We start from the raw sequence: 72,089 nt of genomic DNA, 5'->3' as shown, positions 1-72,089 counted from the left end.
CAACCACCAGCAACAATGCAGCTGAATCTCGCGAATGCAATAATGAGCTAGAGAACCAGGCACAAAAGCCGAGATCCGAATTTATGATTCCACTTATATAAGTTACAGAACAGGTGAAACTCGAGGGTGCTGTTAGAATTTGGAATAAGGGTTACCCTTGAGAAGGAGTATTGACGGGAAGGGTTCTTTGGAGAGCCGGCAGCAGTCGGGGCGCTCTTACACAGGTGTGGGAGGGTGTAAAATACAAAAAAGCTGTTCAGTTATATGTGCACTGCTCTGAATATTTGACATATTTCAACTTTTAAAAAGCTTTCAGGCCACAAAACCCCTCTGCAGTTGTGCTCTGTGAATAACTGGGCTCCAGGTAGAAAGTGACTCCTGTATTGATTCAAAGCTGACTCACTGCCCCTGCAACCCCCTGTCCTGGTTCTGCCCTTGGCAGGCCACAGATGTGTGCCCTGGTACCTCCATGTCCTCCTAGGTATTTGTTTCTGGGCTAAGCATACCCCTTTCCTCGGCCCCCTTGATGAGGGACAGCGTTTCTGTCCTAGAGCTGCCAGAGGCAGAGAGGACTCTCCTCTCCGGGAAAGGCCTCACATTGATCTGGTCGGCTAGGCAGAGGGTTCTGTTTGTTTTGTGTTTCCTCATTGCTCATTGGGGCAGCATTCCAGCTCCCAGCCCTCCACACAGGTGGGAATACTTTCATCAGCCAAGAAGTCCTGGACTCCAGAGCAATCTCAACTCCTTGAGTAAAGTGGGGACCCAGCAGGGCTGGCCCCCCATCCACAACCAAGCTCCAAGGCTGGCCCTGGAAAAGATTTCACCAGGGAGGAGCTCTGACCTATTTTAGTCCTTCTCCTGGGGCTCTGGCTCTCATCTCATTGAAACCAGCAAGGGGCTGAGTCCCCTGCCCCCCAGGTTCTTATTCATGGGAGTAAACATAATTCCTGCACCAGGGGTGACTTTTCATGGAAATATTATGAACATGGCACAGGGAAGGGCACACAAGGCTTAGTATGATGGTCCTGAGGGGCAACAGTCACCCTTGGTTAAACCCATTTGCTTCCAAGAAAGAGGAAACATGATTAACTTCCTAGTGAATGCCAGTGAGGCCTTCCCACTTGAGAAGGGAATCTGATCAATAGTTTTCTGTGATGGTTTTCATGTTCATCATCTTGGTTGACTTGATTTCTGAAGTAATAAGAAAAACTGATTTCTCATGGCCTCACTCTGATTTAGGCGTAGCCACAAAGTCACTTAAAAAGAGACAAAACCTATTCATACAGAATCTACCCAGCAAGAAAAATGAAAATACAACTCTGGCATGTCAACAGAAGAACACTGCTAGCCAGGGAAGACAAGGCCCCTAAGTAGAAATTTCAGCTGTGGTAAGGTTTTCTTACATAACCATCACTGGCTGTCCCCCAGACCGTGCCAGTTACATAATTAGCAGTGCCCAGTGCAAAGTAAAAACACAGAAACCCTTGTTAAAAAATTATTATGATCTCAAGACAGCAACAGCAAAGCCCTGGGACCCTGTGTGACTGCAGAGGTAGTGGACAGCCCGTGAAGCTGGCCTTGGGTGCAGCAACACTGCATGGATATTCCCTTAAGGTTGGGAAAAAGTCAAGAATGTTGATAGTTTACACAATAATGAAGGGCCTGGTCAATGTGTAAGAAATGAAGGGGGGGCGGGGCAGGAAGCAAGAGGATTGAATGTGGAGACATAACATTATCATTATTTGCAAATATTATGAAATTCCTAGGACAACCAATACATCAACAGGGGGATAAAACTATTAGGGTTAATAATAGTAGCAAGTTGACCAGATACAAGATCAAAACAAGAACATAAACAAGCTGAAGGGCAGAGGTGGAGCATGGACTTGCAGGAGGATATCTTAGGAGAGCCGCTGCCATCTTGTTTGTAGGAGTTGGAGTGAAGGGAGAGCCTGGCTCCTTTGCATCCCCCGCCCAGCGAGGGCTTCAGTGTGATCCTTGGAAAATGTGCTTTGTATCCTCTAAACTTCGGGACACGTTTACACTGGGTCTGCACAGGTCTGATGGCTCCCCAGACAAGAGGCTGATTGATGGATGGTCCAAGGCACAGAATGGTGGGGCAAAGAGGTACAAATCAGGATGGGGATCTTTTGTTTCCACTCATTCGAAAAGAGAGTCAACCCAAGAGAACCACCGGGAAGCAGAGGAGTTATTTACATAGAAAGCTCTAAATGGGGTGGATCCTGGGATCCTAATACTGAATAGGGTGGCAGGAACCCTGCCACAAATACAAATCTAAAGTTTTATTTCTTCCAAAACATATTTTTCTTGATTTCAGAGAGGAAAGGAGATGGAGAGAGAGATAGAAACATCAATGATGAGAGAAAATCATTGATTGACTGCCTCTTGCATGCCCCCTACTGGGGATTGAGCCCACAACCCGGGCTTGTGCCCTCGGGTGCCAGAATCGAACCTGAGACCCTTCAGTCTGCAGGCCAACACTCTATCCACTGAGCCAAACCAGCTAGGGCAAGTCTGAAGGTTTAAATGTTCTGTTTACAAGTCAGGTTTGTAAAGACAGAAATCGGGACTTAATCCCTGGATCTGCCACCTCTCTAATCTGTGAATTTGTCCAACCCCCTTAACTTCTATAAGCAAGTGTTTCCCCTCTGTGAGTGTAATATTATTCCCACAACATCTACCTACCAAGCTTATGGTGACAAATAATAACATAACAATTACCTCCAATTATCACTGCATGTGGGTTGTAATCATAAGTGTCCTTTTTTATTGGCAGGAGGTGGGGGGGGGGGGGTGTTCCCTTTACTTCTTTAAATTTAGTCTGTTAAGTTTGTCCACTTCTACTCTGGATCAAATTTAGGACAAGTCTCACGAGTTTTGTGGTCCCTTTCAAGTAATAAAAGCAGTCTCAGCTCAATAATTCATACTATGTTCAGTTCAGTGAAAAATTAAACTTTACACTTCACCCACAGGCTTAGCTTCTGCACATTTGCAGTTTGGGCCTGGAGCAGGCGCGGCTGCAGGGGACCATGGTATTGAGTTTGCGTTCTTGAGCTCTGATCCTGTCCTCCCAACTTCATTAATCACAGATTCTGACCCCGCTAGGATCAAAGTGTGGGAGAGAGGGGAGCAAGGTGGCAGGAAAGTTCTTACTTGTCTGACACCATAGGAACCTAGAAGGGGACTCTCTGGTCTCCGAGGTTCTCGTGGGGACAACTTTGTGAGTTGCTCAGAGACGGCCCCTCTCCCCTCTGCCCCCAAACTAGGAAGAGCATTTAAAGTTTCTCCATTCAGTAGAACATGTGCTATCGGTTTTTGCACATGACATTTATTAAATTAAGGCGGCTCTCCTACTCTCGGTTCTAAGTGAATTTTTAAAAATCACAAATAGGTCAAGGCTTTTTCTGGTAGCGTGAGATGTCATGCGTTTTCTGTGACTAAGTCTGTCAATGAGGGAAATTACATTGGTAAAGCTTCAGATGTTACGGCATCCTCACAGGTTTTGGATAAACTGTTCAATCAAGATGCAGTTTTTTAAAAATTCAGCATCTGATTAGTAAGCTAAAAACTTGTTTTGATTCTCACATTGATGTTCATAAGTGAAATGGGCCTATCGGTTCCTTCTCTTGCTTTTATCTGATTCTCTAGTCAACACAATCCTGTTGTTATAGAATGAGGGGGGCAGATTTTTCTTTGTTTCCGTTTTCTGGTACAGTCTATTTAGGATCAGAAGTCTCTCTTTCTTGAGAGTTTGGTAGAACTCACCTAGAAGGTCATCTGGGCCTGGATTTGGGGGGAAGAAGAGATGTTCAATTTCTATTTTAATCTCTTTAATACTTACTAGTCACCTCAAATTCTCTATTTTTTTTTTTCTTGTGCAGATTTTGGTATTTTGTTCTTTCTTGGGTTCTTATATATTTTCTTAAATTTTAAAGCATATAAAACACATGGCTTTTTATAATAGCCTTTACAATAACAGTTTTATTGAGATAGAATCCATGCCATAATATGCACTCTTCTTAAAGTGTATGATTCAGTGGCTAGAGTCGTTCCTGCTATCTAATTGCAGGGAATTTTCATCATCCCAGAAAGAAATCCCATGCCCGTTAGCAGTTATCCCCCCATTTTCTCCTGCCCACTCAGTCCCCAGACCCTGGCAACCATTAATCTGTTTTCTGTCTCTATGGGTTTTTCTGTTGTAGACATTTCACATAAACAGGATTGCACAATTATGTGGCCTTTTGTGTCTGGCTTCCTTTACTTACCATAATGTTTTCAAGGTTCCCATGTTGTAGCATTTATCACTATTTCATTCCCCTCTATGGCTACATAATATTCCATCATATGTATAAACCACATTTTCTTTATCCATTCATTATTTGATGGGTACTTGGTTTGTTTCCGTTTGGGGCTGTTGTGACTATGACTGCTATGAACACAATTGTTGGTAGACATTTGCACCCCTGACTGCCCTGAGTGCATCCTGCTTCCTGAGCCATGTGGCCTACTCCCTGCGATCCACCCCCCAACTCCCTGTGAGCACAGACCTAAATAATTACTGTGAGGAGGGGCAGGGAACTCCTAGGTCTCTGCCATAGGGCTATGGTCAATGTGGGCTCTGAGTGGAGGGGTCCAAGCACTCCTAGTTGGAAAATATTTCAAACATCAGCCTTGAGTCTTTCCATATAAGATTTCATTTGAACAAAGGGTTCCACAGTGTCAAAAACTGAGAAAACCACCAATAGTGCAATTCCTTCATATTATATTTGAGGGAACTGAGATCCAGAAGAGTTCAATCATTTATATAAAAATCACACATATAATTTGTTCAAAATTGCACGTCCAATGAGTGACAAACCCAAGATTGAAAATGGTTTCTTCTTCCTCAGTCTAACACTCTGCCCATTCTACTATGATAAACCAATCAAAACAAAAGAGTGTCAGCTCTGATTTATGCCAAAATTTGGACAAATTAGCATCTGAGGTGATTTATTTCCTAGAAAGATAAAATATAAAAAGGGATAAAACTCAATAGTGCATGTCTAGATTTTTTTTTAAAAAAAGAAATTGCCAAACTCTTTTCCAGTGTGGCTATGCCATTCTACCTTCCCACCAGCACTGAATGAGTGATCCAGGTTCTCCACATTCTTCTCAGCATTTTGATGTTGTCAATATTTTTTATTTTTTCCATTCTGATAGGTGCATAGTGATATCTCTTAATTTGCATTTCCCAAATGGTTAATGACGTTGACCATCTTTTCATGGACTTATTTGCCATCTATATATCCTCTGTGAAATGTCTTGTCTTTTGCCCATTTTCTAATTGTATTATTTGTTTTCTACTGTTGAGTTTTGAGAGTTCTTTAAATATTCTAGAAATTATTCTTTAATCAAGATGTGTGGTTTCAAATGTTTTCTCCTAATTGATAACTTGTCTTTTCATCCTCTTAACAGGGTCCTTCACAGAGCAAAAGTTTTTACTTTTGATGAAGTCTAACTTACCAACTTTTCCTTGCACAGATGGTGCTTTTGCATCAAGCCTAAGAAGTCCTTGCCTCGTCCTAGATGCCTAAGATTCTCTCCTATGTTCTTTTCTAAAAGTTTATATAGTTTTATATTTAAGTCCAAGTTCATGACCAATTTTGAGTTAATATTTGTATAGGTTATGAAGTTTTGGTTAAGGGTTTTATGCCCCCTATGAATGTCCAATTGTTCTAATACCTTTTGTTGAAAAGATTAACCTTCTTCCATTGAAGTGCTCTTGCACTTTAGTTGGCATATTTGTTTGTGTTTGTCTCTGGGTACTCTATTCTGTTTCATTGATCCAAATATCCAATCCTCCACCAATGCATCTTATTATAATTAATATAAATCCTAAATTTGGGTGGACTGCTTTTCCCACTTTATCTCTATGTTTTTGAATTGCTATAGCAATTCTATACTCCTTGGCATTTTATATAAATTTTAGAATAATATCATCTATGTTTACAAAAAGTCTTGCTGAGATTTTGAGGAGAATTGTATTAAGCCTGCATATCAATTTGGCATCTTTACTATATTTAGTCTTCCAATCCAGTGTTGTCTCTCCATTTATTTAAATCTTCTTTGATATCTTCATTTTTTTCATGTTTCTGAGTTTTTTATTATTCATAATTAAGTCATGATTCGGGATCCCAGAGGTCACATGTACCCAGGTCTCATTTCACTACTCTGCAAGAAAGACCGAAGACAGAGGAGATGGGGGTGGGGACAGTTCTGATCTTCCCAGGAAATGTACCTTCTGCCCTGTGTTCATTCCAGGCTGATACCCAGAATATGGGCCAAAGGGACTTGTATATATGCCAGTACCATTTGCATGTTGGCGACATCACCCCTTTTAGTGGGCATCGCCTTCTCGCAGTGATGCGAGGGCAGGTAGTTCTGTCAATGGTTTCTGCTCTGGTTCTAGTGGTTTGACAATGAGAAATATGGCTCTTCTTTTCCTCAGTTTATTGATTTTTGTGCCCAATGTAACCAGTCTCCCAACCACACCTGTGCACCGCCTCCAACACTGCTGCCTCTTTAGCCACTAGTAATGGCACCTCCTAATGCCACACATGCTCCCCTTCCCTTGCTTCTCAGATGCTAGTCTTGATTATGGCTCTATGAAGGGAAGATCAGAGGGCAAGGAAAGGAAGGAAGGAAAGGATGAATATGTCCTACTATGCTTTTAGACATCAGAGATCTATTAACAAAACAAAACAAAAAAGGAAACAACAGAATTACAAAATCAGCTTATTGACTTTCTTAGCAGATTTCTCTGTAAATGTGGAGAATGACTTGTCCAGAAGATGTAACTTTCCTCCTAATTCACAGCCCTCTGTTAAATAATGGAAGGTGCTGTCTCTGTAAGGATTAAGGAGTGAGGTTTTGCTCTAATTTTTGAGGGAGGAGCCCTTTCCAGGTGGAGGTGGCAGAGTGTCCTGTCAGACACAAGTGGAGAGGCACTGGGGATGCAGAGCTTAGCTCCAGAACTAACCCTAGGAATCATCCAGCTCAGCAGTCCCACCTCCTGCCATTAGCAGCAAACAACACGGGCGGATGACATTTGCATGCTTGATGTATGGGATGTGTCCAGATGGTTTACAGGCTGCTACATAGACCAGGCAGGCTGTGAGTTATATTCAAATCTCAGCAGGCAATTCCAGCTTTTCCTTCCAAAGTTAGACACTGGCCAGAGTATCATGTGATAAAGCTAAGGACCAATCCTTCATTGTACACATGAGAAACTGAGTTTTACAAAGCATAGGCAACTTGATTAAGAACTCACAGACAGAACATCAAGATTATTCTTCTTGCCCTAGCTGGTTTGGCTCAGTGGATAGAGCATTGGCCTTCGAAGTGAAAGGTCTCAGGTTCGATTCCATTCAAGGGCATATGCCTGGGTCACAGGCTCTATCCCCAGTGGTGGGGGGAGGGTGGGTTTGCAGGAGTCAGTTGATCAATGATTCTCTCTCACCATTGCTGTTTCTATCTCTCTCTCCCTCTTCCTTCCTCTCTGAAATCAATAAAAATATATATTTTTAAAAAAGATTAGTCTTTCATTCCTCTTTACAACATAGGTCCAGAAAACTCTAAATCAGAAATTCTGAAGATCTCAGCTGGATCTTAAGTTACTAGTGCAACTAGGCTTCCATATTTCTACGGAACTTCTGAATTGTCAGAGAGCGTAGCAAATGTGTCTATCTGTTCTTCAGAGCTTTATGTGGTCACTTTTATTCTCAGATTCCAAATTTTTTTGTTTTATATGCACTTAATCAGAAACATCTTATGAAAACTTTGAATTCTAAATTAGGTCTTAATAAGGAAAACATTTGTTTTTTTAAATGCTTGTGAAGCATTCTCTGAAAATACTCTTTTGTTCAGCATTCTTGGATTCCTCTTGGATCCTCATTGGGACACCCAACAAATCTTGAGTTCATACATGCAAAGCATGTCAAAGAGGATCTCATCCACAGTATACATGTCCATAGCAATTACTCAAACATGGTAATTGCCCATGAAGTTAGCAGTTATTAGGGAGGTAAGATTGTATGCTGGTTATGAACTTGAGTTTTTGAGCTAGACAGCCTGGGTTTGAGTTCTGACTCTCACGTATTAGTCCCACTTAAACTCTGGTCTCACTGCGTAGCTGTGGGAACTTAGATAAGTTAATCAACCTCTCTGTGCCTTGGTTTCCTCTTCTACAAAATGTCACATAGTAGGGCCCCCCACTAAGTGTTTACTCTAACAATTAGAGTAGGTATTCCTGTTTCCCTCCCTAACCAGACTGAAGGCTCTCAGGGCAGATACCACAGATTACTGTGGAGGGTTCTTAGAGCCTGCAGTAGTAAGTTTCATTCAGTACATAATCGTCATTTGTGGAATGATAGAGTGTGCCATAGAAGCCAAACTGAACTAAGGGACAGGCCTGCCTCCAAAGGACTGACCCTTAAACCCAATCTTCTTCGCTGAGAATCATGGCTCTCAAAGCCACATCTAACATCCACTAGAGGTCTGTGAGCATTTCTTAGTGGACACAAACTCATTTCAAAAAGAAGTAACCAGTGTCTAGGTGAGGCTCTCAATCCAACCAGGGAAAAAAGGAAGACAAATCCTCCTAGAATGGCTTGCAATGGGAATTCACCTGCAAAACTTGGTCTCCTAGAGTCTGAGGAAGCAGCTGTCATCTGTTTCTCAGTCCCACCACTCCTTACCTGCGTGCTGAGGCATCGAGGAGCAGGAAAGGGGAGAACCCTGCAACATTTTCCAGACAGATCCCTCCTAGCACTTGGTACTCTCACTCTGGGGCTCCTATTTGCTCCCACTCAAGGGTACCCACACAGGAGAGAGGAATGAAGAAGGAAACTTCCCTTATTCTCTTTATACACCACCCCCCACACCACCATCTATTCTTTTCATGTTTCCCTCACTCCCTCTGGAGGTGAATATAACAAGAGTATAGGAAGTATTTATAGAGAGAGTTAGAGGATGTACCTCTAGGGGAGCTTCTTCCTTTGTTGGCTTCCAAGCAAGTGAGCTGTGGACTTATGGTCAGGGCCCTCAGCTGCAAACCCAGCATTTTGGGAAAGGGTTTACTCACATAGTAGTCCACAAACTGGGCTAGGACTTTGGCTACTTATTACCAGTGCCTGAGAAGGTAAGTTCAGAATTTGGGAGTATTTAGAAACAATAAAAAATTTGACAAAGTAGTTTTATTCTTGTTGAATCTAATAATAAAAAAATAAGACTTATAGTTGACACATTGTAGAAATTGGCCAGGAAGAGGCATAATAGAATCTTCTGAGATGATGGAAATATTCTATACCTTTATATAGTTTGGGGTTACCCAAATATATGCATTTTTTAAGACTTGCACATTTCACTATATATAGATTTTACCTAAAAAAAGCCAAACAACCATAAACAAATACCTAGTTAATGATTTGCATGCTGAACTATCTAGGGGTAAAGTATACTAATATCTGCAATTTACTTGGAATGCATCAAAAATAATTTGGATCAATGAGTGAATAGAGGGATGAATAGATAAGTGATAAGACAAATATAATAAAATCTCAATGGTAGGACCTAAGTGGTGGATACATGAGGATTCACTGTGTAATTCTTTCAGTTTTTCTGTATGTTTTAAAATCTGAATTTAATTTTGGGGGGAAATCAAGGTTTGTATGTTTGTATTGTTTTTTTCCTTGTATAATAAAATTTTATTGCATCTTACAAAAGTATTGATCTATAAAAGTTTGGGGAAAAACTGGGTCTTTGATGCAGATAGTTTGAAGGACAGTTCTAGAACCCACCAGGAAAGCCTAAAACCCAAAGACTCCACGTGCCCTGTGTTTCTCAGGGGCCTTGGTACAACCTTTTGATCGAATGGCTGACATAAAAATACTTTGTGGAAAATCACTGTGGGGAAAATCTGGAAGATGGCGGCGGTATAGGCAGACGCGTCCCAGGTCGTGTCCCTGAGCAAATGGAGTGAGCAGCTGAAACTAGTAACATCCACCCCGAATTGGCGAAATTCCTCAGCTGGCGAGACGGTTTGCAGCCGGGAAGAGCAGAACTCCCCTGGAAAGCAGATCCAAGCAACAGCAACCTCCTGAGCACCACACCCTCTGCTGAGGAACAGCAGCTGTACGTGAAACCTCGCCCCACCAGCCAGAAGAGCCACCACAGCTGTGAACAGCACCCACCAGAGGAGTTGCTGCCAACTGAAGAGCAGCTGCTACCGCAACCGCCCGAAGAGCAACCGCAGACCAAGGAGTCACTGCCACCAAGGGAGCAGCCACTGAACGACTCAACGTCTAGCTATGTCAGTGAGATCAAACATGGGTAGACAAAGAAACCCCCAAAGGAAAGAGAAGGAGGACTCTCCAGAAAAGCAGCTAAGTAATACAGAGGCATGCAACATGACAGAAAAAGAATTCAGAATAAGGGTCCTAGAGTGCATAAACCGGATGGAGGAAAAAATCGACAACCTCAGCAAGAAGCAAGAAGAAACAGATGAAAAAATCAACAACTTAAGTAAGACCCAAGAAGAAATGAAGAGTGATATAGCTGCAATGAAAAACTCCATTGAAAGTATCAACAGTAGACTAGGAGAAGCGGAGGACCGAATTAGTGATTTAGAAGACAAGGAAGCAAAACACACCCAAAACGTACTGCAATTGGAGAAAAAAATGAAAAGACAGGAGGAGAGCCTAAGGGAGCTTTGGGACAACATGAAACGAAACAACATACGAATAATAGGGGTACCAGAACAACAGAAGGATGAACAAGGATTAGAAAACCTATTCGAAGAAATAATATCAGAAAACTTCCCTGAGGTGGGTAAGAAAAAAGTCACACAAGCCCAGAGAGTCCCAAACAAGGTGAACCCAAAAAGACCCACACCAAGACACATCATAATTACCATGGCAAATGTTCAGGACAAAGAGAGAATCTTACAGGCTGCAAGAGAGAGACGGAAAGTTACATACCAGGGATCTCCCATTAGATTGTCAAATGATTTCTCAACAGAAACACATCAGGCCAGAAAAGAATGGATGGAAATTTACAAAGTGATGCAAAGCAAAGGACTGAATCCAAGAATACTCTATCCAGCAAGGCTATCATTCAAACTTGAAGGGGAAATAAGAAGCTTCACAGACAAAAAAAGGCTAAGGGAGTTTATCACCACCAAGCCAGCAATGCAAGGAATGCTAAAGGGACTGGTATAAATATAAGAAATAAAAAGCTCAGAAAGAAAACAGCCACACAAAAACAGAAATGCCTACAAACAAGTACCTTTCAATAATAACTTTAAACGTAAACGGACTAAATGCTCCAAACAAAAGACATCGAGTGGCTGAATGGATAAAAAAACATGACCCATACATCTGCTGTCTACAAGAAACCCACCTCATTAGAAGGGACTCACACAGACTGAAAGTGAAAGGATGGAAAAATATCTTTCAGGCAAATGGAAAGGAAAAGAAAGCTGGGGTAGCAATACTTATATCGGACAAAATAGACCTCAAAGTGAAGGCCATAACAAGAGATAAGGAAGGCCACTTCATAATACTAAAGGGATCAATACAACAAGAAGATATAATCCTGGTAAACATATATGCACCCAATGCAGGAGCACCCAAATTCATAAAAAAACTCCTGGAAGATATCAAAGGAGACATCGACAACAATACAATCATAGTAGGGGACTTTAATACACCACTGACAGCACTGGATAAGTCCTCTAGACAAATAATTAGCAAAGATACAGCAATCCTAAATGACTCACTAGATCAGATGGACTTAATAGACATCTTCAGAACACTTCACCCGAAAGCCAGGGAATATACATTCTACTCAAATACTCATAGGACATATTCAAAAATAGACCATATATTGGGTCACAAGCAAAGTATCCCCAAATTCAAGAAAATTGAAATCATAAAAAGCGTCTTCGCAGACCACGATGACATAATATTAGAAATAAACTACAATAAAAACAACCCAAAATACTCAAACACCTGGAAGCTGAATAGCATGCTATTAAATATTGATTGGGTTACCAATGAAATCAAAGAAGAAATTCGAAACATCCTGGAAACTAATGACAATGAAAACACAACAATCCAAAACCTATGGGACACAATGAAAGCAGTCCTGAGAGGGAAGTTTATAGCTCTACAGGCCTATCTCATACAAACAAGAAAAAATGGTAGTAAATCATTTAACTCTACAACTCAAAGAATTAGAAAGAGAGCAACAAGAAAACCCCAGAGTGAGCAGAAGGAAAGAGATAATAAAGATTAGAGCAGAAATAAATGACATAGAGACCAAAAAAACAATACAGAAAATCAATGAAACCAAGAGCTGGTTCTTTGAAAGGATAAACAAGATTGACAAACCTCTAGCCAGACTCACCAAGAAGCAAAGAGAGAGGACCCAAATAAACAAAATCAGAAATGATAGAGGCGAAATAACAACAGACCCCACAGAAATACAAATGATTGTTAAAAAAATACTATGGACAGCTCTACTCCAACAAACTAGACAACCTGGAGGAAATGGACAAATTCCTAGAAAAATACAACATTCCAAAACTCAATCAGGAAGAATCTAAAAATCTCAACAGGCCAATAACTATGGAAGAAATTGAAGCAGTCATCAAAAAGCTTCCAGCAAACAAAAGCCCAGGACCAGACAGCTTCACAGGGGAGTTTTACCAAACATTCAAGGAAGAACTAAAACCTATCCTCCTCAGACTACTACAAAAAATTCAAGAGGAAGGAACACTTCCAAGCTCATTCTATGAAGCCAGCATCACCCTAATACCAAAACCAGGTAAAGACAACACAATGAAAGAGAATTACAGGCCAATATCCCTCATGAACATAGATGCCAAAATCCTCAACAAAATCTTAGCAAATCAGATCCAGCAGTACATCAGAAAGATCATACACCATGACCAAGTAGGATTTATCCCAGGGATGCAAGGATGGTACAATATCCGCAAATCAATAAATGTGATACATCACATAAACAAATTGAAAGAAAAAAACCACATGGTCATATCAATTGATGCAGAAAAAGCATTTGACAAAATTCAACACCCATTTTTGATAAAAGCTCTCAGCAAGGTGGGAGTAGAAGGATCATACCTCAACATAATAAAAGCCATATATGACAGGCCCACAGCCAACATCATACTCAATGGACAAAAACTAACACCATTTCCCCTAAGAACAGGAACAAGACAGGGATGCCCCCTCTCACCACTCCTGTTCAACATAGTACTGGAAGTGTTAGCCATTGCAATTCGGCAAGAAGAAGAAATAAAAGGCATCCAAATTGGAAAAGAGGAAGTAAAACTGTCCTTATTTGCAGACGACATGATATTATACATACAAAACCCTAGAGACTCCATCAAAAAGCTACTAGACTTAATACATGAATTTGGCAATGTAGCAGGATACAAAATTAACCCCAAGAAATCCGAGGCATTTCTATACACCAATAGTGAACTTTCAGAAAGAGAGATTATAAAAACAATCCCGTTTACCATCGCACCAAAAAAATTAAGCTACCTAGGAATAAACTTAACTAAAGAGGTAAAAGACCTCTACTCAGAAAACTACAGGACGTTGAAAAAAGATATAGAGGAAGACATAAACAGATGGAAGAACATACCGTGTTCATGGATTGGTAGAATCAACATCATTAAAATGTCCATACTACCCAAAGCAATCTATAAATTCAACGCACTTCCCATTAAAATACCAACGGCATACTTCAGAGATCTAGAACGAACTCTCCAAAAATTCATCTGGAATAAAAAAAGACCTCGAATAGCTGCAGCAATCCTGAAAAAGACCAAAGTAGGTGGGATCTCAATACCAGATATCAAGATGTATTACAAAGCCACTGTTCTCAAAACTGCCTGGTACTGGCACAAGAATAGGCATATAGATCAATGGAATAGAATAGAGAGCCCAGAAATCGGCCCGAACCAATATGCTCAATTAATATTTGACAAAGGAGGCAAGAACATACAATGGAGCCAAGATAGTCTCTTCAATAAGTGGTGCTGGGAAAATTGGACAGATATATGCAAGAAAATGAAACTAGACCACCAACTTACACCATACACAAAAATAAACTCAAAATGGATAAAGGACTTAAATGTATGACAGGAAACCATAAAAATTCTAGAAGAATCCAAAGGCAACAAAATCTCAGACATATGCCGAAGCAATTTCTTCACTGATACAGCTCCTAGGGCACTTGAAACTAAAGAGAAAATGAACAAATGGGACTACATCAAAATAAAAAGCTTCTGCACAGTAAAAGAAACCATGAACAAAACAACGAGAAAACCCACTGTGTGGGAAAACATATTTGCCAATGTCATATCTGATAAGGGCCTAATCTCCAAAATTTATAGGGAACTCATACAACTTAACAAAAGGAAGATAAACAATCCAATCAAAAAATGGGCAAAGGACCTAAATAGACACCTTTCAAAAGAGGACATTCAGAAAGCCAAGAGACATATGAAAACATGCTCAAAGTCACTAATCATCCGAGAGATGCAAATCAAAACAACAATGAGGTACCATCTCACACCTGTCAGACTGGCTATCATCAACAAATCAACAAACGACAAGTGCTGGAGAGGATGTGGAGAAAAAGGAACACTTGTGCACTGCTGGTGGGAATGCAGACTGGTGCAGCCACTATGGAAGACAGTATGGAGTTTCCTTAAAAAACTGAAAATGGAACTCCCATTTGACCCTGTGATCCCACTTCTAGGAATATATCCCAAGAAACCAGAAACACCAATCAGAAAGGATATATGCACCCCTATGTTCATAGCAGCACAATTCACCATAGCTAAGATCTGGAAACAGCCTAAGTGCCCATCAGTAGATGAATGGATTAGAAAACTGTGGTACATCTACATGATGGAATACTATGCTGCTCTAAAAAGGAAGGAACTCTTACCATTTGCAACGTCATGGATGGAACTGGAGAGCATTATGCTAAGTGAAATAAGCCAGTCAATGAAGGAAAAATACCACATGATCTCACTCATTCATGGATAATAGAGACCATTATAAACTTTTGAACAATAATAGATACAGAGGCAGAGCTGCCTCAAACAGATTGTCAAACTGCAGCAGGAAGGCCGGGGAGGGTTGCGGGGCAGGAGGTAGGGGGGTAAGAGATCAACTAAAGGACTTGTATGCATGCATAGAAGCATAGCCAGTGGACATAAGACATTGGGGGATAGGGGAGGCTAGGGGACTGTCTAGGGCGGGGGGATAAAATGGACACATATGTAATACCCTTTGTAATACTTTAAACAATAAAAAAAAAAAAAGAAAAGAAAATCACTGTGGGCTGGGGCCTTTTTTCCCATTAGCCTCAGGAAGAAAGAAGATGTACTTGAGAGGGGGGCATAGGTTACTGAAGTGGACAAGGCCCTGCCGTGATCACAGATAAGATTCCAGAGACCCTCCTACCAGGCCTACCAGTGGTTCCCAAGTTTGGCTGTACATCAAAATCACCTCGGAGTCAAGGAATATGAAAATTATAGAAACATAACACCACCAAAGGAATACCGTATCTTTCTAGTAATAGACCCCAAATAAATGGAAATCTGTGATTTGCCTGATAAAAAAAATTTGAAATAACTATTTAAGAAAGCTCAGTGATCTGCAAGAAAACACAAAAAGATTAATACCCTGGTACCAGAAAAATAAATATATGAACAAAATACAGAGAGACGGAAATCATAAAAAAGAGCCAAACAGAAATTCTGGAGCCAAAGAATACAAAGAATGAAATAAAAAATACTATGGAGCCCTTGCTGGTGTGGCTCAGTGGTTGAGCGTTGTCCCATGCACTGAAAGGTCACTGGTTGGATTCCCAGTCAGGGCAGATGCCCAGATCGTAGTCTTGATCTCCCATTGGGGTGCATGAGGGAGGCAGCCAATCGATGTTTCCCTGTCATGCTGATATCTTCTCCATCTCTCTTTCCATTTCTTTCTATCTCCAAATCAATAAAAACACCAGCCAGGGCAATTGTATTTTTAAAAATATGTTTGTTTCCCAGTCAAAGGCATGTGCCTGGGTTGAAGGTTCAACCACTGGCCCCAGTTGGGATGCATGAGGAGGCAATCAACTGATGTGTGTCTTTCACATTGATGTGTCTTTTGCATATCACTGTTTCTCTCTCCCTCTCTCCCCTTCCACTCTCTCTAAAAATCAATGGAAAAATATATCCTTCAGTGAGGATTTTTAAAAAATACAATAGAGAACCTCAATATCAGATTAGTTAAAGCAGAAAAAAAGAGTCTGTGAAGTAAATTATTCATCAGAACAAAAAAAAAATTAAAAAGAGTGAGAAAAGCCTAAAATAAACTGTGAAATACCATTAGAGAACCAATCTACCTCTTATTGGAGTTTCATAAGGAGAAGAAGGGGAGAACTGGCAGAAAGCTTATTTAAAGAAATAAATATGCGAGAACTTCCCAAATCTGAGATTTGTACATCCAAGTTCATAAAGCTAAATTTAGGCCACACCAAAATTTTAACCCAAAACAATCTTTTTCTAAAATATATTATAATAAAACTCCCTAAAATCAAAGACAAAGAGATCATTTTAAAGCAGCAAGAAAAAAATTCTCACATACAAGGAAACCCCTATAAGCTATTTGTAAATTTCTCAGCAGAAACTTTGCAGGCCAGAAGAGAGTGGGATGACATAATCAAAGTGCTATCAGAATGAAAAACCTGCCAGCCAAGAATATTTTACCCAGTACAGCTGTCATTCAGAAAGGAATCTAAGACACTTTCCCAAATAAACAAAAACTGAGGGATTTCATCACCACTAGACCTACCTTACAAGAAAAGCTGGAAGGCATTCTTAAAACTGAAAAAAGGACACTAATTAGTAACATGAAAACTTAGGAAAATGTATAACACACTGGTGAAGGTAAATACATAATAAAATTCAGCATAATGAACTAGAATATGATGGTTTGTTAACCACTTAACTCTAGTATAAAGGTAAAGGGACAAAAGCATTAAAAATAACTATCCTATCTAATAAAGAGGGAATATGCAAATTGACCATCATGCTGTCACAAAGATGGCGGCACCCAGCCCCCTCAGCCCCACTGAAGTCACACAGTCCTTTCAGCCCAGCTGGGGGAGCAGCAGGCGCATGGTGCGGCCGGACCTGCCCTCAGCCCCACAGACTCCCAGAACCGGCCCGAGGCACAGGCAAGCCTCGGATGTTGGCTGCCCAGCCACCTGAGGCTCAGGTAACCAGGGCTGGCCGAGACTTGCACTGCTAGCAGTGGCAGCAGCAGAGGTGTGATGGAGGCATCGCCTTCCCCTAATCACCGGGGTCTTCTCCTGCCCCTGAGGGCTCCTGGACTGTGAGAGGGGGCAGGCTGGGCTGAGGGATGCCCCCCCCCTCCAGTGCATTAATTTTCATAAACCAAGCCTCTAGTAGGTACAATAATTTGTTAATGGATACACAATATAAAAATATATAAACTGTGGCATCAAAAACATAAAACATGGGGGAGAGTAAAAGGGTAGATTCTTTGTATACAAATGAAGTTATTATTAGCTTATAATATACTGCTATAATCATAAGATGTTTCATTTAAGCCTAATGGTAACCACAAAGCAAAAAGCTACAGCAGATAGACAAAAGATAAAGAGAAGGGAATCAAAGCATATCACTCTAGAAAATCATCAATTCACAAAGGAAGGCACCAACAAAAGAAGAAAGGAACAAGGGAACTACAGTACGCAAGAAAACAGTAAGATAGTATTATTAAGTCTTTACCTAGCAACAATTACTTTAAATGTAAATGGATTAAATTCTCCAATCATAAGGACTAGAGAGTAAAAGGAATGGGGGGGTTATTGGTCAAATGGTATAAACTTGTAGTTATGAGATTTATAATTTCTGGGGATCTAATGCACAAAATGGTGATTACAGTTAATAATGTTGTATTGTATACTTGAAAGTTGCAAATTGAGTATATCTTAAGAATTCTTTTCCCAAAAAGGGAGTAACTAAAGTAACTGTGAGGTGCTGAGTGTATTAATTAACTTGATTGTGATAATCATTTCAAAATGTATGTGTATATCAACACATCATGTTGCACACTTTAAACATATACAATCTTATTTTTTAATTATACCTCAGTAAAAAAAAATAGGCAATTACCAACCAATTAGAATGGTTCCAGTTCCAAAGAGAGGGTCTAGGTGCTCCCCCAAAAATGATAATAGCAGTTAGTGTTGACTGAGCACTCATCATGTGCCCATGACTTTGCTAAGTCCTTGACATGAGCTACCTAATTCCTCTCTACAGGACTGTGACCTATCACTGTTACAGTCTCTGTTTTACATATGTGCTCACTAAAGCTCCAGGATGTGAAATGGCTTGCCCAGCCTCGCATAGCTATTCAAAGTGGTGCCTGCATGTGCATGGAGGCGGCCTCATTCCTCAGCCCCTGCTCTTCAACATGATAGTACCTGGGAAGTCACTAGAAATCTTCAAGGTGTCATTTCGAGAACCTTTTCTACAACAAGACCGTCATTTAGGTCTCACAGGGAGACATAGAAAAAAGCAGAAAGGTCTACATTCTTACTATCAGTCCTGCAAAAACTTTGAAGTGTTATGACAAAAGTTTTCCTAATTTCCTCCTAAACGTTCACTCTTTTATGCAGCAGCAGTCTCTTGATTAACTCTAGCTGTAGGGATCTGTAGGAGATTGGATGTGAAAACTCTGATAATGCTTATACCTCTCAGCTTTCTTCTGCCTTAACTAGATTGGGGTGGTGGTTGTTCAAAATTAATTCAGTAAAAGCTACTTTTCAGGATTGGCAGCGTTTAAGTAATTTTAGAAAAGTAATTTCACCTCCAAAAAAAACTCTGTGTGTGGGTTTCACATTACAAAACTACATGCAAGGGCAGCACTGGTTATAGTAATAGAAATGCAGAGAGGAAGCAGGCATCAAAGGAAGGTAAATACATTAAATCTCTTTCTCTCAGACACACAAAACAATTATCTTTTCAAATGCCAAAAGGAGTAATGTAATGATCTAGACAATACAGGTACCAAATTCCTGCTCTTGAAGAAAGAATGGAAGGAACATTTGAGAAATGACTACAAAGATCAAATTCCCTATATAATCCCTCCTCTTCATTTTCCTTTGCCCAAATGCTTTGCCTTTTGAAATGGAAAGCATGAGTTGAGAGAAAGTCCAATCAGCCCAGTCACCATTTGTGATGAAAAAACATCCATAGAGGCCTCTGGCTACCCCGTAGAGGCTTCATAATAGCCAGAATCTTGGTTCAGCTTCCCAGCACATCAATTCTGAATTCTCGGTGTGTGGGAGGTGGTCAGGCTTCAGCAGATGGACCCATACTAACTAAACACATGAGAGATTTCAAGATGAACCCAAAGGCCAATTTATTACTTTCTATGAAAGAATGGTCTAGTGAGTTACCAATAACTGGTCCATGGTTTAAGGTACTCCTCCTGATAGGCTAGTCCACTCAGGATTAGAGGGTTGTTTAATGAAGATGGGAAAGAGTGGCAAAGTGCAGTGTTGCCATACTCTTTACTCAGCTGTGGGACTGTTTGTTCTGATGACAACTACCCCTGGAATGGCAGGCATTTGATCCACATGCCTCCACTTTCCTTCTCATGCTTGTGTAGACTTCATCAACTGACCTCAGCACTCCTCACTAGACCCAGAGTCATCACACTGTAAATAGCCAACAAACTGGCAGTTGTATGGGGCTCATATATTATGGGGACTTCTGCACTGTACGACTTCAAGAGCACTGCCCACACAGATCCCTGTGCTGTACATCATGGTATTCCTGTGAACCCCCACTTTTTCCCACCCAAATTCAGAAACATTTAAGAAATAAGACACAGGAGACAGGCAAACAGTGATCAAAATGCTATCTTCTAAAAAAATGAAAGATAAGTGTGTAAGTGAGGCTTTCAAACTATGGACAAAAGCCCTGTTCACACTTCGTCTCTGGCTTTGACAGTGTCCCATCTAGTCGCAGGCAGCACTGGAAAACCACAGGCCTTCCCCACAGATCCTGGCTCACCGGGCTTACAGCCTACCAACAAAGCAGACCAGAACACACCCTCATTGCAGACAGCAGATCTGACACCAGGAGCTTAGAAGGGGCTGAGACACACATGAAGTTCCTTCTGACTCATCCCTCAGATAAGCCTCTATCCTCTGAATGAGGAAGGGGGACCCCCAAGAACCAGCAGTGTTTCCCCAGTGCAGTGGTCCTCATACTTTATAGTGTGGAGAGTGTGTTAAAACACAGACTGCTGCAACCCTGTCCCCAATCTCTGCATCAGTATGTCTGGGGTGGGGCCTAAACTTTGCATGTTTAGCAAGATCCCAGATGTGCTGCTGCTGGTCTGGAGACCACACTTTGAGAACCACTGCTGTAATGGAAGCCCCTCTGTTAGAAATTTTCCTCCAATCGACCATCAACAGATCAGGGTTAGCTCATAAAACAGTACATAATTGCCAGACCTGGCTTATAAAGAATTAGTTTGTTCAACACCAGATGAAACCAACTTTTAAGAGCTTCCATAACTGTAGGTCTTCCCAGGGCCGTTATAAAGCTCAAGTACACATAATTATTTAGGAGGAACCTACAGTGTGCAGCATTTCCCAAACTTAGTTGATCAGAGGAGGAAGAGCAGAGCACAGCCAAGGGCCTTGGGACTAGAACTTCCTTCAGTCGCATTTCAGTCTTGAATATGACCTGATCAACATAGCTGTTTCTCATGCTCCCTCATTAATTCTTTCGTGCAATCAGCACAGATTGATTTAATTCTCACTGCATCCCAAACACTGAGATTGGCACTGGGATACCAAGATGAATGCTCTGGACTGCAGGGGCTTCCATTGTGAGGGGTGGGGTGGGATCATGTCAATGTAATGAGCACTAAACCACCATAGCAGTAGCACCAGTCACACAGGGAAAGAGAAGGAAGGGCTCACTCGCTGGATGAGGAGGTGGTGAAGAAGTGCATGGGGAGTTCAGAGTCTTCCTGAAGGAAGGCACCTGAGCAGAGTCACAGTGTAATAGCAGCTTTACCCAGGAATTCCAGGCTGAGGGAACAGAATGCCCAGGACTCAATGGGAAGAGAGAACCGGTGAGGCTGGGCCTCCAGTGCTGTGTGGAGTAGTGAGTGAGGTGGCTGGAAGGATGAGCAAGGTCTGATTGCTACGTAGCACCTCCACACGTTTACAAGGCATCTCATGGGGTCAGTCATTTCTGTAAAGGGCTCCCTTCATCCCATTAAGTCCCAGAAGACAACTTCTCCGTGACTGGTCATCAGGCTCCAGATGGCTGTGCACTGAAGACATCCTCCGCCTCCTGCTTTCCCTGGGCGTCTTTGTGTTCCTGCTGCGTAGAACTGGATGCAAATGAGGATTCTTGAATTTCATGGGTCACTCTGGGGATGGTGCCATGGGTTTGATGGACCAGAGCACAAGGCATACCCACTCCCTTCCCAGCATGCCCTTCTTTGGTCTGTGCCATGTGGCAGCCAGACATCACACAGCAGCACCTGTGTGTGGGAGGAAAGCATTATGGCTAGACACTAGCCAGATGTTGACATGAGCCTACTCTTTGTCTCTTCAGTGGCTAGCTGAGGTCGGGGTGTGTGTGTGGAGGGGGTGTGGGGGGGGAGACAATGAGAAGAATTTTACAGAACCTGTGGGTTCCCTTTATAGCCTTGACTTCAAAGAGTATCTGATGCATATGTTTTCACAGGTTTTTTTTTTCTTGTTTATTTTTCCAACTAGACTTGGAAATTCTATTTCACAGCACATTTTGCCCATTTTGATTTGCCAAACCAGATTTAGCAATTACATTTCACAGTACATTGGAGATATAAACAACTCTATTGAACTTCACACAAACAGCCAACTCTCTCAGGTCCAAATAATGCAGCTCTACTTGAAATTCCCTTAGTCCCAGTGGACAGGGAGGGGAGTCTTTTTGTGTCATTCCTGCGTTATTTCTTGGATAAAAATGGTACATCCCAAGGCTTGAATCTGGCATCAATTTGAAAGTTAACCTAACACCAACTTTTATTTGTGAAATATTTGATAGATTTTACCTTCTAAGAATCAATTGGCCAAATGGGACATACTGATGGTTTGAAATCAGCACCTTTCTTTCTCTTTCATATTGTCCAGTCAGTACTTTTGGCAGAGAGAAAAGAGAGGAAGTACCAGAGAGACAAGGTGAAAGCCGCCACTTTAAATAAATGACACAGCTTTATCACTTCCCATGGTGGGTTCCGTGGTAACCCTTCAGAGGCCAGAGCTTTTAGGGCTTCACACTGTGGGTGTCGTACACCATCCCCAAGGCCATTTTGGCCACTTAGATGACTGCAGAACAATGAGCGTATTGATCAATCTCTTCCCTGTTTTCAAATCTGTGTAGCTGAAAATGAGAAAATGCATCCTTGTAGTTAGCAATGGATTTATGATGATATCTCTCTTCAGCCAAAGCACGGGTAACACTCAAAGATCAGTGGTCACGTGGAGCAAGATGGTTATATGACTCCTCGATGGCTCTCAGAGGGTTTATAGTGGCCAGCTTCCCAGACTGGCGCATATCTCAGTTCACATCTGGTGGTAGGAAGTTTATTGAGAGTCTGGATTTCGTATTTATAAAGCTTCCATTACCTGTTTTAACTGGGTGTTAACTTGATAAAGAACTTCACTGATAGTTAGGATTGTCTTTTTCTCACTTTTATGAACTGCTAAAAATGTTTGCAAGAGTCAAAATGTGGAAGATGTTTTTCTTTCCTTCCTTCCTCCCTCCCTCCCTTCCTTCCGTCCATTTCTGAATTATGGGGCCAGATTTTTGGGTTCATGTTTTGTATTTTTTTTTCCATTGTAATGAAATGTTTAACACATTTAAAAGTCCTTTAGCAGAAAGAGCAGAGACAAACAGACCAATTCTTCCTTACTATACAAGTTCAATCCAATCTCCAACTCTGTCCCAAACAAGTTATATTAATTTAAGCGTACCATTTAACCTCTTTGAAATTGCTTCCTTATTTGAAAAGTGGGGATAATAAAAATCTGCTCTCCCTGCCTCACAACATTGTTGTGAGGATCCACTGAGACTGATCTTCATGAATGGCTTTTGTAAAATGGTGGTTATAATTATAGCCAAGCATTAGCTATAAATTACTCCCTTTAGGTTCATTCATGCTGCAGGATAGTCACATACTGATTCTATCTGATCACATATGTTCCCCTATTGGTCAACATTCTTAATGGAGGAATTGCTTGTTCCTCCATTATCTCATCCATATATTCAACTCTTGTCCCAAGGCTGTGAAACACCAGTTACTCAGTGTGACCGCTAGAGGGCACAAAGCCTTTTTGTTTCCTTTTTCTCAAGTCAAGAGAGTTAATTCTGTTGAGTCATTAGACAGCACTCTTATATTATGTTACCTATTGGATCAATAAGTAAATATGCAAATACGCAGAATTAAAAATAAGCTGATGGTCCATGGTCTTTGTCTCTTTGGAAAATATCTCAGAAGATAACAGAAAATGTATCTTTTCTTAACTAATTAAAACTAAATGAAAGGAAACTTATATATCTGTATGTGGGTATTTATACATTTTTCTCTTAATTCTGTTAACTGACAAGACCTAGAAGCAATAACACCCCAAATATCAACAAGCACACATAGCACCCAGATCTTGGTTTCTAAATACCATTCTCCAATAAAAGAAGGCAAGTCTCCTTCGAGAAATAATTGATCCCAGGGCTAAGAGCAGGGGAAATTCAAGCTTAGAACACCTTTTGTGTTCACTATAAACCTTTTGGTATCATAGAGGATGGAAGCATTTCAAAAAATTATGACTACATCGCTAAAGAACACCAGGATCAACTTGAAGGAATGCCTAATTGCCAAAGCTGGGACCATTTGAGCAATAAAATATATACTCATGGTAATAAAATAAAATAATCATGAATTTAACTGATATTATAAACCACTGAATAAATAAGTAATAGGGGAGAAGAAACAGTTCTTCTTACAGTATAATTCCAATTAATAAGTGAATAAGGAATAATGGAAATAGAAAAATCACCATTGGGCAAATACCACAGTAGTAGTTATTACTGTCAAGAACTGTCAAGGATTGCTAAATTAGTGGGCGAAAGTTTAATAAGAAACAGGATATTTTCACAGTCTCAATGTATCTCCCCATAAGACACTAATTAATTATAAGGGGAAAAACTGATGGAGAAATCTGGATACCACCTTTACCAAGTGATCAAAGGTAACATCCGTTTTAAGACATATCACTATTCTGTACCTCCCAAATGAGGCACTAAGAAAGACCCAACATCACATCTGTGGTATTTTTGCCAAACATACGTAAACTCAGCCTAAATCCTGAGGAATCATAAGACTAATCCAAGTTGAAGGACATTGTGAAAAAATTGGCTAGTATTCTTCAAAGCAACAGAAAAGAATGAGGAACCGTTACACACTGAAGGATATTAAAGAGACATGACAACTAACTGCAATGTCAGATCCTGGATTAGATCAGGAAAAATGACATTCGTGGGAAAACCGTGAAAATTCAAATAAGGTCTGTATAATAGTTAATAGTTTTGAGTAAACAGTAACTAGTATTAACTAACTAGGATTAACTAGTAACTAGAAGTAATTTCCTTGTTTTGATCATTATATTGTGGTTATATAATATGTTGATATTAGAGGAAGGGTGTAAGTGAACTCTTATTTTAAGAGTAAAAGTTTAAAACTGGATTGAAATTAAGACTTGGGAAATACTTAAACAGCACTTATCGTGTGCCTGGCACTGTCCTAAGTGCTTTATGTACATACTAGAGGCCCGATGCATGAAATTCATGCAAGAGTAGGCCTTCCTTCTCCTGGCTGCCGGCACCGGCTTTCCTCTGGCACCCGGGATCCGGGCTTCCCTCGCAGCCCCAGCTTCATCAGGAAGGTCGTCCGGAAGAAAGTCTGGTCTAATTAGCATATTATGCTTTTATTATTACAGATTGTCTTATTTAACCCTTGCCATAACTATGCGAGAAAGGTGCTGTATTATCTCAATTTTTTTTTAGGTGAGAAAATTGAGGCAAGAAAATGTTAAGTCAATTGCCCCAAAACACGTATCTCATATGTGGTGGATGCAGAATCTGGCCATAAGCATCTGGCTTTGGAGTCCCTGCTGTTACCATAACATTGGGCTGCTCGTCATGTAAGCACTATGTACTTAGCTATTCAGCAAAGAACTATTTGCTGAGTATTTATGAAGTGAAAACTGCTGTGTTGAATCCACAGTCTGCAAAGATGTTCTCTTCAAGGAGCTTCTGGTCAGGAAAAGAAACAGGGCATGATCACCAATAATCATTTACTAAGCACCTATTATGCATTTTGTGTATTAAATATTAAAATATTTTATTGATAAATAAAATATTTATCATTAAAATATTTTTTATTGATTTCAGAGAGGAAGGGGAAGGAAGAGAGAGATAGAAACATCAATAATGAGAGATAATCATTGATTGGCTGCTTCCTGCACAACCCTCACTGGGGATGTCCCCTTGACTGGAATCGAACCTGGGACCCTTCAGTCCAGAGACTATCCACTGAGCCAAACTGGCTAGGGCTACAATATTTCATTTTTTAAAAAATATATTTTATTGATTTTTTGCAGAGAGGAAGGGAGAGGGATAGAGAGTTAGAAACATCAATTAGAGAGAAACATCGATCAGCTGCCTTCTGCACACCCCCTACTGGGGATGTGCCTGCAACCAAGGTACATGCCCTTGACTGGAATCGAACCTGGGACCCTTCAGTCCGCAGGCTGACGCTCTATCCATTGAGCCAAACTGGTCAGGGCCAATATTTCATTTTTAATGGTAAAATTAAAAATGAGTCTCAGAGAGATTTACATAGTTAATAAGTGGTAAAGCTCAGATTTAAATGCAGGTCTGTACTCATTTATTCAAAAATATTTATGGAGCACTGCTGTGTGCCCGGTAGTGCACTGGGAGGTGGGAATGCAGCAGAGACTGAGGCAGTCGAAAGACCTGAGCGCTCCCAAACCTGTGTTCTTTCCACAACTGACCCTTAACTTTTAGGACTTAGCCCCTACCCAGCCACACACCATTTCTCACTGACCTGTCTTTCTAACATGAGGGATATCGACAGGGGGCCACCGACCCACAGTTTATTCCTTAAAGTACAGCTTGATGTCAGCCAGGCAGCACTTCGGAGCAAGGATTCCTGCTTTTCAGAGCCACAGACTGGAGCCTATTCTTTGTCTAACGCCCTTTGCCCCATTTCCAATAGATGGCTTTCTCCCCAAGTGCCTGCTCACCCTTCCCATCCAGTGCCTCCCAGGACAATGTCCGCACACAGCTTCCAATGACTTCCCTGAGTCTTGGGGCTTGGTCTTGGCCAATCAGAAACAAGAGAAACAAAATGTGACCATCTGGGTGAGGGTCTATTTCTAGCCATTCCTTTCTGCCTTCTCTCCATCTGTGATAAATATTATTGACCCCTGAACATTGAGTTCTGTGAGCAACAAAAACCACCAGCCTCTTTAGCTTTTCCTGAGGTTGCTCATTCTAAAACTTCTGAACGTGAATGGATACATCTCTTGGGATAATTATTGACATATAATTACTTTACCTTACAACAGAGGCCACATTATCTATAGGTGCTACTTGGCACTGAAGGTAATGACCAGTTCGAAAAGTGGGGAAGCCTGGCTCGGTGCCCTGTATATCTCATTACCTTTTGTCTCTTTGACTCCTCTAGATTCCAGAGGCCTCCACATGTTGCCATCCAAGTGCAGGCCTGGATGTGCAGTGAGCTGTGGGGGTCTGTTCTGGTTGGTCTGTGCCCTTGCCACAGTGATTGTTAAGCAGCTGCGTTATCATCTCTGGGTTTATCAAATAGAATGCAGTGGCTGTATTACACGGAAGAGATGCTGCATTAATACTGAAGCCGTCTCTCTAAATCTGGTAATATTAGTTGACTGGTGTTATATGCCCCACAAGTACTCCCAGAAGTGAGAGCGAGAAGCAGAATTACCAATTACAGAGAACTGCCTGTCTCTAAATTAAAAATAGAATCACTGGCTAGGCCATGAAATAATGTCTACAAGTGAGATGACCTTGAAATGTCCTCTTAAATCCTGTGTAAACCTTGAACCATTGAGTGCTTCATCTAATGTTATTTTGACTGGGATACTGAAATTGGGTACTTTTGAAGTATAATTAGAAATTCCCATTTGATGAGATCTGTTTAGAAATCTATGACTCTTCAATTAACCTAACACTTCTGAAGGCCAAGATGCCTGTGAACATGTTCTAAATGGGGCCAGACTATGACTGGAGTTCAGTCTCATGAAAATTTGTGCTTCTTTTCCTACAAATCACATTTGCTAAATTAGTACTTCTTACAAGCTTAAAAAAGGAAAAAAAAAATGTCACTTTTTTATGATTCCCAAATAGCTAATTATAGGAAAAATTGCAGTTCCCTCCCTCCTCTTATAATATAAAAATGTTGGACTAGGGCCAAGTTTCTAGCCTAATTTCTTTTTGTAATTGGCAATGGTTGCTGAATTTGCTAAAATTTATCTAAAAATTTTTATGTGTTTGATATTACGATAGTAGTCCGATATGAGTTGGAAGGTGTGTGTGTGTGTGTGTGTGTGTGTGTGTGTGTGTGTGTGTATGTGTGTGTGTGTGTGTTTCAACGCCATGGAACAGTTAAATAACCTGGCAATTAAATATTCTTTAAAGGTTTTACACAAATCACTCTTACGGCTAAGTCTGTGAACACTGATGGGAGTCGGTTTAACACTATTTCGATATCTTCTCAAACCAGGTTTGATAAATTTTTCTCATAGAAATCATCTATTTTATCCAGACCTCAAATATTTGAATAAAAATAATACATAATCACCACATCTTTAAAACAAACCCCTTCACACTCACACTGACGCCCAGGAGTTGTCTGGGTTACTGTCGGGGCTCTTCAGCTCCTTCTAGAAGATGTTCACCCTGCTTGGCTCAAAGGTCCAGCTTGGTGTGCATTTATTGCTGGCCTCGGTCTAATTCCATTTTCTATCTTATTTAACCCAATAGTTATCTAGACTTTAAAAATTCAAGTATATTTCTTTTTGTCTTCATTCTTTTTAATAATTTCTAGTTTTTATTGCACTGTGGTCAAAATGACCTCATATTTTGTGGGTTTTGTCCTCCTAATTTTGAGCCTTTTAAATTTCTGTTTTCTTCATTTTGCTCTTTTTTCTCTCTCTCTTTCTTATTCTTTTTTCTTTCACTTCTTTTATCTTCATTCTGCAAGTGTTTAGGGTTTTTTCCTTAACCCTTGGAGTTCTGGCATCTTCATCTCAGAATTTTTGTTTTCTGTTCCAGTAGACATCTTTGACTGTATATTTCAAATGATTAATTCTTTCCTCAGACACATCTATAGTAGGCTTTTTATTTAATTTACTTTGGCTAACATTTTAGAATTTCTGAGTAATTTGATGGTTCCTCTCTGTTTTAAGGCTACAGTGCCTCCGCAAATATCCTTGAAAATAATTGTTATAGTTCTCCTTGCTCTATCCTGCTCTTATCTTATGGCTAGCTGAGGCTACCATCATCACCTTTCTCTTCCCAAAACGTATAAATTCCAGCTGAAAACAATGAGCATTTCCTAAAGCTCTGTTAAAAAATAGAGAAGGTATTACATTAAAAGACTGAACAACAGAGTTTACTAAAAATCACTTACAAACATCCCCTAACTTTCTTTTTCCCTAGCAGATGCCCATTTGGTGCAGCCTTTATCCACACACACATGGAATACACAGACACACACTTCTCAAGTCACCCTGGGCTGTTTTGTGTGTATGTGTGTGTGTATTTATTTCCTGCTTTGTCCAACTAGGAATCACACTTTTTCTCCACACTGACCTTACACACAAATGTTCTTGTTTATTTTATTTATTTTATTTTTAAATATATTGTATTGATTTTTTACAGAGAGGAAAGGAGAGGGAGAGTTAGAAACATCAATGAGAGAGAAACATCGATTCAGCTGCCTCCTGCACACTCCTCACTGGGGATGTGCCCGCAACCAAGGTACATGCCCTTGACCGGAATCGAACTTGGGACCCTTCAATCCACAGGCTGACGCTCTATCCACTGAGCCAAACTGGTTAGGCCAAATGTTCTTGTTTCAATCATTGTTTCCTCCAATGGCCCAGCCGACCATTCTGAATAATAGAGTAGTGGGAGGAGTGTTAGAGTGAAGACAGAGCATGAGGGCTCTGTTACTAAGGAGCCCTCTGCCTTCTTGATCAGACCAACTCTCTTGTGATTTGTGTGTTTGGTGTTTGGCCAGGTTTGGGAAAAGTCATCCTTACATGTACAGGAGCCTTCTCCTTCCATGGTTTAGGATATTGTTGGGGTTTTTTTCCTGCCATTAATAGTATTCCATATTCATTATTGCCTAGAAATTCAATTTCTGTTTTCCATCACTATTTATACTCCAACCCCCCCCCCCCCCCCGTGATTTCAAAGGGATTTTGGAAGAGAAGTGACTTTGATAGAAGTGACAGTCTATCATCTTGAATTCACTCAGTACCTGAGTCCAAGTTTCTATATAAGCCCACCTCAACTAGTTTTACCTATTTTTTTCTTTTCTTTCTATCTCATTCAAAGCATTCTGTCATTCAAAGAATTTTGCCTTTACCTTCCCTTCTCCTTTATTACCACTCTAGAGTATTACTGAGAAAACAGATTCTCACCTGTGCCAGCTATTCCTTTGACATGTTGATCTTCATAAAACCACAGTTGGCTCATTCTGCACTTATTGAACACCTATGTAATACGCACCTTGCTTAGCTCTAAGAGACAGCTATAACCAAGCACACAGTTCATCTGTTAATGACAAGAAAACCTTTCATAGCACACCATATTTGTTCCTTGGAGAACATTACAGATACCTGAAGCATTTTTCATGGTAAAAGGCTTCATCACATATACATGCCAGACCTGCAGCAAAATGAGAAGCTGTCACAGATGCCTGGGTAGAAATTATTATGAAAATTTGAAAAAAAACAAGCACACAAACAAACACAAAAACTGGGGTTGCTTGCTAAACGTCAATAATGTTTCTCTCCCTGGACAAAGAAAAAATACCAAGGTTACATCAACCTGGGGGAATGGCCCTGAGGGCAGAACCTGAGCTTGGAGAAACGCATTCCTTATCTTGGCTCCTAATTATCTCAGAATAAAGAATTAATCGCGGCAACTGCCCAACATCTGGGAAGTTGTTCTGAGGTTCTTGGACAGAGGAGTCTAAAACCCTGGTGACCCTGTGGAGGTCAGGATATCCCTAATTTCTTGGTGGCATTGCCATTTCTGTTTGGTCAGAGAGGAGAAGTCACTTGGAGGCGGCACAAGTTTGGCAGAACATCTTGGGTAGGAGAAAGGGGGGGCAGTGAAGACAGCTGTGGGGTGACCAATCAGAGAAGCAGAAAACCTTTTAAACCACAAGCATCTTATTTAACATTTCAAAGGCTTTCATCCTGACAGCAATACCCTTCAGACAAGGAGTGGAAGAGGAGTTGAGCACTCCAAGGTTCAAATTTCTTTCTAGAATTGATGTCAACAAAAAGGGAGCCTCTGTCGTCCATCATTTAAACTTATTCGACCTAGCCTTCCCTATCTCTTACGTAAAGATGTGGTTGGGATTACCATGCTGTCATTTGCCAACGCCTTAATTATTTTACATGTACCTTGGCAAAGAAAGGCAAGGAAATGGAAAGACTAACGATGTTTGGTCTGAAAATAGAATAGAAAATGTGGACAACTAAATTCATTGGTATGTATCCCCTCCAATGAAGTTTATACACAGTTTCAGCCATCTGCTTTGTTGACAACCAATCAAACTTGTAATTAATTCTTTAAGGGATGCAATTCTTGGCCCACAGGATGGGTCACGGTGACTTCAATAAAACCAAATTGGGCTCCATATGTGACATAGGAAGAATGCCGTCGTAACTGAGATAAAACCAATTTGGGCACATGCAGAACTGAGCAACTGTAATCCCAGAAATCAGGGCACAAGACAACAACCCTGAATGAAAGGGAAGACCTAGCACTAAAAGGAAACACTACTCCGAAGGAAACCGCGGGGTGAGGACAGCTGTGCCGACCTGAAGTCCAGGCACCAGGCCTTCGTCCTCTCTCCCGCTGGGGAAGGATTGACCATGCGAAGCTTTCCCTGCTTACAGGTAATATAAAACTGTCAGCTTTCCTAAAGAAGGCAACGTGTGTGTTTTGTGGGTGTTTTTTTTCTTCAATATTTCCAGTACAGGTTTTCAATAACATGCAGGCATTTTTAATATAAAATTATTTATCTCTAGTATTTTGAGTTACAAAAGGTGGGGAGTAAGTGGGATTGAACCCTGACACAGGAAATGAAAATCAATCGACATTCAAATTCCAATTTACTTCAAAAAGCATTCAAAGTATGTAGTGACTTTGGGATCCTAACAACCAGTGACTTAAAATCCATCCTGGTCTCTATGATTTCAGTTCTCTCAATCATGATTTATTAAGCACCTACTCTGTGCGAGCCCCTGTGCTGGGTGTGAGGTCTACAGTGATGATCTACACAGGCCTTTGGCGTCTATTCACAAATGCAACTTCTTTATCATCAGCTTTCATTGCTTTAGAGTAGATGCAGGCAAGAGCGAGTCCTGCCCAGGCTCATTACTTGAGATGGCCTGCCTCCAGCCGTGCCCCTGCTCACAGGGCAAGGAGCCCACAACCCCCATCTAGGCCTCATTCCAGGTGGTTGGCACCCCTGCTCAAATCATGAAACTCCAGTTCAGAGTGGCAGCAAAACAGCTATATTTTGGGCACACGGACAGAATATGAATGTGTGGGCTGGAATAGCCACACATGTGCATTCAAGGCCTCCTGTGGTGGGGGATGGAAAGTGAAGGTGAGTGGGCCTCCGTCCAGGAGCCACCCCTCCCTGTACCACCTTGTTCCAGCAGAGAACTCCAAAAGCCCGAAAACTAAATCCAGCCCGGCTTTCCACATCGTTATGGAGTTAGAGTTGTCAAGGTAGGAGGATAGAACATATTTTATTTAACAGTTTCTTGGTTTGATTTATAACTTTTAAATATTTAGACACATGGTATGTGAGCCCTGCAAATGTGAGGGGAGGGATGGACCTTCAAAGCAGTGGGAGGTGAGGCTGAGGGGTGACATCACGATTCTTCTCACCCCTGGGGTTTTCCCCATGCCCCATCAAAGAGCCGCTGTGGACTGGATGCACTTCAAAGAATGCTTGTTCTCTACACAGTCTACTCCCCATCCTGGGTATTTGTAGAGCATTAGTTGCAGGATTCAACCACAGGCTCCCCGTGTTAGGTACAGTCAGCTGGCTACATTGTGTAGCCCAATTTGTTTGCATGCTGGTTAAGCGTGCCAGGTCAAAGTTCAGCGCCCCCCCCCCCCCGCCCCCGCACCATGCCGGAGCAAGGGATTCCCTCCCCACCCATTCTCAGCAATACCTGTAATGTTGCTCACCGCGTGAAGCTGATTTGCTCCTTTTCCATGAGGCACATTATACTTGGAGCCATGGCCTCAGCACAGTGGGGTTAGACCAGGGGTGGGCAAACTTTTTGACTCGAGGGCCACAATGGGTTCTTAAACTGGACCGGAGGGCCGGAACAAAAGCATGGATGGAGTGTTTGTGTGAACTAATATAAATTCAAAGTAAACATCATTACATAAAAGGGTATTGTCTTTTTTTTCAATAGTTTTATTCATTTCAAACGGGCCGGATCTGGCCCGCGGGCTGTAGTTTGCCCATGGCTGGGTTAGACTGAGACTAACATGAGCCATCTTCCTCCCAGTGGTACGGGCTTTGGCCCCATGCCTGTTAGGAACCTTGGCCACTTGCTAACCATGTAACGTTGGAAAGGTTACTTAGCCCTTTCTGAGTCTCTGTTTTCCATGAAAATGGGACACGGGAGATTGAATGGGAAGGAGTGTAAAGCAAAAATCAAGAGACTGACTCATGGTAGATGCTCTAAGCTTAGACTGGTCTTTAAGCACCATCCTCCCACCTCCAATGTGTGTCCTTATCTTTAATCTCTCTCCCTACTGGGCTGCCACCCAATGCAGGGAACCCTCTCTCCCATTGCAACACACACACACACACACACACCTCTGTGGGGCTGACAGTATTGTGTCCCTCGGGCTGCTGGCAATGTCGGAGGTCTCAGCCTACCCCATCAGCAAGCATCCTGATCCCATTTGCTCATCAGCCCTCCACATCTGGATGAAAACCCACTTGAAGAGAAAAGCGCTGCCTTGTTGAGTGCCTGCTATCCCTGGAATAACGCACGTGAATGTGGAGGAAACAGAGAACTTTCCCCGAAACTCCCGCCCCGACAAACAGAAGGGGCAGGTGCGAGGGAGACCCAGAGCCCAGGGGTACAGACCGCAGGCTCTGGAATCAGACAGGCTGGGGCTTGGCCCTGCCACTTGTTTGGTGTGTGCATTTGGGCAACTTAACGTCTCCGAATGTTAATTTCCTCCTTTGAAAACTGGGGCAAAATCAAAGGAGACTTAAATGACTTCAGTTAAGCCCTTAGCTCGGTTTCTGACGCTAGTGAGTACTTGAAGATGGCTGTTTTCATTATATTAGCAGTAATGTTATTGGTAACTGCAATTGCACGCTACATGTGGTAAGAGTATGAACAAAAAGCCACCTATTGTGGAGGCTTAATTCTGCCTAAAGGGATAAGAAAATGTCAGAAAGGCCCCTGAACTAGGCCTGGAAGAACGAGGAGACCTTTGCCAGAGAAGGCAAAGGCCTCGCAGGCAGAGGAGGCCCACTGCTGTGACAGCGGAAGTGAGTTCGCGTGCCCCAGTATTCTCTGAGGGTAGCAGATGAGGCTGGAGGGGGAGAGTCAGACCAGGAAGCACCAGGAGGGGTTGCAGTGCCACGCTAAACAGATAGCAGTATAAACTCCCCTGCAATATGCTGCTGCTGCTATTCGCTAGAAGAGAGGCGAGCGGTGATACAGACTGAAGGGGAGGCCCAGGTTTCCTATGCCAAACACAAACACGGAGGCAGACCGTGGCAGGCACTTGGTCATAATCAATATTAATGCTGCCTGGGGGCCCACATGGGAATAACCCCTAACAAAACAAGCCGCCCTGGGAGCTCGGTGAGGGCCACATAGAAGCCAGGGAATTCAACAGTTAATCCTGACTCAAAGGACCCACTTGTTTGTGAGAAAATACATCTCTAAATTCTTAACTTAAAAAAAATAAATAAATAAAAGGCCTCAGTGGATTATCAAGAGATTTAGCGCGTGTAAGCGAAAATGTGTAAAATGTGAGTGCTTTTCAAAAGATAAATAAATAAATAAAGTTGGGAGTATTTCCCCAAAAAGGTCTTTGGGAGAAGGAGGTTGGAGTTTTTTCTTTCTTCTTCTTTTTCTATTTTGCAGCTGCAGCAGAATAAGTTAAAAAAATTTAAAAAAAAAAAGAAAAAGAAAGAAAAAGAAAAAACGCTCTGGCCAGCCAACTTCCTCTCCAAACATTGGGTCCTGAGTAGCTCCTGCAAAAAGCAGTCAAGTGTGACGGAGATGTAGGAATGTGGCGGTCCATTTGCTTTATTTCTCCCAAACTGTGGCTGATTGCAGGTTTGGGGAGGGGATGCGTAGGAGAAACTGGCTGCTGTTAGGTTGGGTCCTGCTTGGGCTAGGAATGCGTTTCCAGGACACTCTCTCTTTCTCTGCTGGGCAGTTCGCTCAGGTCCTACCGCTCACCCTGAAAGTCTGATAGTTGAAGGAATTACTCGAGGCATATTTCTGCTCTTTCCTAACAGCAACAACAATATGCCATGGCAGCAGGCCAGGAGACCTGCACTAGAATGAAAACGTGGATTAGCCAGAGGTGATCCTGGAATCACCATTATTTTTTAATCAGCTTTTATGAGCAATTCAGAAATTAACCAGTAATGTGCTGATACGCTGTATAACATACAAATGAAAGGTAATGGAATAAGATTTACCTGCATGACATGGAAGGATGTGTAAGGGATATATGCAAAAAGAAAAATGTGGGAAAATATGTATAGTTTGATCCTGGTTTTATGACTCACAAAGGAAACAACAGAATGCTGTCGGTATGTTTGGGGAGGCAGGAAAAGATGTCTGGAATGATGTATAGAGTATTACATACCCACCTCTCGCTGTGGTTATTTTTCTAAAGAAGTAATAAGAAATGGGAGGAAGGAAAAAAGAGATCTGCTTTTACATTTTTTTACACTGAGTAGTATTTTGTGCTTAAAAAAAAGAGGACAAATAGAATGAAGCAAAAAAAAAAATTGAGAGAGACTTCATGATATTTTTATTTAGTTGGGGGATTCTCTATGAGCTATCTCTAAGCATCAGACATACAACTCAGGGGATTATCCTCCACTGTCTAGGCCAGGGGTGGGCACACTTTTTGACTTGAGGGCCACAATGGGTTCTTAAACTGGACCGGAGGGCCGGAACAAAAGCATGGATGGAGTGTTTGTGTGAACTAATATAAATTCAAAGTAAACATCATTACATAAAAGGGTACAGTCTTTTTTTTTTTTTTTTTTAGTTTGATTCATTTCAAACGGGCCGCATCCGGCCCGCGGGCCGTAGTTTGCCTACAGCTGGTCTAGGGTCATCACACAGGTTCAGTTAAATGGTTGCCTAGGGAACAAGTGGAAAGATCTGAGGTATGTGGACTGTACCCCTCCCTTCCTTCCGTGCCTTCTTTGGGATTGTTTTTCTGAGCCAATGACCTCAGCACTTTTAATGGATCTACCTGCGCAGTGGCCAGGTGCTTCAAGGCTGGGATGTGTATAGAGTAATTACTGCTCTTCCCAGGGTATCAAACAGGCCAGAACCAGAAGTGGGCACTGGGCTGGAGAGTTTGCCATTGGTCTCTATAAATCTCTAGGACCCAGACACCAGTCATGAAGCAGCTCATGAATCTGGTGTCATCCAAATCTATGACATCACCCAGGTTCTCAGAGCAGTGAGCTGAAGGCACTCTGTGTCTTTGTTTGCAGCCTACTCTTGCTTGTTGAAACAGCCAGCAAACGAAAGTACTGGAGCCCTGGCCAGTTTTGCTCAATAGTTAGAGCATCAGCCCTCAAACATAGGGTCGGGGGTTCAGTTCCCAGTTAAGGGCACGTACCTCGGTTGCAGGCTCAATCCCTAGCCCCAGTCAGGGTGTGAATGGGAGACAACCAATCAATGTCTCTCTCTACATCCCCTCCTTCCTTCCCTCCACTCTCTCTCTCTCTCTCTCTAAAAAAAAAAAATTAACCGAAAAGTTATCCTCAGGTGAGGATTAAAAAAATAAGAAGAAGAAGGAAGTATTGGAAATATACTGGGGAAATCAAATTGAGCTACCAGACTTTGGAAAGGAAGAAACTGACCTATCCTGGAGTCTAGGTACATACAAAGAAAGAATTGGCTTAGCCATTTGCCACTGTTGTGTCATTCCTTCTGGGATAGAAAAACTGTGAGGCCAAGCTGAGGCTCCATGTTCACCCTATGACTAAGGCAATGGAACCTCCTCGAAGTAAAATCAAGGTGCTCTCCCCAGATGGAAAAGGAAATGGATGTTGGACAGGCAAAAATAGCAGATGTCTGCTCAGGGACACATGTTGTCAGTTAAAGATGCATTCCCCTATAATGGGAAGAAGGAATTCCTGAGACTCATCACCCCATTTCCCATGCTAGTTTCCTTCTTACCAGCTGGACTATCCGCTTCTTCAGATAAGGCAACCTCTGCAATTTGATTCAACGGTTAGGGGACCTCTGGAAATAATGACATCTTTTCCCTTTAATTGATGGCTATTTTACTGAAAGATTTTTCAACAGTGCACTGGTAACATTTTTCCTTGGGTATTTCTTTGTTGTGGGGCTGTTTTGTAGAACTGTTAGCAGAATTCCCAACCTCTACCCACCAGATGCCTGTAGCACCACCTTCTCAACCCCAGAACTGATAATCAAAAAGCCTCCTGTCCTTGTCAGATGTCCCCTGGGGACAAAACTGGCTCTTGTTGAAAATTATTGTCTCACCAAGATAAATGTCCTATCATACATTGCCAGGCCTGAGGACTTCAAGGTCTTGCTGGATGCGTTAATGATGGCCTTGAACTTGTTACATTTTGTCCTTCTAGTCCTCATTCCTAGGCATTGGCATGCCCCATTTAAGCTCAGGGAGTCTGTCTGATAGAGCACTAAGCAATCTGAGGACAAAAAGCAGTCTACCCCCTTGGAAGCAATGTTGGCCCCACAACAGCATGCAGCCATGTTCTCGTGGATGGAGAAATCAGAACCCCCAGATCGTCCTTGAACACAAGAGAAAAGAAATGACACAGTGCAATTCAAGGTCTTCAGAGAAACAAAGGTATTGACACATTTAGGGTGTGATTAGAGTCAGAATTCCTTGTGAGAAGCATTTTGAAACCCTGCATCAGACTTGTTGCCCTTGTTTGAAGTGGTGGATGAAATATTTAAAAACTTCATCTCCTCAAAGCCAACACAAATTTTTGCTTCCATCAAAATAATAAATCATTTTCATATTAAAAAGAATCTGGCACGTGGGCCTCCACAAACATTTTGGGTTTAAAGGGCAAAACCAAACCAAGCATTTGACAGCTGGGTACCACCTTTATTTACACCCAGCCATTGTCAAAGACTATTCTAACAAGGTGTGAACTAGGAGATCCTGCCTCCCCCCTCCCTTGTATGGGCCTTTTTGACACATTTAATAAACACCGAGAACGTTGATGAAAGTGGCCTTACCTTATCTAGGACTGGGAGTTAAAGATCGGGGCCAGGCCAAATGTTATCTAACTAACTTAGATACAGCTCACTGGAACATAACTTTGCCCCTGTGGGCTGCCATGGACCCCTTTTCATAGACTCACCTACAAAGGTTTGATAAGACTAGGTTGAGATCAATTTTCTAATTCCCCAAAAAGGATGTTTTCAGTTAGATTTTTGTTTCACCCTTACTACATCATTCTCGTATGAAATAGACAAGAGGAATTTGCTTAGAGTGGGCAACACTTAAACCTTACTCGTCTGAAGTATGGTTTTCTAAGGTATCACCAGGCACTAGGGCATTATTAGCACCGCTTTCTGGGAGGGCAGCATTCAGAGTTGCAAGGGCTTTGGGCATAGCTTTTAACTTGATTGACAGCCTTAAGCTTCCAAAGTAAATTTCTAAAACCCCCTGTAATTTCATCGCAGACATGTGAAACTTCAGAATTCCAAAGGGAAAAGAAAGTGTTATTTTTAAAATAAACTTTTAAGTTTGAAAACAAAACCAGACAAGCAGTGCAGAAAGAACTGTTCTAAATTGAATTTCAAAGTGTGTCTTTGCGTCTGGAGGCCCACCTCCCCTCGCTCCCAGCCACAGTCCTAATTCTGGACTCCCTTGCACTGCGAGAATGACTACAAGGCCAGCCCCTGCCCACTTATCACTAGTGCCTTCTCTGATCCACCTTGTAAGCCTCTGCTGACGTCATCTCCTGAAAGCCTACTCCAGATAACGCCTCTCTTCCACTCAGAACCTCCATCCCCACCACGGCACTCAAAGGAAAGCCCAAACTGCTAGCTATGGCACTCAAGGCTCTCCAAGTTCTAGGTGTTGTTGTGTTTTTATTTTGTTTGTTTGTTTTTTACCTTATGCCTTAGTTCAAGATAAACAAGATTCATCAACTTTCTCTAAACTAGAAATCTACTTTTCTACTTCTGCGCCTTTGCCTGGGCCCATGTCCTGGGTGTGTGACCGGTGCTGTCATGCAAGATCTGTGCTCAGAAGGACCTAGAGCTTGGTTTAATAATCTACTGTTGTCATGTTTACATTCTTAAATATTTTATTTTTGAGGTGTGTTTGTTAAGTGCACACAGGCAGAGGATATACACTCAACATGGGTTGATGTCCTAACATTTGCATATAGCAGCAGTTCTCAACCTGTGGGTCGCGACCCCTTTGGCGGTGGAACGACACTTTCACAGGGGTCACCTAAGACCATCCTGCATATCAGATATTTTACATTATGATTCATAACAGTAGCAACATTAAAGTTATGAAGTAGCAACGAAAATAATTTTAAGGTTGGTTCACAACATGAGGAACTGTATTTAAAGGGCCAGAAGGTTGAGAACCACTGGCATATATGGTTTGTGATGTCCCCGGAACACAGAACTCTGATGGTCTCCATGTGAATGGGGAAGGGGAGTTCAGAGACCAAAGCCAAGGTAAGCGTGGTGCCTCGATGACTAAGGAGGCAGGTATCCCCATAACCCGGGCTCTTTATTTGAACCAGCACTTGCTCCAAATACAGAAAGAAGATGATAGTGTTCTAAGAAACACAAATGATTGAGGAGTCCAACCATCTTCTTTCTTGTTCATGTTACTTCCCTGGATGACCCAACTCCTTATGCTGCAAATGATGACAGAAAAGAAAAAGGAAAGATAGAGCGACCCATCATTCTTTTTCATTCTGTTCTTTCCTACTTATCAATAAGCTGAAGTGTAGAGTGCTGGTGGGGTGAGTGATTTTCAAGAAGTGAAATAAAAACAGCTGAGCAAGTTTTGTGCAGTGTTCCCATTGTTCTGGTAAGAACAAAATACATATGTATGTGCAAACCGTGAAATTAAAATTCTAGATGCTCCTGCATACAAGTGAATGCTCTCACATTTGCATTTAAAACGGGCATAGCACAACGATAAAAACGAACCGTAAAATTCATGCTAATAATTTAAAATCATAATTTCCTTAACTTAGGACAACATTAAATAGCAAATAATAATAATAAAAAAACACACCATGTTAAGTCAAGGGAGAAACTGCAGAAAAAAGAAAAAATATATTTCTGTACCCTCAATGGCACTTTGTCTTCCCCCTTTCTCAACAAGAGGTCCTGCATTTTCGTTTCCCACTGGACCCTGCAAATTATGTGGCCACCTTAGCCTTGGTGCAAACACTTTTTTTTCCCCTCTAGAAAACCTCTCTCCTCCCCTCTTTCCTCTCTGCCACTCCTGAATCTCTGCTTGTCAAAATCCAACTCTGATTCTTCTAACTCAACTCGAATGCCTCATCTTGTGGCATTGTCCCTTTGCTTCCAGAAATGACTGCTTCCATAGCACTGGGCAACTGTGAGTTACTTAGCAGAGTAATTGAGTATATACCCCCTTACTCCTAATAGGTGCCAACTAAGCTTTTCCTAGAGCTGGAGTGCTCAGGCTGTTCCTTGCTTCCATATAGTTCTCTGTACATCTTATCCTTAATCAGGCCTCTGTAAGTGTCTGAGTGGAGAGGGCAGTGACATGGTCAACACTCCTTTTGCTGCCCACAGCTCATGTGCAGAGAGATAAGGTGGGCCAAGGAGATTGTCTCAGTCTATTGTAACTCCTCCCTCCTCCCCCCACAACTAGTCTATGTTTCTCAACTCCCAGGTGACTTCAATAATATCTAATTTGGGTTTTGTTTTTCAGTACAAAGGAAAACTTTTGTCAGGTAACTCCAAGATTCAAAGGTTCTATTTGTACCAAAATTCAAGGTGGTCTCTTGCTATGAACTGAATTGTGTTCCCAACAACCCCAAATCTATATGTTGAAGCGCTAACCTTCCACCTCCAATGTGGCTGTATTTAGAGTCAGGAAATAGTTGAGTAGGTGAAATCATAAGGGTGGAACCCTGACCCAATAGGATTAGTGTCGTTATAAGAGGAGACGTCTGAAAGCTTGCTCGCTCTCTTTCCACCATGTGAAAACACAGCAAGGCAGCCATCTGCGAGCCAGGAAGAAAGTTCTCACCAGCAACCCAATCAGCTGGTACCTTGGTCTGGACATTCCAGCCTCCAGACTCTGAGAAGTAAATTTTGTTTGGTTAAGCCACCTAGTCCATGGACTTTTGTTACGGCAGCGCAAGCAAACTAATACCCCTGCGGCTCTTCCCACTGCTGATAGAAGTTGATTGACATGGAGAGAGCTTTGCCCCAGGTAAAATCAGCTGTGCCAGGAAACCTCCTCAGAGGATATATGGGAGGAGAGGAAATGTCACATTTTGTCATTACATTCATAATTGCAGTTGTAAATTAGGCATAACCATTCCTAGAGCAGTGCTTCTCAAAGTGTAACTCACAGACCATCTACACAAACATACTAAGTCAGAGTGTCTGAAGGTAAGGCTCCCAAATCTGCACTTTGAGCAAACACCCTACCAGTGGTCGGCAAACTCCTTAGTCATCAGAGCCAAATATCAACAGGACTTCTTCAAAATAGATTCGCCCAGGCCGAAAACTGACTTCTGCGCATGGGCCACGAAGTTTCAATCGCACTGTACACGCACCCACACGTGGTATTTTGTGGAAGAGCCACACTCAAGGGGCCAAAAAGCCGCATGGGGCTCGCGAGCCGCAGTTTCCCTACCACGGCAAAAGCTTTGAGTTCGGAGCCGCATGAAGAAATTCAGGCGATGGAGACTCTGGGTGGAAGGGCTGAGGTCACGTCTTCATAGTTGAAGAAATTTAATAGTAGGAGCAACTGACATGCAAACCAATGCAGGGTGCAGATCAGCAAATCACAAAGAAGTCAGCACCAAAGAAAGAGAAGACTGCCGCCAGAATGAGGGGAAATGCCCTCCCAGTCAGTCCTTGATAAAATGTCACCAATAACCTAACAAAAGGAAGCTAAGGTAACACCAGAATCTCTCCGTGATCAGGGCTGTACACGTTGCTTTATGTAATGCTTCAGTGACTGAGGAGTCCATTGTACATAATGCAAGCCGCAGTATGACTTTACACATTTTATCTTTTATTTTTAATCTATTAAGTTCTGACATAAAAGACCCACTTGGAATATTATTTTTAATGTGCCGTGCACTGGGTGGCCCTAGCTTCTCACTGTGATCTTGACCCTGGACCCTGGAATGAACCGGCCCATGCATCTTGCCTCGTGGGCTTATTCCTTCCAGTGCTACTAAGGGATCTCCAGAATGTACCTCATGCCTACTCCAGGCTGGGCACCATGCTAGGCTCCCTTCCTCTCTCTGAAATCAATAAAAACATATTTTTAAGATCATTCTATTAATAATTTTTCCAGAACAATAGGCATAAAACAGGGTTTGATGACCCTACCCCTAGAAGGTGCTGAATATGCAAATTTGTGTGTGTTTACATGAGTTTTTCTGGGGGAGATGATTTATAATTTTCATCATATTCAAAAAAGTCTGTGACACATAAAGGTTAATAGCCAATAGCATATACACATTTAGAGGCAAGTGGCATAGCGGAGTTGGAAGAGGGACTAAATGTTCACTCTAATATTTAAGAGAGTGTAACCTCCAACAAGTTACTTGCCTTGGAGGGCTGCTGTTTTACTCATTACTTACGTTGCAAGCGCATGTATAAAAAGGTCCTTGTCACCAATGAATGTTTAAATGTAGAAGTAGTGTATAAAATATTATTTTCCCCTTTGTCGCTCCTAATATTTCCCTCTGAGTTTTGTGCATTGTTAAAAACAAATTATATCATGATTAAATCAAATTACAATAAGAAAATGTACTCATAATTTCACCACCCTAACATATGCTTGCCCTCTTTCCTAGTTTCTGACTATTTCTTAATATCATAACCAGTCTGCATATAATTTTTCCTTCTGCAGTTATTCCCCACTCAAGGTAGTAATCATACACTATATTTTCATAGCATCAAAGGAGCCCATCTGGTTAAGTACCATGATGTGTCTGTTCTTTACTATATATTCCAGTTTAATATTTTAAGTAAAATTGCAGGGATATCTTTATCTTTCCTTTCCCTTTTGAATAATTTCCTCTGAAACATATCCCAATAAGGAATTCACAATTTCAAAGAAGATGAACAGTAGTACCTCTGTTGATGTGTGGAACCAGATTGCTTTCATAGAGCTGTTGGGTTCGTTTAATCTGTGCCAGCTCTTTAAGAGTGTAATTCATTTCACTCTAACCTGTTCAACATTGGACATTATTTTACATTTTTAATTTAAACTTGGTCATGAATTGGTTCCTTGACTTGGTTTAACTTACATTTCTTTTACTTACCGGCGAAGTTGAATAGGAACAACTTTCACCAGGCGCGTTGTGAACTGTCTTTTATGTAAACTTTGTGTCCTATTCCCCATTTATCTATTGATTCTAATGCTTTTATAAGTATGGGGTTCCCACAGTATTAGTCATTGATCTTATTTCTTTTTAAATCATGTTTCCCTTTTTTAATGCCTGACTATAAAACTAGCATGTGTTAGTTGTAAAAACAAATATTTGTATTAAAAATAATTTAAAATGGGGGGATCAACTATCCATCACTATTTAAGTTTTAGCACTTTTTTGTCTCTCCTTTAATTTTTAAAGTCAATTTATGTGTTGAGAAAGAGGTAGCCATGGAGACAAAGGAACACCAGGGCCTCGTGCAGAAGGATGCGGGCAAGGGCACAAAGGGCAGAATGAGCAGGAGAGAAGGGAGCGTTTCAGCGACTGGAGGGTGGAGGGCATGTGTGGTGCAGTGGTGGGCACACACTCAGTGGGAGAGCAGGAACCTGGGATGGAGGGTCTTGTCATCAAGAAAAATATATACTTTATCTTAAGGGCAAAGGAACATATATAGGATTTCTTTTAAAAATATTTCTTAAATGTACTGAAGGAATACTTACTTTTTGTAGGTAATATTAAAAAAAAACAAACCACACACATAGAGAAGTAAAAAGAAGGCAAAAAAAAATCATCTAGTTTTTCTACCACCTAAAGAAAACTCCTGTTAATACTTCATCGCACTGGAGGATTCTAATCAAGGTCACACTCGCTATGTCCGTTTTTGCTTCTGGTAGCAATGTGGGAAATAGACTGAAGGGAACTTGGATATCAAACAGTTGTGGCAAACACTTCTTTTCTGAGCTGAAAGTTTGAGCAACTGCCTATTATCAACAGAATTCATGGTTCAGCTTTCCTGGGTCTCTAAGACAGCAGCCCCTTTAACTCCTACAAAATTGTTACGCCTCAATTTCCCCAATTAATCACAACCATCAAGCCATGCCTCAGAAACAATCAGGCTCCTGGCCCTGTGTCCTCAAATACCATTCCCATCCCTCCCAAAGCAGCTGAACCAACATCTTTTGAGGTGACCAAATGGTGGACACATCACTGGCACACCCCGTGTCCACACTTGGATTTCAGCCATCTTCTCCTGACAGATTTCTTCAGAGTATCCATGTAGGGGCCTTCCTTCACACGATGGCCTGAAGGGCTGCAGGGTGACAAGGCCACGCCCACCTCGGAGAACATCTGGAGGAATGGCCAAAGGACATTCTTGACCCTCCTCTATGATCCAGGCCACCGAGGGGGTGGGGAGAGCACCCTGGCTGATTGGAGCCAGTCCAGTCCTGGGTGAGGAGAGATTCAGTCTTTCAGAGTGTCTGCAGCATACATCCTACCTTCGCATAGGAAAAATGATCTTCATCCTTCCTGCCTTAGAGGGTTTTAATGAAGATTCAGTAAACCTAGCTCTTTGGAAAGATATAAAATGCTATGAATTTGGAGAAAATTGGCTTAGTTTTGCCCCAGCACTAGCATAGCTGTAAAAATGTAACATATACCCTATATGACTAGTTCCAGATATACTAGTAGGGGCACCTGACCTGGGTATATAATAATAGATAGGTAGGTAGGTAGGTAGGTAGGTAGGTAGATAGATAGATTTGATAGATTTGTATATGTATTTATTTGTTCTTTTTATATATAGAATCCTTAGTTGGGGTAGCCAAAATCACTCTTTTAGCCTCAAACATGCCTGTGTTTTACCTTGTTAAACTAATATAATCCATCCCCACCCACCTTACACACTCTGTTGTTGATCTCCTAACTCCCCGGGTGGTATTTCCTTGGGGGGGGGGGGGGGCCAAGCAGGGAGTGATGGAAGAAGCCACTTGAATTAGGACTAGAGATAAACAACAACAGAGAGACTGAAGGGACTTTATCCAAACATATGACCCTTGGGGCTCTGAGGCAGGCCATTTGGTGGCTGGCATATGCAACATCCATTCCAAACCCCCTGAGTGATATTATTAGTGAGGGACTGGGGAGGGGGCGGGTATGTTAACTGCATCAACCTCAAAACAATATAGTTTACCAAAGTTTCTTACAGTTACCTGATATTTCCAGCTTTTTGACTCTGCCAGACAACCAATTTTCTCCAGATGGAGAAATGCTTTTAGGCTCAATTTGTGATACAAATCATTTTTAATATACTCACAATTTAGATCAAAAATTTTTGTCAAGGAGGTAATGATGAGTTGGAGAGAACATGCTACATTTCCTGATGAATTGAATTCAACTCATAGTATGTGCATAGGCCTGTGCTAGGTAATGGTGATTCCAAAGTATGGTAAGTGATATATCCGGTGCAAATATTCTAGAGACGGTTGCTGCATTGTCGAGAGGGGTTTTTTGAGTATCCGGGAGCCTGCTGAACACTGCACTATCTGCTGCCCAGTCACTGGCAAAATTCTGCCCAGGCTCAGCATATCTCAGTGGTGGAGTTTCTCTTGTGTGCCAAGATATCTGCCTCTTGGAATCCAGCTTGTGAGCCCTACCTACTTCTGGATTCTGGATTTAAAAAGTCTGTCTGGAAATTTTCGGTTTTTTAAAATTCTCAGCTTATTCTAAGAAATTCTTCAGCAGATCAAGAAGAAATGTGGTGAAGAGACTCATCAGGGATGACACTGCTCACTCAGGGACAGACAAGTCGGGATTTCAATCCAGATCTTCTAACTCCAAATCCCATCTTCATAATCTTGGCAACAGCAGCCAGTGGCAGGATGCCAACTCTGACCGAATGACAGAGAATCAAGAGACTCGAAATGAATTCAGTAACTGGCTTTAGGCCCTGGTGGGTTCTTTCTTCGTCTGGGTCTCTCCTTATCCTGAAGGAATATTCCTGTGCTGGGGACAATTTGAGGAGCAAGGCTGGCCTCTGCTCATGCATGAGTCAAACCATTTGTTTTGTTAACCTCATGTGAACATTACAAATGTGAGATGGAGCAGAGGCCACATCCTTCTATAGATTAGCAATTTCTTGAGTCAGCATGGCCCCTTTACCTTGACCTTCAAAGGAAACACTTCAAAGGAAAAAGCCAAGGTCCTCTTCAGATGGTGGGAACTCTGAGGTGGCTCTTGCTTTGAACTCAGAGGGCTTGGGTGTCAATGCCAACTGTCTTGACTTTGCCGCATGTGAGTATCTGTGTGGGTGGGTGGGCGTGTGTCTTTCTCTCTAAATACATTATGTGTGATTGGTGTCCTTCTTTCAAATTATTCTTTAAATGGAAAGACCTGTGGAACAACAATATATGAAAAAGTTTCCCACACATGGGTTTCAGCAAATGAACTTGTGTTTATACAAAGAGTGACCACGTGTTCTCGGCGGACCATGTTTTTAACAAAAGCAGCCAAGGAAAGAGTCTAATCCCCAGTAATTAAAAAATCTGGGTTTGGGGGTAAAAACAGCTCCATTTTCCCATCTTTAAATCAGCAGATTCTAACACAGCCAAGAGCAGCCACGATGTGGCCACGCCCCCTACTCTCCCACAATTGCAGGAATTCTCAGTTTCACAGCCTACCATCTGGAGGTACAGTTGGGTCTCCTAGTCCTGCCTGTGCACGAAATTCCTGTACTGGAAAATGCTTTAAAAAGTTAAAAGTACAATATAAACAGAGCTGTCTTTATCATATTAAATAAGCTTTGAGATAGGAGAGAGGTGATTAGGCCCAATTATGGCATATCCAGTTACTCTGGGGGCCCTTACCCATGGAAAGCAAGGCCTTGTGAAAAATAACAAACTTACACTTGGCCGTGTCTCTGCTCTTATTTAATCTTAACTAGGGAATGAAGTGGTGGCTACAACCTTGGCTTCCACACAGTTTTATCAGCTGATGAGAAGACATCTTTCCCCATCAGCTAATCTGTGTAGAAGAGTAGTTTGGCACAAAGAAGAGGGGAATGTGCTTAGGTTTGGATGACTATTGCTTGAACTAGCTTGTTTTTTTTAAAATTTGGTGAAGATAGCACTCCCACCCTGTCCCCCCTCCACACACACACACACTCTCTACTTTTATCTTTTACAACATTTGTTGATATTTTCTCTTACTCATTCTTCTAGATAACTTGCAGAATCATTTAGGTAAATTCTAAGAAAATTCCTGTTGGTATTGCATTACATTTGCAAATTATTTTGGCAAGCACTGACAGCTTCATGGCATGCATTCCTCCTACTCAGGAGCATGATGCATTGCTTGCCCAGAATATCTGCGCTAATTTATACTCCTGCCAGTAATGTAGGAGAGGCCATTTCCTCCACACTCCCACCCACCAAGAATTCAAGTGACACGTGTGTGATATATATGAAGACATTACAAACACCTTACTGAGAGCTGTGATTATTTAGAATAAATAAATACACTTGTTACTATTAAGCTATAATAATTGATTAATTATTGAACTACCCTATTCAATAATCCCACTGAGTTATTGATAGATGAGAGTGTGGAGGAAATGGCACTCTTCTACATTCCCAGTAGGAGTCCAAATTAGTGCAAATATCCTAGGAAAGCAATCTGGCAGGAACATCAAAAGCTCCGGAACTGTTTTCTAGGAATTTGACCCACCTTAGCCATCATGGCTGTGAAAGAGTGTTTAGGGACAAGGATATTAATTGATTAGCATTAATAATAGCCCCATAAAGTGGAAACCTCCTAAGGGTTCAACCTCACAGGTGAATTATGGTACATCCTTTTGATGGAATACTTTGCAGCCATTACAATGTAGGGACAACAGAGTATTTGATGACAAAGGATATTACCCACAGCATGTGTTTAAAGGAAGAAAACAAGTTACAAAATAGTGTAATTGCATGATCCTAATTAGTAAGGGGAAATTACGTGTGCATAAAAAGTTGAAGAGTTGTCTCAGAATAATGGTTTATGAGAAGTTTTCATTCTCTTCTTTTAATTTTCTAGAAACAAAGAACAAGTATTCTTTTTGTAGAAAGACAAGAACTTCAACATGTCCTATAAAGTGTGCCTAGGTGATTTACCTTTTTGTTGCTAGTAAAGAGAAGTGAGGAATCTGTCATTTGAAGCTGATTTATTAACAGAAATTGGTTTGAAATATACTCTTTAATATAAATAAATGCCCTTCTGCTCCTATTTTTTTGGTAATTTTTTATTAAAAGAGGCACCACCTTTTCACGAGTAGCTTTTCAGCCTAACAAGATTATCTTGTTTTCCTTATTAAACCAATGTCCATGCTCTATTATATCAGTCGATGTTTAAATCATGATCTACCCATGCATTGCTAGAATAAAAGCCCCATGTCGTTCTGCTATACAGTGTCTAGAAGCATGACTGTGGACAAGTTACACTCTCTGAGCCTCAGTTTCTTCATCTGTAAAATGGTACCCCCCCAGGGTGTTATAGGATTAACAAGTAGGGGTGTGTAAAGCATGAATGGCAGTGGCTGGCACACAGAAAGAACTCTATAAGGGTCAGCTCACATTATTATTATTACTATTACTGATTTATTATATGTTTGTTATCTCCTTACAGTCTATTTGCTTGTATTTCATTTGAGATCCATATATCTAAGTGAGCTTGGTCTGCAGTTTTTCTTTCTTTCTTTTTTTAATGATATCCTGATAGGCTTTGGGTACCAAGGTTATGTTTGCTTTACGTAATGAACTGGGTAGCTGCCCATCTTTTGCAATGTTCTGGAACAATTTATATTACTTCCATTTACTTCAAAAAGGGAAATACAACCAGTCAATTATACAAAATGGTTAGTATGCCAAGTTGTAGAACATGATACCGCTGCTAATCATACCAGCATTCCCAGGTATATTACAATTTGGGCCAAATAAATGCAAGTAATTTAATTATATCATTTTCAATTTAATTCCATAGACATTTATGAGTATATTCTTCAATAAGAAAAAGAACATACAGAACAGCCTGTGAAATGTGACCCAGTTTTTCTTTATAATTCACATATGCACACACACTTGAGAGAATGTGTGTTTCTGTGTGCATGCACACACACTCCAAAAGGTAAATGTTAATTTCTAAGAAGAACTAGTACTAAGGTAATTTTTAAATTGTTTTCTTTCTTTAAACTCACCTGGCCTTTTCTTTTACACTGAATATATATTATTCACATAATCAAAAAACCAAAAAGATATTTTACACTTCTATGCAATTTATGGTTATCTACTCAGTACAGATAATGTTCTTGACCTTCAGGGATAAAAAAAGATCCATGTGACTCAATCTCTGCTCTCAGAAAGTATGTAATCGAGATCTAGATAAAGTGGAAACAGGCAAAGATGACATGGTTGTACAAGCCAAGGGCTGGAGGTAGCATGACCAACGTTCTCAGTTTGCCCAGGACTGAAGGTTTTCCTGGGATGCAGGAGTTTCCAGTACTGAAACTCAGACAGTCCCAGGCCACCTTGGTGGTCACCCTTGCTGGAGGAGCCTACAACAACCGGTGCTAACCAAATGTCCATGTGCTTCCCGTATTTTCCAGCCTCCCCTGTAGGTCACTTGGGGCCCTGTGATTGAGCTCTCAGGAGCAGGAATGTGAGTGGACGTGATGGGTTGGTTCTAGTATAGGGCAGTTGAGAGTGGGTATGCATCCTTCAGGCCTTGCCTTTCTCCTCCTCACCACTGAAGCAGACAATTCTGAAATGGTAGAGAGGACAGATGGAAGCAGTTCGGTCCCTGAGTTGCTCTTGGAAAAGAGCACCCAGGAGAGCTACTTGACGCACATCAGACTGTCATTTCAAGATCTATTTGTTAAGGCGGCAGAGCATGATGCTATCCTGACGAAAACAGAGCACAGGTGCCATTTATACAAAGCATAAAAACTTGGTAAGATTTCTACATGAAGAAATGAATGGTGAGCAGGGGAAGGTAGGCAGTAGGCAGGGAAGGGCAAGAAGTAGTTCAAGTACAGGAAGTGGTCCTGTCTTGGGAGATAAGCCTGGGAAGATTGGTTGTACCATTTGAAGAAGGTCTTGAATTCTTCCTTAGAAGTTTGAGCTTTATTCCAGAGTCAGCTAACAGCAACTGGACATTCTAAATAATGATGTATAATGACCAGGATAGTGTGAATGGAAGCCTGGGTGGGGAGACACTGGAATGGGGCTGGGGTGGGACCAAGATAATAATCATTAGTAGTTCAGGCAGTGATCCTAGCAGGAAGTGACGAGGGCCTGAAATAGGGCAAGGGTGGTAGGTGTGCGGGGGCATTAGGGAAGCAGAATTTACTAGACGAGGCCACTCCTCATTAGAAAATCTCATAAATGCAGAGATAGTTGAAAAGGATGGTGAGGTTTTCACTTTTGTGTCATAAAGGATGCTGATGCTGTTCACAGAAACAGGGAACCAGGGGTGAGAAGCAAGTCCAGGGGAGAAAATGGCAAAAGTAATTTGGATCCATTAAAGTAGGAGAAGGAAGGGAAGAGAGTGAAGAATTCTCAGGAAGTCACAGAAGCGTGGGAGAAGCAGGAGAGTGCAATATTCCAGAAATCAAAGGAGAGAATTACAAGAGAGGAAAACATGGACAAGAGTGTTGTAGCCTGCGGCATGGCATGGTGGACTGAGCCAAGGACTGAGAAGAGACCATTGGCTGGTACCTTCATGCAGTTATTTGGATTGTCATTTCATAGGGTCACTGATATAGAAGACAAACAAAGGACTTAGAGGTGTGGGTGATGAAAATAGCAGGAACACAAGAGTTTATGTTCACGGGAGAAACAGCTGACCAGTCTGCTCTTTTAATTCAACAGATATTTTGAGCTGCAACTGTTTGTCAGGTCCAGTATCTGAGGACTGTAATGATGAGCAAAATGTGCTCTTTTCCCTCAAGGAGTTTCTAATCTCCAGTAGGAGAAAAACAGAGAAATAAACAGGCAGTTTTAGTGCCGTGAGATAAGCACAAGTTGCTCCGAGAGTACCGAGAGAGGCCCTGTTTTGGGTCCCGGGAGTCAGGGAAGGCTTCCTGGAGGAAGTGGCCTGAAAGCTGGGTCTTCCAGGATGTGAGATAGGCAGCAGGGGAGCAGGCCAGGCAATGACATCGGGTCGAGGAGGGCAGGGAGAGATGGTCTTTCAGGCCACAACAGAGCAGGTTCAAAGGCCCAGGAGAAAGAGAGAGCCTGACACTTTCAGGGAACTACAGATGGTTTGTTTGGTCTGGCTGGAGCTTAGAAGTAGGAAATGCAGAGGTGGGGATGGACAAGTCATACAGGTCAGATCATTAAGGGCCATTTAAAGAAAACAGGGAGGAGATGGCTGTTTGAGAGGGCACCAGTTTCAGGGAGAAGCGGCTAAGGTGGAGCATGCGAGCTGAACAAGAAGAGGCCGTGGGGCGGGGTAGATTAAAGGAGAGGAATGTATCTGTAAGGCTGGTGGGAAGAGTAGAGGTTGGGCTTAATCCCTGGCAACAGAGAGAAGGGAGAAACAGGTGAGCACAGAGGGAGTCCAGGTGCCGCGGGGACCACTGAGGACCCCTGGCTTTCATCCTCCCAATAAGACAGAAAGTAAATAATTACCTGAGGTGAAGAGGATTGCTCCGGGTGTGGTTGGGGGTAGATGAAAGAACAACAAGGTTTGCAATAGCAGCTGCAGGGGCTGTGATCGGGACTCAGCTAAAGGATGCATTAAACTGGATGGCTGCACATTAGTGAGGGCCCTTTACAGCCACAGGAAATGAAGTTTGTTCTTTTCTTTAAATATTTATTAATGTCAATGAGAGTGCTCTTGAGACACTCCCCTCCTCCCCCGGCTTGGGAGAGGAGAATGTGATTTCCACTAGTGGGCTTTCTCTGTGCTCCAGAGCTGTTCCCAGCCCTGGGAAGTCTCCCACTCCCCTCTGGGAGCCCAAAGCGGGGGAAGCTGGGAGCTCAGGGGCTGCACTGGTCCTACCAGCTCCAGTCTGAGGGGAGCGGCAAAAATGAGCCTGCAGACCTAACCGGCCTTTCTGCAGGCGGGACCCAGGCAGGCTGCCTGCTGTGCTCTGCACTGGAGACGACTCCCACCTCCTGGCGCCAAGAGAGTGCCGGGTGCCGAGAAAAACAACTTTTACAACGTAACCTGCCAGGTGATTGAGGCCTGGGTCTACAGTGACAAGTCTTGTTGGTAGGAGGCTCCTTTGATAAGACAGCTCTGTGTCCTTCCTCCACAGACATACAACCCCAAGCTAATCATGAGAAAAACAGCAGGCAAATTCCAGGGGATGAGCATCCTGCAAAATGCCGACCTGGTGCTCCTCACAACTGTCAAGGGCAACAGAAACAAGGAGAGCGAGACACGGTCACAGCCAAGAGGGCCTTGAGGAGACGACCACTAAATGTAATATGATGTCCTAGATGGGATCCTGCAGCAAAAGAAAAAAAAGGACTAAGAAAATTGGAATAAACTGGGTTTGGTCATACTCCTGCATCAGTATTAGTTCATTAATTATAACCAATGCACCACCTCTACCCAAGTGTGAATAACAGGGACCTGGGTGTGATGTGGGGGGACTCTCTACCAGCGGTTCTCAAATATATATATACTAGATGCCCGGTGCACAAAAATTTGTGCACTCGGGGAGGGAGGGGGGTCCCTCAGCCCGGCCTGTGCCCTCTCACAGTCTGGGACCCCTCGGGAGATAACGACCTACTGGCTTAGGCCTGCTCCCGGGTGGCAGAGGGCAGGCCCAATCCCTAGGTGCAGCCCCTGGTCGGGCTCAGAGCAGGACCTATTGGGGAGTTGGGCACCGCCCCCTGTCATGCACAGAGCAGGGCGGATCAGGAGGTTGTGATGCCACCCTCAGTCATGCTCAGGGTAGGGCCAATTGGGGGGTTGGGGCACCGCCCCCTGTCACACTCAAGGCAGGGTTGATGGGGAGGTTTCGGCGCCACCCCCTGTCACTCACAGAGCAGGGCCCATCAGGGGGGTTGGGGCTCTGTACCCTGTCACGCACAGAGCAGGGTTGATCAGGGGTTTGGGGAGCTCCCCCCTGTCACACACAGAGCAGGGCCGATCAGGGGGTTGAGGAGCTCCGCCCTGTCACTCACAGAGCAGGGCCCATCAGAGGGTTGGGGAGCTCCCCCCTGTCACACACAGAGTAGGGCCGTTAGGGTAGTTGGGGCACCGCCCCCTGTCACGCACAGAGCAGGGCCCATCAGGGGGTTGGGGAGCTCCCCCCGTCACACTCAGGGCAGGGCCGATGGGGAGGTTATGGCTCTACCCCATCACACACAGAGCAGGGCCCGTGGGGGGACGGGGGGGGGGGGGGGCGCCGCACCCTGTCACACACAGAGCCGCAGGGTGATCAGGGGGTTGGGGAGCTCCCCCGTATCAGGCACAGAGCAGGAATGATCAGGGAGTTGGGGCGCCTTCCCCTGTCACGAACAGAGCAGGGCAGATAGGGAGGTTGTGGCCCCGCCCCCTGTCACACACAGAGCCGCAGGGCGATCAGAGGGTTTGGTCGCTGCCCCCTTTCACACTGATCCCGGTGCCGGGAGGCCTCGTGGCTCCGCTGATCCTGGTCCTGGGAGGCATATTACCCTTTTACTATAAAGGATAGAGGCCTGGTGCACGGGTGGGGGCCGGCTGGTTTGCCCTGAAGGGTGTCCTGGATCAGGGTGGGGGTCCCCACTGAGGTGTCTGGCCAGCCTGGATGAGGGGATGGTGGCTGTTTGCAGCTGGTCACACACCCTTCAGGGTGGGCGTCCCCACTGGGGTGCCTGGCCAGTCTGGGTGAGGGGCTGAGGGCTCTTTTCAGGCTGGCGGGTGACTGAAGCTCCCAACCGCTCCTTTTTTTCTTTTTTCTTTTTTATTCTGGGCCAACTTTAGCTCTGAGGCTTGGCTCCAGCTCTTAGGCCTCTGCTGCTGAAAGCAGGTATCTGGTTTGTTTGGGTTCTATAATCGAAACACTGTTTCAACTCCAGCTCTGAGATCCCGGCTGGCTGAAAGCAGGTTTCTGGGGTTTTTTTAGCTTCTGTATTTGTAACAATGTTTCAAACTGCAAGCTCAGAGGCCGGCAGTGGCAGGCGGGGAACGTTGGAGTCCTCCGTCACTGAAGCAAGCAAACCTCATGTTCGCTTCAAGCTGCCTGGCTGCCGGCCGCCATCTTGGCTGGCAGTTAATTTGCATATCGCCCTGATTAGCCAATGGGAAGGGCAGCAGACGTATGGCTAATTACCATGGTTCTCTTTTATTAGATAGGATATTTGATTTCAGAGAGGAAAGGAGAGGGTGAGAGATAGAAACATCAGTGATGAGAGAAAATCACTGATGGGCTGCCTCTGCACGCCCCCTACTGGGGTGGAACCCATAATCTGGGCATGTGCCCTTGACTGGAATCAAACCTGGGACCTTTCAGTCCACAGGCTGAAGCTCTATCCACTGAGCCAAACTAGCTAGGGCTAGGTCTCTTTCTCTGGGCCAACAGTTTTGTGTCCTTTGTGCATGCAAGCAGGCTCGCTCTGCTCATTCAGCCCTGGTCTCTTTGGATCAGCCTGAAGGTGGCCTCCATCTGCCCTGTCCTCTCCCCCATCTCAAGGCAGCCTCCCAGCTGTCATCCCGATACCAACTGTGCTCCCTAGTTCTGGAAGATCCCTTTAAGCGTGACCCTTCATTTTATTTTATTTTTTTTGTTTTGGAAAAGGTTTATTTTCAGAAAAGTACAATGAATAATATAACACACACACTTTCCCACCATAAAGGATTAATTGGCATTTTATCATATTTGCTATTGGCAAATATTTGCTTCCTAAATTTTCTGCTGTGTGTGTGCCTTTTCAAAATTATACAATGTATGCTCAGGTTTTGTGGGTTTTTTGTTTTTTTTTTTTTTTTAGAAAGTAAAAGATTATAAACAAAATTTTCTTGAGCCAATCAAATTCTATTTCCTTCCTCTTTTGAGCTCCTGTACCAATCACCATCACTGTTTCGATGTAACTTTTCCAGTTTTCTCTTGTATACACACACACACACACACACACACACACACACACACACATATTCACAAACAATACATGGTCTTCACTTTTGTGTATATGTCTTCATTTACATGAATATTATCATGTGGTATGAAATTTCCTTTTTCATTCAACATACTGATATTTATCTATATCCATATTAAAACATATAAACCTAGTTCATCCTTAACCACTATATATATTCTTTCTTTCTTTTTTTAATCCTCACCCAAGGATTTTTTTCCCATTGATTTTTTAGAGAGTGGAAGAGAGGGAAACACAGAGAGAAAAATCGATGTGAGAGAAATACATCAATTGGTTGCCTCCTGCATGCACCCCCTAACCCCGACTAGGGCCCAGGCCAGAGAGGAGCGTGCAACCGAAGTACATGCCTTTGACTAGAATCGAACCTGGGGCTCTCGTCTGCAGGCTGATGTTCTATCCACTGAGTCAAACTGGCTGCAAGCATGTCAAACTCAAGGCCTTGATTTTGACATGCTTGACTAGGGCAACCACTATATATAGTCTATCAAGTAAATAAATTGAGTGAAATAAAAGCAAATAAAACAGATTCCATTTGTCCATCCCTATTGATGACAATGTAGTCCCTTTTCAATTTTTTACTCTGCCATGAATATGCTCATCTGTGACCCCTTCTGCACACATAGGAGAGTTTCCTGTCCGGGATTTAACTAAAGGTACTGCCAGGTTCAGGCTACAGATGTGAGAGAGGGGCTGATTAGCCCAACTGCTTTCTCACAGCAGATCTGCCAGGATCGCAGAGAGGGCCGCTTTTCCACTCAAGTTTTGAATAAGCTGGAAACGAAGCTCGGAGCCAATAGAAGCCAATAGATCACCTTTATTGCTGATGGAGTCCAGGTTGGAGGATGGGACAGTGGAAAGTCACAGTGTTCTTTAAGGAAACTCCATGCCTGGGCAGACCACCACCCATCACAGACAACTGAGACCTGAGACAGGCTCCCCTCACCCCCTAGCCCCATAAACCCCACTCCCAGCCTCCCCTTCAGCCACCCCAGGGCCACCCTAAAGGAGTAGCAGCGTGCATGGTTCCCTGGAGGCAGCCTCTTCCCAGAATGATCAGGTTAGTCACTCCCTGGGGCGAGGAATGCCAGGAGAGGATTTCTAGAACAGCAGGAAGTGAAAAAAGCGTCCCCCTAACATCTTCCCAGGCCATCAGTCAGCTATTTGGTGGCCCTTATCAGGAGCATGTGCGGGATCTAACCAAGTGTGGGCAGGGAGGGAAGAGCTCTCCTGGAACAAATGCCTCCCTGTGCCTCCAGCAGGGCTTGGGTGAGGTGCCTTCTCTTAGACGGGACTGTGAGCAAGGAGGGGCCACAGTGGGCATGCTGCCACAAGTAGACTTTTTAATGATATGCTTCATTTCAGGGACAAGCTATAATGCATATGCCATGAAAACTTGCTGAATTGAAGCTATTTACAAATGACCTATCCAAGTATGGGCAAAGACGAACTTCACCCAAACCCCAGGGTCCCTTCTCCACTTCCCATCCCAGAAACAAGGAAGATGAAGTGAACATATGATTCTTTATGCTGGTATTTGGAGAATGAGCACCATGTCCATCAGAAGAAGAAGAAGAAGGAGGAGAAGAAGAAGAAGGAGGAGAAGAAGAAGAAGAAGAAGAAGAAGAAGAAGAAGAAGAAGAAGAAGAAGAAGAAGAAGAAGAAGAAGAAGAAGAATAAGAAGAAGAAGGGGGGGAGGAGGGGAGGAGGAGGATGGGAGGAGGGTGAGAGGAAAGGGTAGAAGAAAGTGCGAATGAGAAGGAGCGGATCAGGAGAAGGAAAGGAGAAGGTAGAGAAGAGATACGAGAGCGGTGCGGGGTATTTTCTCTGGAGGAGGCGGCGGCGGTCGGATGATGGAGAGAGAGAATGAGAAGGAAAGGAGACGGAGAAGGAGAACGCGAATTAGAAGTAGAATTAGAAGGAGAAGTAGCGAGGAGAAAGAAGGAGTTGGACAAGATGGGTGTTTTTTGGGGAGGAGGATGGGAGGAGCAGAGACGAAGAAGAGAACTAAGAATACAGACGAAGCTGAAGAAGAAATAATAAGAAGAAGAGAGGGCAGGCATCTATTTATTGAGCACCTACTATGTGCCAGCATTACACTGAGTGCTTTCTATAAAACAGTCTCTTTAGGAAGGTACTATACACCCCATCTGCAGATGAGGAAACTGAGACCAGGTTAAGTAAGCTCCCTGAAAAACAGGAGCAGTGGACAAGGGGAAGTTCGCAAGAGAATGAGACGAGGCACGGAAGTTGAACGCTGGACACTGCTCCTGGGAAAAGCGCCAGGGCTGAGATGAGCAGGGCACCCCACACCAGCTGCCCTGGCTTCACAGCCATGTCCCTTTTTGTATCATTTTGTCCTACTTGCAGTTCTGCCTGCTACAATCTAGTTTTTTAAAGTGCTTCGGTTAACATCCAGCATCCTTTCTGGGTAATGATTTCACACTTAATTTGGACGAGCAAAAAAGAAATTCTGTATTTGGGCTGAAACTGAAGCAAAGCTTATTTGGTGATTTTTTCCTTGCTCAGGGCCCTGGATAGTGGTTTTAAAAATGGATTCTGGTTTCAGAAACTAATCAGTCCCAGACAAATTTAAGAAAACATCTGGGGTCATGAAACAATTATTCAAAGATGAGCACTTAAAATTTTTTAAATTATAAATATAACAGTATGTGCATATTGTAAAATTTTTAGAAAATGCAGAAATGTATGAAGGAGAAAATGACAATTATTCCTAATGTCACAACTGAGACAATGCCTCCTAAAATCCTGGTGTGTTTCCTGGTGTGTTCCTCTGTGCATGTATACTAGTATGTTTTAATACATGACATCATATTGAATATACATTTTTAATCTTTCCTTTTTCACTTAAAACACACCATAAACACTTTAAATAGTAAAAATGGCAATAGCTCATATTTGTTGAGTGTTTATTGCATTCTTTATATGAACTGTTTCATTTAATTAAATAGAACTCTAAGAATAGGTTCTATGATTGTTATTGAGGTTAATTTTTCATATGTGTATTAGCCAACTACATCTCATTTTATTTCTTGTTTTCCAATTGAGGAATTAATCTTATTCTCATTGATATTAGAAATTTTTGTATAGTCAGGATATTAACCTGAAAGGAAAGAAATATTTTCTTCCTTTTTCCATTTGCCTTTTTCAGTTTTTTTCTAATTTCAACATACTGAAGTTATTAATTTTTAGATACTACATTATCAATTTTCATCTATGGTTTCTTCATTTTTTTTATGCTTAGTAAGGTGTATTCCAGCAAAATAGCAAACATTATTTAGTCTAGATTTTTAAGGGTTTCATTTTTTATATATAGTTAAATGTAAATGTAATACATCTGGAATTTATTTTATTATGTAGTGTGGAGGTAAAGATGTAGCCAATAATTGTTCTAGTTCTATTAATTGACTATAATTGACTAATTTTAAATGCCATATTTATCATATTATAAATTCTTACATATGCTGTGGTCTGTGTCAGGTGATATAATAAACTTGCAAACTGTTCACCAATTTTTTTTTAATTTCTTCTGGGCATACAACTATACATTTCCCAGGCTCCCTTGCAGTTAGTTGTAGTCATATGACTAATGGAGTGTGAGGGAAGTGATATGTGGCACATCCAAAAGAGCCTATAAAAATGAAATCTCACATAAGCAATTCTCTATTATCTCTTCCCTTCCCAGCTGTGTGATAGGATTCCCGAGACAACCTCAGAAACCCTATGGGGAGATGGAGGATCTACAAAGTAGAAAGAGCCTAGGCTCCTGAATCTCTCTCTTTTGAAGAAGATTGACTATATGAAATGCCTATTTTTGGACTTTATTTGCATGAGAAACAAACTTCTATTATGTCTAGCACTAGAGGCCCAGTGCACAAAATTCATGCACAGGGGAAGGGGGAACGGTGTCCCTTAGCCCGGCCTGCACCCTCTCCAATCTGGGACCCCTCAGGGGATGTCCGACTGCCAGTTTAGGCCCTAACTGGCAGTCGGACGTCCCTCTCATAACCCATGACTGCTGGGTCCTAACTACTCTCCTGCCAGCCTAATTGCCCCTAACCGCTTCTGCCTGCCAGCCTGATTGCCTGCTAACTGCTCCCCTGCCAGCCCGATCGCCCCCAACTGCCCTCCCCTGCAGGCCCGGTTGCCCCCAACTGCCGGCCTGATCGCCCACAACTGACCTCCCGTGCCAGCCATATTGTGGCGGCCATCTTATGGCGGTCATCTTGTGATGATGTGAGGGTGTTGCGCAAGGGTGCGAGGACCACCTAGGCTTTTATTAGTATAGATTATATATTTGAGGTTCCATTTACCTGTTAGTCAATTCTTTTACAATTCTTAAATATTAATTTAAGAAGCATTTTGGTTCTCTCCCAAGTTGCAATTCTTATTGAAATTGCATTAAACTTATAAATAACTAGTGGCCCAGTGCACGGATTTGTGCACATTGAAAGGAAATTTATTAGAAGAAATATTTTAATAGAAGTGTCAACCAAATTCACAATTGACAATAACAGATTAAACACTAATATGCAACTGGCAGCAGTGAGAGCTTTATATGTATCGCGCATGCACGAGTCAAAGTTTATTTTTAAATTGCCAGTGCATGTCATATGTACTGGCCACTCAGTCGGTCAGACAGACTGACAGACGGTCGGCCACTTAGCCTTTTATATATCTATAGATATGAGAATTGTCATGTATGTGATATTCAGTCTTGTAATTTAAAAACATGCTATTTTCTACGTTTACTTACATATTATTTATATCCTTCATTAAAATGGGTAATTTTCTTCATAGAGAACCTGTATATTATGTATGTTTAAATATGCTATTTTTATGGAATTTTTATTTATACAAATTGTTGTTATTGGTATGTTATATAACTATCTTTGGCATGTTTTATATCTGACTGCTTTAATGGTTTATAAATTGATTTGGAGGGTACTCTAGATGAGGGGCTAGCAACTTTTCTCTGGGAAAAAACAGGTAATAAATATTTTAGACTTTGTGATCCATATTTGATCTCTATCACAACTTTTAAATTATGTTGTTGCTGTTCAAAAGCAGCCATTACACAATATGTCAATGAAAGGACATGACTATGCTCCAATAAAACTTTATTTATAAAAGAATTGCACTGGCTAGATTTGGCCCTTGGGCCATAGTTTACCAACCCCTGATCTAAATAAATGATCATATCATTTGCAAATAACAATACCAACCTTTCTGTTTTAAGACTTATAATATTGTCTAGAACTTTCCTAATATATTGTGAATATAAAAATATAGGTGATATTATCGTATCTATTTCTTCCTTAGATTGTCTCTAATGCTTCATCATTAAGAATGATGTTGCATGGCTATTGATTTGGAAGAGAGGTGTGTGTGTGTGTGTGTGTGTGTGTGTGTGTGTGTGTGTGTGTGATTTTTAAAGTTGGATTCCATATCATTCTATACCAACTTTATGGGAGTAATTACTTAGCAATATATTTCCATTTCTTCTACAGTTTTTGATGCAGTTAGGTGTCCTACGTAGGGTTGGGAGGGTGTTTTGAGAGTTTTCAGCATGCATATGTCAAGCTGAAAGAGAAAAATAAGTATTTTAGAAGATACTTTTTTACAAATCCAAGATCTAAGAAGCTGGTATCTTCTTAAAAAATAGTTCTGTTTCCTTAATTTCATTTGTGTCAAATCAAGGCTACCACAGTCTCATTTGTTTTGAATGGTCCTAAATAATTCCTATCACTCTGGATATCTGATCAAATTCTTCATCCCCCACCCTCCATAGCTCATCACCCTGGTTTGCCATCAGCAAAAATCCTATTAGGTCAGTTGAGCAAAGAATTATCCCACCTCTTAGTAATTTGTCATCCATGGACCCCCAATAAATCCTCTGCCAATAAATCCCCACTTTTCCTGATTGTATTTGGAGCTGAGTCCAATCTCTCCCCTACTGCGAAACTCCACTCGAGTCACTGCCCACTCCCTCAAAAAAAGTCTTCCTTACATGTTATGAGTAATATTTTTTTGAACAATGCCCACCCTAAAATGTCAGCTCCATAGTAAGGAAGGCTATAGAAACAGGAGATGGAAGTGAGAAAAGCACCATCACCATCTTTGGGATCCAAACTCACTACCACTAGTAAGGAATGAAGACTTCCAAAGTGAGCCCAGCCTGAGCTTCCTCTATCAGGCACTGTGTCCTGCCCTGAGCTTTCCTTGCTGCCCAGGCAGGGAATTTCTACATCAAATTCCTCTCCCACTAACCACGTAAGTGCTATGCAGGGTGCTGCCTCTTCAACCTTCCGGAAGAGGAGGATGAGGAGAAGGTTTGTATTTCTCTGACTCTCCCAACTCATCTGGGAAGAAGCCACATCACCGCCTTATATTCCATGGACTTTGACCAATGGTCAAATGAGGATCCCAAACAGAATCTGAAATTGGTAAGAAGCCAAAATTAGATGGCAGAGTTTGGGACTAAACTGTAGAATTCAAGACATTTGATCAAATTGAAATTGCAGTTTCTTAGAGGAAAAAAACTTTGGTGTAGAAGGATATATGCCAAAGTGATCACACTAGCATACTAGATGAGTTTTCTTTTGTGTTTCCTGTATTTTTAATGTTTCTAGAATAAGCAAACATATGTTACGTTAGCATTCAGGGGAAAAAATAGTGCATATTCTTTATTTATTTGGATAAGGAATTTCTGAGAGACATCATTAACTCAAGTATTTTTGTGGTCTTTAAAAGACACATAGTTTCTGGACAGCCAAGGAATTTTCTGTGTAAGCTCGTCCAGGTCCAGTGGAAGGCGATAAACGATGTGGTCCATCGTTCCTAGCCTTGACCCTCTAGGCTCCTTTAAATGTATGTCCCTACCCACCTGGGCACATCAAAATAGGGGAATGGGGAGAAAGGAATCACTCGAGATGCTGAATTGCTGGTACAGATGTTGAAGGGTGATTGCCACTAAAGTCACAACCATGCCCCAGTACTCTACTCCCAAAGTATTTCTGAAGGCATCAACAAAACCGTCTGCCCAATTTATTAGGTATTTGCTCTGAGGGTAGTTCCATAAGCATTCAAACATACTCTTCTAAGCCAGTGTTTCCTAACCTGCAGATTTCAGAGCCCTGGGATGAAATAACAGGTGACAAGGAAGAGATATGAAGCCATATGGAAACCATATCTTACACATTGATTGGATGAATACTATACATTGCACATATTTGTATCATTTGCCAAATGCATATAAATACTGCTATAGCAAAAAATGCAAACATACTGTTCAATGGTAATGAATTCATCACCATTTTTTTATTAAGTGTTTCTCAATTAATGGATTCTAAATTAAAATGTTCAGTGACTATCGTTTGGGCCTCTTTGGACTAAAATATGTTGGGAACCACTGCCTCAACCATTTGCACTTTCAAGTCAAGCTCCAAGTTCTTGAGAAAGTTTTCTTTGATTATTTCAGTGGGCAGCCATTGTCCCTTCTCTGAAATTCTTCTCATGGCACATTGTTCTGTCCTGTTTTCTTATGGTCTCCACTGGGGTCTTTTCCTCCCCTCAAGTAGACTGGAAGCTTGATGAGGGCAGGGGCACTGTTTTCTGCTTCCTCGTCACTCCCAACCACTCAGCCCAATGGGGCTACAATAAGTTAAGAGCAATCGCCATTTTCTAGGCTCTTTCCTGTTACCTTATTACAGAAGCTCCTCAACTTACAGAAAGTTTCCATGCTAAAGGTCTACCCATAAGGCAATTTTTGTAAGACCAGAATTAATGCATTTTCTTCCTTCATTTGAGAAATTTTCCCATTTACAAGCAACTTTAAATTCCAGCTGTGTTGGAGGAAAAAAATGGCCTACTTTTGCTCTGGCTCAAGACTTTGTTCTTTTTCATGAAAGTTGGTACGTTTGTAAGTAGACAACCTTCTGTACACCGCAAGCCCTGGCAGACTGCAGGCTAATTCCCTTCTCTGCATTTTGCTTTATGTCTAAATCAAGACGGTGCTTTCATTATTTCACTAAGAACTTCTCTCCCATATGCTCCCTGGAAATTATTTTTCTCATTGTTCATAAATTCCAAGTTTGTTTTCTCTAGAATACAGGAGAAGCAAAAATAGAATGTTGAGCTGTGAGGGGCAGCGTCTGCTGGAGCTGAGTTTGTTCTGGGGAGTGATAAATGATGCTGGGTTCCCATGGGTTAGAGGGCACCCAACTTCAAATAACTACAACATCCGATAACAAAGTTTTTCTCCATCATTTGCAATCCAAACACTAAGAACACAGCCCTGCGGACCCCTCATCCTTCATGTTCAATTGTAAATCCTGATTAAATAGCTTGCAGGTGTCAGGATTAAAGTATATGCAGTGGGAGCCTAAACAGAGGGCCAGCTGGGTTCCTCATTTGCCAGTCGCAGTTTCTTCTTTGTTTTGAAACTGTTGACAGTACAACTAAAAATGTTCCTGAGGGCCCAGGCTGAGTTAAATAACAAGCGGGATGAGTAAGAGAACAGCTGTAGATATTTTTCTGTGTTTAACATACCTGCCTTGTTGATTTATAGGAAGACCCTCAAATAATGTACATTTTGTAATGCAAACATTTAACCTTTGGAGCCCAGTCTGTGATAGAGACATCAGAAACAGGAAGGGTCTTGATGGACCTTGTACTCCAAACTTCACCCCCTCAAAGGAAACATGAAATGATGGAATAACTTGATTTTATTACTCAAACCGCCACGGTGATATTGTCTAGGCCTCATCTGATACTCACAGCTAATCAGTATCAGTGAACAAAGTGAACGAAGCCACAGAAGCCAGAAAGACCTGCTTAAAGCAATGCATCTTGGGAATTCCTCTCTCTTTTTCTGTATGGGCTTGATGGAGGGAGCCAGCTCTGCACTAATCATCCGTCCTGCCTTCAGGGAGGGTTGTGGGGGTGGAGCCTCAATGGACCTGAGCGTGGGGCTTTGGGCCACATCTAAGTTCCTGCTCATGTGCGTGGCACAGATGGACGTACTGAGTTTCCAGTCAGTGTGGAGTCCCGACAATTCGTCTGGGTTGTGCTTAGCTAGACTGTGATGTTAGGGAACCTCAAAGCAGCAGCAGGATCAAACAAGTGTGAATGGTAAAACCTAAACCTTTTATGCCATTGCTGTCAGCTGTGGGCTAAGAGCCTATTGCATTCATGGCCCTGGGGTGGGTAACCTGAAACTGCAGATTTAAAGTAGTGCCTATGGCTATGGTAAGGGTCATGGAATCCTGACCCAACACCCATTCCACCCCCAAAGGATTCGTTTGGGCTCATGTGGTCATCCCATTCCTCTTGCTAGGGATTTGCTTGGGAATAAGACATGGGACCCAATTCTGGCCAATGACACATGAGGGGGGCCGGCCAGCGCCCAAGGTCTAAAAATATAGACACAAGAGGGACATCTTTTCCTTCCTCTGAACACTGCCTTGTCTGGAGGAGGAGAGCCAGCCTGAGAGCAAAACTGGTGAAGCAAAGAGGCCCAGAGAACAGAGCTCCTCATGACATCACCGAGTGGCTGGATTAACCCCAGATCCCACCCTACTGCTGAACTTCTTGTTCTGTGAGAGAGTAAATTTCCAAATTGTTTAAGCCAGTATGACATTAACGTGTTCTGTTCCTCAAACACACTCCAAGGAATATAACTTTAAGCATGCTACCCTCTAAAAACAACTAAGCATATTGTCAGTGGAGGGACAAAAAGATTAGAGAGTAAGACTGAAAACCTGATTTGACCAAACAACAACAACTTTGTTTACTTCTTCAAACACGGAACAACTGATTGGCCATATTTGCATGTGAGGCATGCTTTTAATTAATTGGCTCCCTGGAGGCATCCCAGATGTCTCAGAACTGATGAGGTGGCTAGAGGTCCCTCCTCGAATCATGCATAGCCCACGAGCCATAGAGACCAGAACTGTCTAAAGGAATTAGGAAAGTTAACATCTGCAAGGGTCTTTTTGGAGTCAGGATGTTGGCTTCAACTGGGTGAGAATCTAGCACAAAATGAAACAGTGGAGAATGCACTTCACACTCAAGGGACATCCCCTTGGGTACCCAGCAGGCCCCTTTCTTGGCAGTGTCATAGGTGATGAAGAAACGGGACTCCTAATAAACCGTGATGTTGGAGGGGGATGTGACTTTCACTTCCAGAAGGTGCTTTGTGAGCACTACATGGCGTTAACCATTCAGTTACTAGTAGCAGCTGACCTGTGCTAGGCACTGCAAACAAAGAAACCTGGAGATGGCCTGCAAGGGTCCTAAAACTTCCAAAAGACGCATGCGAAGGCCTGTTGATGTGGTGCGTTGAGCCCTTCAGAATTCACCAAGCCAGTGTTTAACCCATTTTGCACTGAGTCTTTCCAAATGATCCTATGGCATCTCACTCCATCTTTGAAAATGTCTGGGGAAAAAATAATAGCTTATAGTCATTGCCAGGGCTCATGCTTAATAAACACTTTTTAGACGTGATCTGATTAAATACAACAATCCTATAAAGTAACTATTGTTGTTTTTCTCACTTTACAGTTGAGGAATTTGCTCCAACTCACAAAGATATAAAGGCGGACTTGGAACTCAGATCCCGGACCGTTGAAGCCAAATGTGCCATTAACCACTTTCCCTCCTGCCAAGACCCACACAGAACATCCATCTCATCTTAGGTGGTGCTTGGAAGGTCACACACTTGACTCATGGAGAAAAAAGCTGAGCATGGCTGCCAGGTTCCTGCCCCAGACTTGGACCCAGCCCAGGTGCCTCACCCAAAACATCCTCACTCTAGACCTCAAGAATTCCCTGAGGTCTCTAAGGGGTTGGTGCAAAAATGGTTTTCATTTACTTGGACACATTATACAAGTGTGATGTGGTGTAGTTGAAAGTGCATGATTTGGGTGCAAGAGAGATGCAGTTAACCATTATAAGACCCTGAGCGAACTGCCTGACTTTGCTGTGTTTCAATGACCCCTGTTCTTGAGGAGCTCTGGATAGAGGGGTGATGAAATGATCTGTGTAGAACACTCACATAGGCACAAAATATGAACTCAGTCTTATTTTATTCTTTCCTTCTATTCTGAATGTGGCCTGAGTCACTGCATTTCTGTGTTGTTTCATAGCTGGCCCAGAGAATTTCCTTTAAATGATTATTGAAAAGCAATGAAACAATTCGTATGTAAGAACTTACTACTATTTTAATTGTCTTTGTATTTGTCTACCTCACTAAGCTATAACTTTCTTGAGGGAAAGGCCTTTGTCTTGTTATAATGGGCCTACTGTGTGCCTGAGCCTGGCACACTGTAGGCCCATTATAACTAGGCATGAGAGTGGGATGACAAAAAGAAGTAAGGCGGTGCTGTTAAGAACACAAGATTTGCATCTATGCCACTTAGGATAACAAAAACTGCTAAATGTCTTGCCTTGGGACATAAATTACATGAAATAAGCTTGAATATTTCCTTCATGATTAAGGATGTTGCTAATGAGTATGAATCTCAATAGTTTATTGTACAAAATGAGACTCATTGGGTGGAGTTACTATATTCTAGATAAAACCCAGATGATAAAGAAATATTTGCTAAGTGAATTTATTTTATTATGATTTGCTTCATTTTTTCCAAAAAATTGAGGGCATGAAAATACATCCAAAGAACTGATGTTTGTGCTAAATCGAAATACCATTGTGAGCTTTTTTCCTGGCTGGTCATCATGAAAATGGCAGTAGTTCTCATATTTTTCAGCCTGACTTACAATATCTATGTTTAACTTTCTCTTATCATTTCCTACAATTGTCTGCTCTAATTTTATTGTTATTGTCACCTATATAGATAGATAGCACTTTACAGATTAAAATACTCATGTCACAGTGGATCCTCATAACAAATCTCTATGGTAAATATTATTACCCACATTTTACTAACAAGGAAACTAAGGCTCCAGGTTTTATGTGACAGAGTAACAAACCAAGCTTAGACCTTCCTTCCTTTCTTCCTTCCCTCTTTCCCTCCTTCCTTTCTCTTTGCCTTCTTCCCTTCCTCTATTTCTCCCTTCTCTTCCTCCTTCCTTCCTCTAATCCAGTGGTCGGCAAACTGCAGCTCTTGAGCCACATGCGGCTCTTTGGCCCCTTGAGTGTGGCTCTTCCACAAAATACCACGTGTGGGTGCACACGTAAAGTGCGATTGAAACTTCGTGGCCCATGCACAGAAGTCAGTTTTCAGCCTGGACGAGTCTATTTTGAAGAAGTGGCGTTAGAAGAAGTGGGGGGTGTTGGTCGGTCAGGCGACGGAAGACGCAGCGCAAGGGTAGGTACATTGTTTTGAGGTACATTCGCTGAGGTCGACCCCTTCCAATTCTCCCATCCACACTTGTCTATCTGAAACAAGTATACAAAACGAGTGTGGATGGGAGAGTTGGAAGGGGTCGACCTCAGCAAACGTACCTCTATCAGATTGAGGACGTTTTTAGCAAAGGCCAGCTTAGGAGTACCCCAATTAAGTTAATAACAATGTACCTGCCTATATAGTTTAAGTTTAAAAAATTTGGCTCTCAAAAGAAATTTCAATTGTTGTACTGTTGGTATTTGGCTCTGTTGACTAATGAGTTTGCCGACCACTGGTCTAATCATTAAGCATGCATCTTTCAAGTCCCAGCTGAATGACAGTTATGTCACTAAGTACTAGGGACACAAAGTCATATTAAACAGAGTCCTAGACCAATTGACTCCAAAACCGGCACCCCTTCCATTGAACCAAACAGCCTCCCATCCTGGATAAGCCTTTTAACCTCTGTTCCTCTGCCTCACCTTCTGGACCCTAGGGCTTCACCTGGATCACAGTGGATGGACCTGCTTCGGGAAACCCTGCCTCTAGGCCATGTGTCTTTCCTTTATGCAGGGCTGACCATAGAGTTCCCGCCAGAAAAATATAACACTTTGTGTGAGGAAAGCCTGTGCCCACTTCAGGACTGGCCCCTGTAAGGCCCAGTCAGAAAGCAGTAAACTCACTCCTATGGGGCCCTCGGTGAGCCTGCCCAGACTTGCCAACCCCAAAAGCAATGCTGCTCTGCAGATGTGGAGAACTCTATGCCCAAGCCAACATCCAAGTCCATTATCTCATTTAATTCTCCCAACAACTAGGAAAGTAATGACATCATCCCATTTTACAATTGAGAAAATTGAAACTCAAAGAGATGACCAACACACACCCAAAGTTACATAGTTATCTGAGACTAAACTGGAACTGGGTTTTAGATCTAATCTAATTCCAAAGCTCAAACTCCCAATACAAATTAAATGTTACTGTCATCTGAAGAAAGATGGAAATCCATTAAATGTAAGGAATACATAAAAGACATTCCTAAGGCTGCCCCCTGGACTTCACCACTCCCAAAAAGGTAATGTCAAATGTTTAGCCTGGGAAAAAACACTAAGGCAGGGAGGGCCCTAAAGTGGCCAGCTCCCCACCCAGCTGGTGACGAATCCCAGGGTAACTCCAGTTTGCCAACTCTCAGCTAAGTGCTCTGCTCAGTAAGCCACACAGCCTTGACTCACCTGAGCCTGAGAAAATGGGACCATCAGCCAAAACACATTCAAGGGCATATTTTTACTTTCTTGGTAGCTATTTACTTCTTTGAATCAACTTTCTAGACAGGGCTCCACCTATTTTATCAGACCTCCCCAGTTCTCCATTTGGCCTGAGAGCCTTCTGATTTCCAAGAGCCAGGAGAGTCCCCCTCTCAGTGCCCTGGGTGACAAAGCCTGTGTCCCATGTGCCCCGACAGAGGTCACAGGAAGCTCCGGGTCCACAGATCTCAGCTCTCCTGTCTCATCGGCATTCCCAAAATCACTTTACAGCAGGGACCAAAGATCAAATATTTTATGGGCGCTTGGGGAATTATTCCTCCCCAACCCATCTGCCCTTTCATCTGCACACCCACTGCCCAGAATAGCAAACAGCTCATCGCTCCTAAGCTGTTTCTCCAAAGACTTCACAGCAGGAAAACAGAGGTTAGAAATATTTCAAAAGCTTGGCTACAGCTGTCTGCAGGAGCCCATTTGAAAGGCTTCATACAGAAAATCTCCTTCTTCCTTTAAAGTGCCAGGCACTGGTTTTGCTCAGCTCAGACAACTGCAGTGTCACCGTCACCCTTGCCCTCTGTCCTGTCTACCTGGGTCTGTCCAAGGGCATGTCTAAGCAGCCCTACTAACTGGCAGGAATCACATTCAGGAATAGAAGCTTCTAGACCTCCATGACCAAGCGCACTTGTGGTCTGAGAGGGAGTCCCACCCCACCTGGAGAGGGTTTGCATTGTGCACCAGGCTTCCCTCCCCCATGGCATGTCCAGGTGCCCCTGGACTGATGATGCATTTGCGGACCCCAAGGCTAACCCAGGGCAGCAGCCTCTATGGAGTGGGAGTCTTTCTGACTTGGTTCCTCAATGGATAACTCTCCTAAAAAGAATAAACTCAGAGAAGTACTTTCCTTAGACCTAGGCATGATGGGTCCCTCCTCTGGGTCCACTCTGGTCATTCCCTGGCCATTTCCCCCAGGAAGTGAGGAATATCCAGGCTTTATGGACTTACCCACCTAGAGCCCACAACTCCTTTTCTTAACTATGCTCTGGTGATCAGAACCCCAGAATTTTCTGCCCCAAAGTTTCTGAGCCTACTACCAGGCCGTGATGAGCCCCATCCCTGCGTCTTTCTGCCAAGGCCGGGAAAGCTAGCAACAGAAACACCTTGAAGTCCAAGAGTGGCCAAGGGCAGCAGTGTGTGGAGTGGTGTGGATACTGCTGGGATATGCAAGGCCTCTCAAGAGATGAGGCAGAGCCAGCGAGGCAGAGAAGCAAGCAGGCTGTGGGGGAGCGGGGAGGAAGGGGATGGAAGCCAAGTCCAGAGCCAGCCTTGCCTGCACCACCTCGTTCCAGTGCAAAATGTGAAGTCCAATACAGAGGCCCGTTTGTCAAAGAAAGAGGGTATTAAATATTTATAGAGCTGTATTATAGCTTGCTTTGTAACTTTCCAATACTCAAACACATAGTATGTGGGATTTCTTACTACTTCTGCACCCAACTCATAATGTTATTCTTTCATCGGCCATAATTTTATTGACTCCTGGCCTGTGCTAAGTATCGTGCCAGGCATTGGGTACGTCACAGTGAAGGAGATGGTTACAGTCTGGCTAGCAGGGGAGGCAGGAGCCATTGCATGAGGAAGGCCACAGGATGGCGGAATGACAGCTCCTAGTCAGTGTCAGGCAGGAGACGGTAGTGGGGAGGACTAATTTTTGAGTGAGTAGTCAGAACCTAACTCTTTATTTTCAGATCAAATTTAACTAATAAATAACTCTTTGAGGCCTTTAACTAGCAATTAAATTAATTCAATAAACTTGTGTTTTGTTTAACCTGGCATTGTACTAAGCTTGGAGACACCAGAGGCACAAGCCCTCCTCAATGGTGCCAAATCTACAGAGACACGTGGATATGAATTCAACCAACTCAGGGTCAAGACAGAAGCAAACAGTAGCAGTACCAGCCGGGGTAGTGGGAACACAGAGGGAGATGTGACTAATTCCTTCTAGGTGTTCAGGGATGGTTTCATACCAGAAAGAACATTTCAATTGAGTTTTTCAGGACAAAGTAGAACTTATAAAGAGCACAGAAACCTTGCCAGACATTCCTGGTTGAGGGAAGAGCTTGAGCAAAGGCACTGAGACAGGCTGTGTCATTGAGGCTGGGGATGACTAGCCATCCTGCGTGGCCTTGGCTATGTAAGGATGTTGGGAGCAGGCTCCCAAGGCAGTTGCTGGGATCAGATTTTGGCAGGCCTTGCCTACCAGAATGAGGCAGCCGATAGTTCTGGAGAAGGGGGAGGACATTTTAGAGTACTCATTCTGGTGACAGAAGCTGGAGGCATTGGAAGAAATGGAAGGTAAAGAGGCCAGAAGAGGGCTGTTTCAAAAATTTAGGCAAGAGGACCTGAGGTATGAAAACAAGGTTTTGCTGGTAATAAATAGAGATTCAGGCCTGGTCGTTTTGAGTTTTGATCTAAAGAGCAAAGGCAATCATCTGTCTCCAAGCCCTTCCTCGTGGCTACCTTCTAATTGTTAAGGACCATTGGTGGCGAGCAACAGACACCAACGCTGGCTAACCCAAGCAGAACCGGCGCTCCTCCGGTGGCTAAGCAGCAGCTCACAGAATCTAGCAGAGGCCGAAGAAAGCAGCTCTGAGGCTCCAGGTAGCAGCCAAGTTAGGATAGTCCAGCAGGACATGGGCCAATCTATGTTCCCCCCGTGCTTTTGTCCCTCCTCTCATGATGCAAATTTCAGGAAAAGCACCTCCGATGGCCTCGCTGAGGTCACTTTCCTGCCCCTGAACTAGGGGAGGGCAGCTCACTCTGATCAATAGTCTCATGAAACTCCAACCAGGAAACAGAACAGGCCCAAACAATGGGTGTACCCTCCACGAGGGCAGAAACTCGGGCTGTTCACTGTGATCCCCAGCGCCTAGGAGGGTGCTGGCACCTAGAATGTGCAAGATTAATATCTACTCTCTGCCAGCAAAAGTGGCAGGTGTCCACACCACCTTACCTGGCTCCTCTCCCCCAGCACTGACATCTCTGCCCTCCCAGGGTGTTGGGGGCAGGTGTCAGGACACTGAGAACACCCCCAGGTGTTTGGGGAACTGGTCA

This window comes from Myotis myotis, unplaced genomic scaffold (genome assembly GCF_014108235.1).
Source record: "Myotis myotis isolate mMyoMyo1 unplaced genomic scaffold, mMyoMyo1.p scaffold_m19_p_1, whole genome shotgun sequence".
In the NCBI taxonomy this organism is placed as follows: domain Eukaryota; kingdom Metazoa; phylum Chordata; class Mammalia; order Chiroptera; family Vespertilionidae; genus Myotis; species Myotis myotis.
The sequence above is the reverse complement of the archived record's forward strand: the minus strand, read 5'-3'. Positions refer to the sequence as shown.